The sequence below is a fragment of the Oncorhynchus tshawytscha genome, linkage group LG28, assembly GCF_018296145.1.
Source record: "Oncorhynchus tshawytscha isolate Ot180627B linkage group LG28, Otsh_v2.0, whole genome shotgun sequence".
Taxonomy (NCBI): Eukaryota; Metazoa; Chordata; class Actinopteri; order Salmoniformes; family Salmonidae; genus Oncorhynchus; species Oncorhynchus tshawytscha.
In genome coordinates this window covers 10,708,335-10,766,907 of record NC_056456.1, presented here as the reverse complement: position 1 = coordinate 10,766,907, position 58,573 = coordinate 10,708,335, and the positions used below count along the sequence as shown (strand labels likewise).

Here is a 58,573-nt window from a genome sequence, read left to right as displayed (position 1 = left end):
TCCTTACCATCCCTAGCTCAAGGTTGCCACCCCCGTAAGGTCACTTCGCTAGTCGGCAGACGGTGCCTTATTGAGTGTCACCTGAATCGCCACCACCTCCAAGCTCTATGGGACACAGGCTCTCAGGTATCGGTCATTGATGAACGATGGAAAGAGGAATCTCTCCCAAACGCAAGGCTGGGAGATGTTTCAGAAATCCTGGACTTACCTGATGATCTAAGGTTGACTGCAGCAAATGGGACTGAAATGCCGTACCTGGGATGGATTGAAACAACTTTTCGGCTAGCCTCTGAAACTGACCAAACAAAGGAACTGATCATCCCGGTGCTGGTAATGAAAGGCTGTCACCTATCACATCCCATCATAGGTTTCAATGTTATCGAGCACATCCTGACAATGACCGAAAAGGCTAAACGATACAGTACAGTAAAAACAGCTTTCCCAAGCCTCAAAAGAAACAAGGTGAGAGCTTTTATACAGGCTGTTAGCGCAGAACAGACAGATGAATACGCAGTGAAAACCAAGAAAGAGAAGGTTGCTGTACCAAAACACAGTAGCATTCAGATTGAGTGCCGTGTAGCTTCCCAGCCTATCAAAGATGACATGACAATGCTTTTCCAGCCAGACCTGAACCCGCAGTGGCCAGATGACCTTGAGTTCTTTGACACACTAGTCAGAGTCAGGAAAGGTGTTTTTCCAGTTATCCTGCTTGATGTCTCTAACCCCACTGACCACGACATTGCCCTGCTAGGACGCACAATAATCGGTACAGTACAAACCATTATGACTGTGTTACCTGCCCAAGTCTTTGAAAAAACTGTCACCCCAGCCACAGTGAATCACACCAGCGTTTGAACCCCATGTACTGCTACTGAACAGTGGGATCCACCAGTAGGTTTAACTCACCTAACCGAAGAGCAGAGAGAGGTTGTTAGGCAAATGCTTAGAGAAGAGTGTCACTCCTTCTCCAGATCAGACAATGACATTGGCTGCATTGAACGATTGAAAATGACTATTTCTCTAAAGGACTCTGAACCAGTAAAGCGCACATACATGTCAGTGCCCAGGCCACTGTATCAGGAGATGAAGGGTTACATTTATGACCTCATAGTCCAGGGCTGGGTTAGGAAGTCAAACTCTTCATATTCTTCACCTGTTGTGTGCGTTCGTAAGAAGGACGGGACCCTCCGGTTGTGTATAGATTACAGAGACCTGAACAGAAAGACACATCCCGACCGCCAGCCCATCATCCCTCGGGTCCAAGACATCATGGACAGTTTAGGTGGTAATTCCTGGTTCTCCCTCTTAGATCAGGGAAAAGCGTATCACCAGGGGTTCATCTCTGAAGACAGCAGACCACTGACAGCATTTGTGACCCCGTGGGGACTCTATGAGTGGATACGTATGCCATTCGGCCTCATGTACGCTCCTGCAGCTTTTCAGCGGTGTATGGAGGAGTGTTTGGAAGGGCTCCGGGATAACATCTGCACTCCTTATCTGGACGACACGCTAGTTTTCAGTATGGAGGAGTGTTTGGAAGGGCTCCGGGATAACATCTGCATTCCTTATCTGGACGACACGCTAGTTTTCAGTATGGAGGAGTGTTTGGAAGGGCTCCGGGATAACATCTGCACTCCTTATCTACACGCTAGTTTTCAGTATGGAGGAGTGTTTGGAAGGGCTCCGGGATAACATCTGCATTCCTTATCTGGACGACACACGCTAGTTTTCAGTATGGAGGAGTGTTTGGAAGGGCTCCGGGATAACATCTGCATTCCTTATCTGGACGACACGCTAGTTTTCAGTATGGAGGAGTGTTTGGAAGGGCTCCGGGATAACATCTGCATTCCTTATCTGGACGACACGCTAGTTTTCAGTATGGAGGAGTGTTTGGAAGGGCTCCGGGATAACATCTGCATTCCTTATCTGGACGACACGCTAGTTTTCAGTATGGAGGAGTGTTTGGAAGGGCTCCGGGATAACATCTGCATTCCTTATCTGGACGACACGCTAGTTTTCAGTATGGAGGAGTGTTTGGAAGGATAACATCTGCATTCCTTATCTGGGACACGCTAGTTTTCAGTATGGAGGAGTGTTTGGAAGGGCTCCGGGATAACATCTGCATTCCTTATCTGATAACATCTGACACGCTAGTTTTCAGTATGGAGGAGTGTTTGGAAGGGCTCCGGGATAACATCTGCATTCCTTATCTGGACGACACGCTAGTTTTCAGTATGGAGGAGTGTTTGGAAGGGCTCCGGGATAACATCTGCATTCCTTATCTGGACGACACGCTAGTTTTCAGTATGGAGGAGTGTTTGGATAACATCTGCATTCCTTATCTGGGACACGCTAGTTTTCAGTATGGAGGAGTGTTTGGAAGGGCATCGGGATAACATCTGCATTCCTTATCTGGACGACACGCTAGTTTTCAGTATGGAGGAGTGTTTGGAAGGGCTCCGGGATAACATCTGCACTCCTTATCTGGACGACACGCTAGTTTTCAGTATGGAGGAGTGTTTGGAAGGGCTCCGGGATAACATCTGCACTCCTTATCTGGACGACACGCTAGTTTTCAGTATGGAGGAGTGTTTGGAAGGGCTCCGGGATAACATCTGCAGTTTTCCTATATCTGGATAACATCTGCATTCCGACACGCTAGTTTTCAGTATGGAGGAGTGTTTGGAAGGGCTCCGGGATAACATCTGCATTCCTTATCTGGACGACACGCTAGTTTTCAGTATGGAGGAGTGTTTGGAAGGGCTCCGGGATAACATCTGCATTCCTTATCTGGACGACACGCTAGTTTTCAGTATGGAGGAGTGTTTGGAAGGGCTCCGGGATAACATCTGCACTCCTTATCTGGACGACACGCTAGTTTTCAGTAAAACATTCGACAGCCATGTGAATGATGTGCGAAAAGTTTTGCAGCGTCTCAGAGAGTATGGCATTAAACTCAAACCAAGTAAGTGTGACCTCTTTAAACCCCAGGTCCGTTATGTGGGAAGAATAGTGTCTGCAGAGGGCAGCCGAGTTGACCCAGCCGATTTTGAAGCAGTAAGAGCATTGAAAGAAATCAGACCAGAGACTGTGGGCCAGCTCAGAAAAATGCTTGGTTTACTCACTTACTACAGACAGTACATCAAAGACTTTTCTAGGAGTGCCAGCTGCCTGTATGACCTCCTGAAAGCAGATTCAGAGAAATTACCTGACCACCCACGGAAAACAAAAACAAAGAAAGTAAGTCATGTGGTGCCCTCAAACAAGCCAATCCTGTGGACTGACCAGCATCAACAGGCACTTGAACAGCTGATTGAGTGTTTGCTTCACCCACCAGTTTTAGGTTTCACTGATTTCACTCAGCCATTTGTTGTACACACTGATGCGTCACACCAAGGCTTGGGAGCAGTTCTTTATCAAAAGCAAGATGGGAAGTTTAGGGTCATTGCTTATGGCTCTCGAACCTTAACAGCAGCTGAGAAGAACTATCACTACCACTCGAGCAAGCTAGAATTTCTAGCTCTAAAATGGGCCATCACTGAAAAGTTCCATGATTATTTGTACTATGCTCCGACCTTCACTTTATACAGCGATAACAACCCGCTCAGCTACATTCTGTCTACTGCCTGATGATCATCCACCAAATACTGGCGCAAAGAGTTTAACATTTCTGGTCAGATAGGTGAACCGGGCTGGAAAGAAAAACTGTTTTTTTTCCCAGCCTTGCCCATCAGATCGAGAATGGACTTAACAGAGGCTATCCTGAGGTAGAAATGGTAGACGCAGTAGTCAGGGCTATTTCTCCAGGCTCACAGCTACGCAGCTACTTGGAAGGTAAACCCCAGCTAACTCTTCCCACACTTAGATGTATCCTGCGTTCCCACTTCCAAGAGAAGAGTGCAACAGAGCTTTACAAACAGCTAGCTTCAGAAGCACAGCATAGCAAGGAGACCCCTCAAAGCTTCCTGATGCGCATCTTAGATTTGAGGCAAAAAGTACTGTTTGCATCCCAGGAGTCAGAATCAGGGCTTAAGTATGACCCTGCTCTAGTCCAGAGCATGTGTTTACACACAGTCCTCTCTTAATCTATGAGCCTGAGATCGATTGCTCTGATATTTTGCTGTGTTATTGGTATAATGGTTTTTCTGTTTTGTAATGTGTTACTTTTGTAAAATGATTACACTAAAAGTTTAAGTGAGAAACCAGCACCGTATCACTCTCATGATTATTTCTCCCCTTTTTCAGGGGCGTAACATGTGCAGTACATGTTGAGTGCCCTTCTCTATAAGCATGCTGAAAGTCTTCATTTGTTTACAGAGAAATAGCATTGTATTTGGTCAACAGTTCGCTAAGAGCTGGCAGCAAGCTTATAGGTCTGCTGTTAGAACCAGTAAAGGCTGCTTTACCGCTCTTGGGTAGCGGAATGACTTTGGCTTCCCTCCAGGCCTGAGGACAAAGCCTTTCCTCTAGGCTCAGATTGAAAATATGACAGGAGTGGCTGTAGTCAGCTACCATCCTCAGTAGCTTTCCATCTAAGTTGTCAATGCCAGGAGGTTTGTCATTATTGATCGATAACAATCATTTCCCCACCTCTCCCACATTTAACTTTACAAAATTCAAACTTGCAATGCTCTCCTTTTATTATTTGTATTTTTTATGCATGAATACAATTGCTCGCTGTTCGTTGTTGGCATTTCCTGCCTAAGTTTGCCAATGAAATAATCATTCAAATAATTGGCAACATCAAATGGTTTTGTGACGAATAAGCCATCTGATTCGATGAAAGATGGGGTTGAATTTGTCTTTTTGCCCATAATTTCATTTAAAGTACTCAGGTTTTTCCATTATTCTTTATATCATTGATCTTGGCTTCATAATACAGTTTCTTATTTTTGAGTTTAGTCACAATTTGCAGTAAGTCAGCCAGTCAGATGTGCAGCCAGACTTATTAACCACTCCTGTTGCCCCCATCTCTTTCAACCATACAGTTCTTCAATTCCTCATCAATCCATGGAGCCTTAACAGTTCTAACAGTGAGTTTCTTAACAGGTGCATGTTTATCAATAACTGGAAGAAGCAAATTCATAAATTCATCAAGTGGATCAGACCAAAAAATATTAACATCATCCACGAAAATCTCTTATACACTATTTTAGACCCAGCTGTTGGAACTTTGGCTTTCCTGGATATAGCCACTATATTGTGATCACTGCATCCAATGGGTACGGATACAGCTTTAGAACAAAGCTCTACAGCATTAGTAAAAATGTGATCGATACATGTGGATGATCTTGTTCCTGTAGTGTTTGTAAACACCCTGGTAGGTGGATTAATAACCTGAACCAGATTACAGGCACTGGTTACAGTAAGAAGCTTCCTTGGACAGCTTGATGAAAACCAGTCAATATTCAGGCCCCCAAGAAAGTAGCCCTCTCTGTTCACATCACATACACTATCAAGCATTTCACACATCATTTAGATACTGACTGTTAGCACTTGGTGTCCTACATCAACACCCCGAAACAAAAGGCTTTAGATGTGCCAAGTGAACCTGCAACCAGAACACTTCAATAACACTTGACATACGATCTTAGTAAAGCATTACAGGGATATGGCTCTGAATATATACAGCAACACCTCCCTCATAAGCATTTCTGTCTCTTCTGTAGATGTTACATCCTTGTATTGCTACTGCTGTATCATCAAATGAATTATCTAATTAACTCTCATAAATGTCTAATATAAATGTTATCTGATGTTAGCAAATTATTGATTTACATTAACATAATAAGGCTACATATATTAATATGGGCTATTTTCATCCCTGCTGAAGTAGTCAGGTTTTTATCATGGTGTGATATCTGTGTGTTTGCCCCCCCCCAGGTTTGCAATGGGGCTATATCTGGTGGTCCCCTGGGTCTGTGCTGTGGTGCTGCATTCCCTTGGGAGAGCAGAGAAAGGTGAGTGTGAATGTGTGTGTATCATCCTTACATGCATTTACCCTGCAGTATTGGGGAGTAGCGAACTACATTTAAGTCAACTAGTAATTAAACTACATTTTGCAGTAGCATGGTGGAAGTTGAATTACAATCAATTCAAATCCATGTAGTGGAGTAGCTAACTATTGGAACTACACATTTTGATTTATTTTTTGCAAAATGAGAAGATGTGTCTGATATAGGCAAGAATTTAATTTCTTTTTCAGGTTCAGAACGGCCTATTTCTCACTTGAAACAGCTTTTGTCTTTATAAATAATCGGTCAAATTAGACATTTAGTTAAAGATCGAGTGCAGTCAAATGTGATTTTCCTGTGTTTGACATATATTTCCACACTATGAGGATGAAAAAAGACTGAAATTGTGAAAATTATGATATCCTTTTAATTTAAGAGCTGTTTGAAAAGACCGCCTGAAATTTGTCCCTGTTTAGGTGGGATGGAGTTTTGGCCTGTCTGGTGACATCAACATGCATTAAATTAGTTTGATAGACCAATAAGAAAGAGTTCCAAACCTCTCTCCTAGTTTTCAGTTTTCCCCTCCCTACTCAGACCACTCCCAGACACTCTTAGCAAAATTATTGCTTGAGAAATTGCTCTTCACTAATAAGCTATTTTTGTTTATTTTTGACTACAGTGATTGCTTTCAATTAAATTGAAGTACTTAATTGTTACCCATAAATGATTTGATATTGAGCTAAGATAAATGGCAGCATTGAACATTTAACACCTGACCCCAGAGTGATGTGTTTTTGTCATTTGTAGTCTATGACATTTCAGATTTTAGATATGATCCTTTTTTTTCTCCCAAAGTAGCTTGGATGTAGTGAACTGCTTTTTCAATGTAGCTTTACTTAATTAAACTACAAAACATTAAGAACACCTTCCTAAAATCCTTCTTTAACCTATCTCATCCCCTTCATCTACACTGATTTGAGGTGGATTTAACAAGTGACAAGCTTTCACCCAGATTCACCTGGTCCGTCTGTCATGTTTATGTTTTGTGCAGTCAGTTCCTAAGGACATCTTTAATGTAGCTTAACTTCTAGTGTGAAGTACTTGTAACTATGATTAACTATGAGTAACTATGATTTCAGAGTAGCTTCCCCAAAACTGTTACCCTATAGTGTGCGACCTTACTGAGCTCTATTTCTGCCTCTGTCTGTCTGACAGTAACTCAAATGACTGAAACAAGTTTCTCTGAGAGCACAGAAGGGTTGACTGCGAGGACAGTTACTACAACGCTGGATGTGACCCGAAGCCCTGCTAGACACACACACCAGAGCCTAGAACCTGACCAGAAGCAAGAACTGCCTCCCTTATACCCCTGTCAGGATGACGAGACGGAGTACAGTGAAGTGAGATCACTATGATAGTCTGTGGTCTCTAATGGCCCTGTCTCAAACCATTTTAGATTTACAATATCTTTCTTTTTCTGTCCCCGGTGCGCCAGAGAGTGTACCAGAGGGATTCTCATGGTGTTATGCAGCTGGTTCAGAGCGACGACGATGAAGACAGCGAGGACTATGAAGACACTGACATTGACACCAGCATTCACCCCTGCAACCTATCACCCAGTAACACAAAATGCACAAAGACCCAAACACACACTCACACACGCATGCACACTCGCTGAAACCCTGTCTGTAACTCTAGGTGGACTGGCCCGCTGTCTTATCTACCCAACCAATCAACTCCACTGCTCCTGGAAATTCCATGGTCTCCTTAATGACAGCCAATCCTCTGCCTCTGTCTCGTAAGCCCCTCCCACAATATCCAAGATACACAGAAAATGAAAGGCTTAGCAACAATTATTTTATGTGATAGTAGAAACTTGTCAATTTATTGGTTATTACTGTGCAATTACCATTTTACAGTATAATAAAAATGTAATCTAATTTTAGTACATGACACCTACCTTTAATTAAGGTGTCTGTTATAAGTGCTGGGGTGTGTGTGTGTGTGTGTGTGTGTGTGTGTGTGTGTGTGTGCTGTGTGTGTGTGTGTGTGTGTGTGTGTGTGTGTGTGTGTGAATATCAGTGTGTGTAGGAACAATGAGAGTATCTCCAGTGTGGACTGTGTCTCTGAGGTCATGGGAGGCCAGGGATGGCCTGGCGGTGTGGTTCGAGGCGTGTCTGCTGGCTGCCAGGGGAGTGTGGGTGACGGCGTCACCTCTTTGAGTCTCACTTTCAAAGTGTCACGCCCCGGCGTGTGCTGCATCTACACCAATAAAATGGACACCATAGATATTGAAGTACTGCGCTCGCCCCCCAACATCACTGCCTGGGTCAGAGAGGAGGGTCTGCTGGTGCAGTGGGATCTTCCGTCCAACACCGCACCCAGATGCTTCCACTACCAGCTCCACATCAATGACCTGGTAATACTATCAAATCAAATTGTATTTGTCACATGGGCCGAATGCGAAAGGTTTAGACCTTACAGTGAAAAGCTTACTTACAAGCCCTTAAACCAACAATGGAGTTTTAAGAAAAGTGTTAAGTAAAAATAAAAATAAAAATAAATAGATGAGTATACCAGAGAGTTGTCTTAACTTGTCTTGTGTTCAGTGGTGGCCCTGTTTTTATTAAGAGGCTATTTGTATGTGTGTCTTGAAAGGTGAGGAGCTTCACAGAGGGACTGACATTCACTGAGACCAACCTGGACCACACACAACGGTACGACGTGAAGATGAGGGTGAGGAAGAATAGTAACTGCAGAGGATCTGAACACTGGAGCAGCTGGAGCAACACCATCCGTGAGTCCGCAGTCATCGATATTATAATGACATCTGGATTACAGGTCGACCGATTATGATTTTTCAACGCCGATACCGATTATTGGAGGACCAAAAAAAAGCCCAGACCGATTAAATCGGACCATTTTTATATATATTTGTAATAATGACAATTCCAACAATACTGAATTAACTTTTATTTTAACTTAATATAATACATAAATAAAATCAATTTAGTCTCAAATAAATAATGAAATGTTATATTTGGTTTAAATAATGCAAAAACAGTTTTGGGGAAGAAAGTAAAAGTGCAATATATGCTATGTAAAAAAGCTAACGTTTAAGTTCCTTGCTCAGAACATGAGAACATATGAAAGCTGGTGGTTCCTTTTAACATGAGTCTTCAATTTTCCCAGGTAAGAAGTTTTAGGTTGTAGTTATTATAGGAATTATAGGACTATTTCTCTCTTATACCATTTGTATTTCATATACCTTTGACTATTGGATGTTCTTAAAGGCACTTTAGTATTGCCAGCCTAATCTCAGGAGTTGATAGGCTTGAAGTCATAAACAGCGCTGTGCTTCAAGCATTGTGAAGAGCTGCTGGCAAACGCAGTAAGGTGCTGTTTGAATGAATGCTTACGAGCCTGCTACTACCTACCACCGCTCAGAGTGCTCTATCAAATCATAGACTTAATTATAATATAATAACACACAGAAGTCAAAGCCTTAGGTCATTAATATGGTCAAATCCGGAAACTATCATTTTTAAAAACAAGACGTTTATTCTTTCAGTGAAATACGGAACCGTTCTGTATTTTATCTAACGGGTAGCATCCATCAGTCTAAATATTCCTGTTACATTGCACAACCTTCAATGTTATGTCAGAATTATGTAAAATTCTGGCAAATTAATTACGTTCTCTGTTCGGAAGAAATGGTCTTTCACACAGTTCGCAATGAGCCAGGCGGCCAAAACTGTTACATGTACCCCGACTCTGCTTGCCCTGGAACGCAAGAGAAGTGACACAGTTTCCCTAGTTAATATTACCTGCTAACATGAATTTATTTGAACTAAATATGCAGGTTTAAAAAATATATACTTGTGTATTGATTTTAAACATCCTTTCTTATGGTTAGGTACATTGGTGCAAAGAGTGTGCTTTTTTTCACAAATGCTCTTTTAAATCATCACCCTTTTGGCGAAGTAGGCTGTGATTCGATGATAAACAGGCACCGTATTGATTAATATAAAACGCTGGACAAGCTCGTTAAACTAGTAATATCAACAACTAGTTAACTAGTGATTATGTTAAGATTGATTGTTTTTCTATAAGATAAGTTTAATGCTAGCCAGCAACTTACCGTGGCTCCTTGCTGCACTCGTGTAACAGGCAGTCAGCCTGCCACGCAGTCTCCTCGTGGATTGCAATGTAATTTGCCATAATCGGTGTCCAAAAATGCCGATTACCGATTTATTATGAAAACTTGAAATCGGCCCTAATTAATTAATCGGTCGACCTCTAATCTTTTTTTGAATGTATTTTTACATTTGATTTAGCAGTCTTTTCTGTCGGTTGATGTTTACACTGCTGTGTGTGTGTGTGTGTGTGTGTGTGTGTGTGTGTGTGTGTGTGTGTGTGTGTGTGTGTGTGTGTGTGTGTGTGTGTGTGTGTGTGTGTGTGTGCAGATGTGGCCCCGTCTGAATCATACAATCAGCTGAACAATCCGGCGGTTGTTGGCATCACTCTGGGGATACCCATGATCCTCCTGGCTCTGCTGCTGCTGATCAGACTCCAGAGGTATTTATTCTGTTGGGTTCATGGGGAGGGAGGAGACACTGAGACAGAGAGAGCAAAGAGACACAGACACACAGAGCAAAGAGACAGAGAGAGAGCAAAGAGACACAGAGACAGAGAGAGAGCAAAGAGACACAGAGACAGAGAGAGCAAAGAGACACAGAGACAGAGAGAGAGCAAAGAGACACAGAGACAGAGAGAGCAAAGAGACACAGAGACAGAGAGAGCAAAAGAGACACAGAGACAGAGAGAGAGCAAAGAGACACAGAGACAGAGAGAGCAAAGAGACACAGAGACAGAGAGAGAGCAAAGAGACACAGAGACAGAGAGAGCAAAGAGACACAGAGACAGAGAGAGAGCAAAGAGACACAGAGACAGAGCAAAGAGACACAGACAGAGAGCAAAGAGACACAGAGAGAGAGCAAAGAGACACAGAGAGAGAGCAAAGACACACAGAGAGAGAGCAAAGACACACAGAGAGAGAGCAAAGACACAGAGACAGAGAGCAAAGAGACACAGAGACAGAGAGCAAAGAGACACAGAGACAGAGAGCAAAGAGACACAGAGACAGAGAGCAAAGAGACACAGAGCAAAGAGACAGAGACAGAGAGCAAAGAGACACAGAGACAAAGAGCAAAGAGACACAGAGACAGAGAGCAAAGAGAGACAGAGAGCAAAGAGACACAGAGACAGAGAGCAAAGAGAGACAGAGAGCAAAGAGAGACAGAGAGCAAAGAGAGACAGAGAGCAAAGAGACACAGAGAGCAAAGAGACACAGAGACAGAGAGCAAAGAGACACAGAGACAGAGAGCAAAGAGACACACAGAGCAAAGAGACACAGAGACAGAGAGCAAAGAGACACAGAGACAGAGAGCAAAGAGACACAGAGACAGAGAGCAAAGAGACACAGAGACAGAGAGCAAAGAGACACAGAGACAGAGAGCAAAGAGACACAGAGACAGAGAGACAGAGAGCAAAGAGACAGAGAGACAAAGAGACAGAGAGCAAAGAGACACAGAGACACAGAGACAGAGAGACAGAGAGCAAAGAGACACAGAGACAGAGAGACAGAGAGCAAAGAGACACGGAGACAGAGAGCAAAGAGACATAGAGACAGAGAGACAGAGAGCAAAGAGACACAGAGACAGAGAGCAAAGAGACACAGAGCAAAGAGACACAGAGACAGAGAGCAAAGAGACACAGAGACAGAGAGCAAAGAGATACAAGGACAGAGAGCAAAGATACACAGAGACAGAGAGCAAAGATACACAGAGACAGAGACAGAGAGCAAAGATACACAGAGACAGAGACAGAGAGCAAAGATACACAGAGACAGAGACAGAGAGCAAAGAGAGACAGAGACAGAGAGCAAAGAGAGACAGAGAGCAAAGATACACAGAGACAGAGACAGAGAGCAAAGATACACAGAGACAGAGACAGAGAGCAAAGATACACAGAGACAGAGAGCAAAGAGACACAGAGACAGAGAGCAAAAAGAGACAGAGAGCAAAGAGACACAGAGACAGAGAGCAAAGAGACACAGAGACAGAGAGCAAAGAGAGACAGAGACAGAGAGCAAAAGAGAGACAGAGAGCAAAAAGAGACAGAGAGCAAAGAGACACAGAGACAGAGACACAGAGAGCAAAGAGACACAGAGACAGAGAGCAAAGAGACACAGAGACAGAGAGCAAAGAGAGACAGAGAGCAAAGAGAGCAAACACAAAGAGACAGAGAGCAAAGAGACACAGAGACAGAGAGCAAAGAGACACAGAGACAGAGAGACAAAGAGACACAGAGACAGAGAGAGAGCAAAAAGAGACAGAGAGATAGCAGAGAGAGCAAAGAGACAGAGAGCAAAGAGACAGAGAGCAAAGAGACAGAGCGCAAAGAGACAGAGCGCAAAGAAACAGAGAGCAAAGAGACAGAGAGCGAGCAAAGAGACAGAGAGCGAGCAAAGAGACAGAGAGCGAGCAAAGAGACAGAGAGCGAGCAAAGAGACAGAGACAGAGCAAAGAGACAGAGAGCGAGCAAAGAGACAGAGAGCGAGCAAAGAGACAGAGAGATAGCAGAGAGAGCAAAGAGACAGAGAGAGCAGAGAGAGAGCAAAGAGACAGAGAGAGAACAGAGAGACAGAGAGCCAGAGACCAAAGAGACAGAGCGCAAAGAGACAGAGCGCAAAGAGACAGAGAGCGAGCAAAGAGACAGAGAGCGAGCAAAGAGACAGAGAGAGAGCAAAGAGACAGAGAGAGAGCAAAGAGACAGAGAGAGAGCAAAGAGACAGAGAGAGAGCAAAGAGACAGAGAGAGAGCAAAGAGACAGAGAGAGAGCAAAGAGACAGAGAGAGAGCAAAGAGACAGAGAGAGAGCAAAGAGACAGAGAGAGAGCAAAGAGACAGAGAGAGAGCAAAGAGACAGAGAGAGAGCAAAGAGACAGAGAGAGAGCAAAGAGAGAGAGAGAGCAAAGAGACAGAGACAGAGCAAAGAGACAGAGAGAGAGCAAAGAGACAGAGACAGAGCAAAGAGACAGAGAGCGAGCAAAGAGACAGAGACAGAGAGAATGGGAGGGACCAGAGAGAAACAAAACAGTTACAAAAAAAATCGACACCCAGAGAAAGATAGAGAGAAGACAACAACGTATTAATAGAATAAGGGCTGAGGTGTTAGATTTAAGCATCTGTCCACAGACCGCACACATTTTCACTGTGAAACAGAACTTCCTTCCAACAAGAGGTGAAAAACACCCGTTTATTCTTAGAAAACAACAGAAGGGGGAAGAAAATTGCCTGTGTGATTGAACAGTAACTGGCAAGAACAATATGAAAACAGTATACGGTTTAAATGTAATGATATAACGCTATGGTATTAGTGGTCTGATTCCCTGATTGACTGTGGTGTGTGTGTGTTCAGGGACCGTCTGTTTCCCCCCATCCCTGGCCCCCCACTGAAGATTAAACACCTCTTGGAGAGAGACGACCTACTTCAGGTGAATAAAGACAGGCACAGAGCAGAAACATATCCTCTCTCTTTGTGGAGCTAACAAAACTTCTCCTCCTTCTGGTTTCCACCGTTTGTCCCTCAGGCCCTGCCGTCCAAATGTGTTGAGGAGATCACAGTGGTGGAGGAAGCTGAGGAAACACCTGTCAATATGGCCAGTTAAACAAGATGGCCTGTTTTTAAAGTAGCCTCGTAAATACCAGCGTGAAGCTTGCGGGATCAGACGGCTTTGCTAGGCTGTTTTAAAGCCCCGTCAACATTAGCCCCTAGGCCGATCTGTAAGAAGGATCCCTTTAGCCTATCAGAGGTCAAGATGCAGTCATTATCATTTGTTAATACCTATACAGTCCTTTCCGATCTACAAGTAGGACAAGGAGTGTGTAGGGCAAGTGTGACCTTCCTGGTCCCATCCCTCAAGTCTGTGAGTCAACACAGGAAGGAGTAATGGATGGATAGTTCTTTTATTTCCAAAGCTGCGATCATGGGACACACACAGTATGGATGAATGATGAGTAGTAGACAGGATATAACAGTACTCCCACAGCAATTCTCCATATATCTGCTGTATAATATAATGTGAATAATGAATGATGAGTAGTAGACAGGATATAACAGATATAATCCTGACTAGTCTCCCAGTCCCTGCCGCTGAAAAACATCCCCACAGCATGATGCCTCCACCATGCTAGGTTTAACAAAGTGACAAGGTGAAAAATCTATGAATCTGCCCTTGAGCAAGGCACTTAACCCTAATGGCTCCAGGGTTACTGATCGTAATGGAGAGTGGGGTCACAGCCAGCCATTATGAACGGTAACCCTGGAGCCATAAGGGTTAAGTGCTTTGCTCAAGGGCACACCCATAGATGTTTCACCTTGTCGGCTCGGGGATTCAAACTAGCAACCTCTGTTACTGGCCCAACGCTCAAACCGCTAGGCTACCTGCTTAAACCCCACCATCATTAACCCCTAAGCTTGTGGGCCGATCTGTAATGAGGATCCCCTTAACCTATCACAGGGCAAGCTGCAGTCGTTACCCTTTAGTTAACACCTATCCAATCCTTTCAGAGAGTGGGATATGACAAAAAAACACATTTCTAAATCTCATGTGAAAGAGGACAAATATTAGTACCCACCAAATTACTACACACACACTTCAAAGCGTTCCTCCATCTGGAACCACAAACGTGCACTTTTGTAAACAACAAAAGCATCTCAAAGGCTCAATTAAATGCATGCATATGTATATATATACACACACACACACACACACACAATCAAATTGTCCCATCTCTGTTGAAAACATAAAATTGTTAACTATATTACAAGCACTGTGTGTGTGTGTGTGTGTGTGGGACGACCTACCACTCCACAGACTCGTCTCTCAGCTGTGTTTTGTTTAGGGGGTGTATGGTCGGGGGGGGGATGCTGTCAGCAGGGACTATCTGCAGACGTGGACTTGGTGATTTGGAGGCTGTTATGTTTGGTGTTTTGTGTTGCATTATGGGATGCTACTTTGTGTACTTGTTGATTGTTAATGAAGTGCAGTTACTTTCACAAATGCACAGCTCATAACACTGACAACCAAGGCCTTTACACGGACTGCTATAACATGGGAGGTAATGGCGCGTGTGTGTAGGGAGGAGTAAGAGTTTATTTTCCATGTTTTTAAATGAATACTTTTGAAATCCTATTTATTCATGTTCTCAGAATAATACAGAGTGACTCACCTGAATCCTCCATCCTTCAGATTCATTCTGAAACGGTGGACGTACGGTGTCCTGAACCAGAGAGAGGATGAGTTTACACTCAGTTTCAGTAGGGTCATGTAAATCAAAAGGTGAGACAAACTGGGTGACATTAAAACACACTCAAATGTTGAAAACACTATCCACTCATTCTGAAAGTGCTTTTTTAGTTCTAATTAGGTATTACTACTCATCTCACTGCAATACTTCTTAGAGTATTGTAGTGAGATGAGTATAGACCATGCCAAGAGTGTGCAAAGGTTGGCTACTTTGAAGAATCTCAGGTATAAAATATTTTGATTTGTTTAACATTTTTTTTGGTTACTACATGATTCCATATGTGTTATTTCATAGTTTTGATGTCTTCACTATTATTCTACAATATAGAAAATAGTACAAATAAATGAAAACCCTTGAATGAATAGGTGTGTCCAAGCTTTTTAGATACTGTGGAGATAACGTGATTTGACTTGTCATTTTATCTGTGGCCAATGACCTTGAGCCTTCTTGGATGGGCACTTCTAATGTAACTCTATGGCAGCACCCAAGGGGCTAGAATTTTAGAGCTCTACCCTTAGACTTGGCGGTGACCTACTGTCCCCACGAGTGACAGAACACTGAGCCAATCACGGCGCAACGCTCTGTATTTTCTGCTGGCTTGCCTTGCCCAACCATCGCAGAAAGCACTTGAGCTAGGCTGAAACACCTGCATTATAGAGCTCCTCACTCAAGAAAACAAAAAAGAGACCATGTTTGTATGCAGCTTTATTAACAGCCCTGAAAGACGGGTCGCCACTGAACATGGGAGACAATGACCAAAAATATGGCTTAGTTTTCTTTATTTACTAGGTTATTTCAAATGATTGTTTGGAAGCTTCTTACATATTAAACCACTTGAGTTTTCCCCCTGTCATAACAGCATAATTATTCCCTGTATATAAAGACAGACTTCGCGGCGGGTCAGACAGCGGAGCGAGGTGCTCAGTGCGCTATAGGCTTGGGACATAGCAGCGGCTGACCAAAGAGAGACACACAAGTGGTTTTGGAAAGAGAAACAGATCCAACGCATTCAGATGCTATGCGAGAGATGGGCCTACCGCAGCTCAAGCATCTGTTTAGGGGTGGTGGAGGTTGGGGGATGTGTCAAATTTAGAGGCCTCGAGCCTAAAGTGGCTGTCTAGTAGTACACACACATAGCACCACTACACACATCACAGCCAGGTGAGGATCTATTTATAAAAAAGGGAGAGGAGTTTCCTTTCAGGAATATTTAAGATCCATGTTCTTATTTGACTTCATTCTCTCTCAACCTTGGTATGAGAATATAGCCACGCTATTATGGTCTCCCTCCCCATCTACCACCAGACACATAATATATATCCACTTCACTTCATCCCCCCACACACACACCCTTCCCTCTCTCTGTTTCACTCTCTGTGTGCCTTAACTGCCTGCATCTCATGCGAAACGGACTGTCAGCCTGAACAGGATGTCAACACACCCAGGTCAGAGTGCAGTAGCACCGCCGGCCTGGCATCAGATGGTATGTGTAATAATATGTTCATAGACAGTTACATTATTAGGTGCTGGTGCAGAAATAACAATAAATAGCAGAACGGTATTCCTGACACCGGACTCCACTGGCCTGTCTAGAAGTGTCTAAATTGGGATGAGGCTAATCAAGCACCAACATACCGGTACCAGAGCTACAGTGAGAGAGCGACCGAAACAACTCTTGCTGCAAAGAGTTGAGTCATTTATTTCAGGATGTGGTACGGAGAGACTGTCTTGGCCATGCAATGTGTTTGGAAGTGGTTTCTGGCTCTATACCCTCATTCAACGAGCACATCAATGTTTCCTGTGGTAGTGTGGTTAAGAGGAGCTCTGGTGCCTACTGGGTGAAGTATTACATGTCTGTTTCTGCTGAAAGCATCGACCATCATGACTTTTAACATTAGTCAAAAAATGATTTCGGCAAATGTGTAGTTAAGACGGAAAGGTAAATGAAGATGAAGTGATGCCATTTAAAAAATATATGTTTATTGACTAGTCGTCACACTCTTCATAAGATGTTGAGACCAACGACATTAGAGTTGTTATATCGGGGCTGAAACCTCAGCATGCTGGTGTATAATGTTTCAACCAACCCACTCCAGGATTCCACACAATTCGCCCGACATTACTCACACTCAGCCAACCATACAAAATACTTTGGCCAGTGACAGCGGAACGGTTACACCAGTGTTCCCCGTTAACCCCTTGTTCACACCAGTAAGACCAGTCATTTCAGAGACAGGTGAGACAGACAAGTACATCATTCAAAGTAGTGGAAGGTATTTTTTTTATTATCAGAGAGGAGCCTTTTCATTTAGTATTAAAATACTTCGGTAATTGTTACAGATTAAAATGTAATACACAGAAGTACATTCATTATGTTACTAGACAGAGTAAAAAATAAGAGCTGCTAAATGTAGGATCATTTCATATCAGGGCCTGGTGGTAAAAACAGTGCATGCAAAGAGTGAATTCTATACAGTATTAAAGCCATACTATTACAGACAGACACATCTGTCACCAACACCACTAGCCGCATGAAACACAGAGGAAAAGAAAGAGGGAAAACTTAGAAGAGAGAGATCCAGACTGGGAAATAGAGGACATTTTGTTGTTTCATGCAGGAGCCAAGGGTAAGTAAAACTATCTTTTATGATTGGTCAGTGGGCCCTCAGTTGGTGCTTCCATCACAAAAGTATTTGACCCGCCTCTGCAGTTCATCGATTAATTTCTTCTTAGCTTTCTCCCGGCTGGCTTGCCACTCTTCAGAAGGACAGAGAGAACAGCCAATCAGAAAATAGCCTGAGAGCGAGAGCGTGTGTGTCCCCTACAGGGGACCAGTATGAAAATATATGCATTTACTACTGTAAGTCCCTCTGGATAAGAGCATCTGCTAAATCACTGAAACGTAAATGTGTGAGTGTGTCAGAAGCCTACCTTTGTAGGAGCAGATGAGAGGGGCAGAGAAGGTGACTTTTGTCCCAAACTTGTCATTAGTGTACTCAAATCCAGGTTTCTCCAGACCTTTCTTCGCAAACCACTCATCTAGAACGTTCCTCACCGAGGCTGTGGAGTCTGTGGAGGGATTCACAATATCAACGTGTGTGTATATGTGTGTGTGTGTGTGTGTGTGTGTGTGTGTGTGTGTGTGTGAGGTACTGACCCATCTCATCCTCCCCAAGTAGGCCCAGTAAGCGCTGGCTGAGTTGGGCTCTGGTAGCTTTCCTACTGTCCTGTCCTTCAGTCTCCATGCTGTACCTGCCAATCGCGATCACAATCATGCACCACCATCAGGCAGTTACTCCTACTCACTACAAACAAGTCCATTATAGAATTGTGTGGTAAAGACAGAGTTCACTCAAAATACACATTTTCAACATGTAAAAAAACAAACCACTGAGGGACTATTCAAATTTATTGATATTTAGAAATGAAAGTTATATAGATTGTTATCAGTCTTTACCCCGAGAACCTAAGCTGGGCGGAGATTCTGTACTGAGTTTCTGAAAGGGCAGAGTTCACAGATGTAAGGGCTGTCCCCTCCAACAGAGTGCTGAGCCTTTGCTTCGCATCCTCAGTGCTGCTAGGTGGGGCCACAGGACCACAGTAGCCAATGAAAGGAGCAAGACGAGACAGCGCCCTCTGGTAGGCCGACTGACATGCTGCAGCCTCACTGGAACCTGTCAATCAAATCTGCCTTTAGCAATGTGATACAGTTCAGTCAGTACATTCATTTACTAACATTATCCTGCACTACGCTCTCATACAGTGCATTCGGAAAGTATTCAGACCCCTTGATTTATTCCCCACGTTGTTACGTGATGTCCTAAAATGGATTGAATAGTTTTATTCCCTCATCAATCTACCCACAATACCCCATAATGACAAAGCAAAAACAGGTTTACAGAAATATTTAAATATGTATAAAATAAAATGGAAATAAGACAATTACATAAGATTTCAGAAACTTTACTCAGTACTTTAAAGCACCTTTTCCAGAGATTACAGCCTTGAGTCTTCTTGGGTATGACGCTACAAGCTTGGCCCACCTGTATTTGGAGAGTTTCTCCCATTCTTCTCCGCAGATCCTCTCAAGTGCTGTCAGGTTGGATGGGGAGCGTCGCTGCACAGCTATTTTCACGTTTCTCCAGAGATGTTCGATCGGGTTCAAGTCCGGGCTCTGGCTGGGCCACTTAAGGACATACAGAGACTTGTACAGAAACCACTCCTGTGTTGTCTTGGCTGTCTGCTTAGGGTCATTGTCCTGTTGGAAGGGGAACATTCGCCTCAGTCTGATATCCTGAGCACTCTGGAGAAGGTTTTCAAGGATCTCTCTGTACTTTACTCCGTTTATCTTTCCCTCGATCCTAACTGGTTTCCCAGTCCCTGCCGCTGAAAAACATCCCCACAGCATGATGCTGCCACCTCCATGCTTCACCAAAGGGATGGTGCCAGGTTTCCTCCAGATATGACGCTTGGGCATTCAGGACAAAGTCTTCAATCTTGGTTTCATCAGACCAGAGAATCTTGTTTCTCATGGTCTGAGTGTCCTTTAGGTGCCTTTTGGCAAACTCCAAGCAGGCTGCCATGTGCCTTTTACTGAGGAGTGGCTTCCATCTGGCAACTCTACCATAAAGGTCTGATTGGTGGTGCTGCAGAGATGGTTGTCCTTCTGGAAGGTTCTCCCATCTCCACAGAGGAACTCTGGAACACTTTCAGAGTGACCATTGGGTTCTTGGTCACTTCACTGACCAAGGCCCTTCTCACCCGATTGCTCAGTTTGGCTAGGCGGCCAGCTCAAGGATGAGTCTTAGTGGTTCCAAACTTCTGCCATTTAAGAATGATGGAGGCCACTGTGTTCTTGGGGACCTTCAATGCTGCAGTAATTTTTTGGTACCCTTCCCCAGATCTGTGCCTCGACACAATACGGTCTCGGAGCTCTAGGGACAATTCCTTCGACCTCATGACCTGGTTTTTGCTCTGACATGCAAAACTGTGGGACCTAATATAGACAGGTGTTCCAAATTATGTCCCATCAATTGAATTTACAACAGGTGGACTACAATCAAGTTGTAGAAACATCTCAAGGATGATCAATGGAAACAGGATGCAACTGAGCTCAATTTCGAGTCTCATAGCAAAGGGTCTGAATACTTATCTAAATAAGGTATTTCTGTTTTTAAATTAAATTAGCAAACATTTCTAAAAGCCTGTTTTAGCTTCGTCATTGTGGGGTATTGTGTGGAGATTGAGGATTTTATTTGATTGAATCCTTTTTAGAATACGGCTGAAACGTAACAAAATGTTGGTAAAAGGGAAGGGGTCTGAATACTTTCCGAATGCACGGTATGTGACAAATAAATCCATTCCTACTAATCATGGTCTTTATATACCCTCTCCACGGTAGGTGAAGACACAGGTGATGTCTTTGAGATTGCAGCAGAACCTGCCCTTCTCTGGTTCTGCTACTTCCTCCACAGGCAACGGGAACGACCGCTGCAGGAAAAAAGCCTTCACCACCGCTGTGGACTTACTCTCGTCTACAGAGAGAAGGAGAGAGAGAGCGAGAGACGGGAGGAGAGGAAGAGCGAGAGAGAGAGAGAAGGGGTGTGAAGACGGGAGAGGAGGAAGATAAGGAGGGATGGTGAGATAGGTATTATGTAGTGTAACCATTTACTGAGGAGTGGTGTTTGAAACATTTTTTTTAAAATAACGATCTGTGGCTCAGCTCTGGCATATTAATTGATTGATTGATTGGTTGATTGCTCACCGGTGCCAGGCTGGAAGATATCCCCTGCTGTACCCAGGCTGTGGCAGGACCAGCGGATAGCCTCTTTCTTAGAGCTGAACAGGGTCTGGTTCCAGAAGGCGTGGCGGTCTAGTCGGACCTCCACCATCCACTTACACAACTGCTCCACAGACACATCCTCACACACCACACACGGGGGCTGCAGACTCCACAGTGCCAGACACCGCCGGATTTCTGAAACACACACATACGCGCTAAGTAAAAGGTACTGAGTAAAAGGTTACTGCTAATTGACTGATATTGAGGCTTAGAATGATTCAGAAAGAGGGTAGGTCCAGGGGTAGGAACCTAAATTATTTTCCAATCGTTTCATTTTGAACCACCGTTTTCTTTGTTCCGTCCCACTTTTCCGACCAGATAAATACAGTTCTGAACTGGTTCGGACCCCAAAAAAGTACTGGCTAATATCGTTCCTTTCGGTTCCTTTTTAAATCTCTATTTAAAAAACATTAAATGACTTCACCAATCATGCAGTGCGGATAAAGCAGCTTGCTATGGGGCGGGCAAGCTATAGTACAGGGAGTTGTTTACTTGTGTGATGGAAAGACAAGTCTAGGGCCGTGAGATGCAATTGACATTTTCCGAGTGGGGAGAGAGCGGGTGAGGGTGGAGGAGGAAGCTTGCCTTGAAGCGCTGGGCATCTTGATATAACATGCATTATCTGAATTAGGCCCGCGGTATTACACCTACGGAGAAGTGGCTTTTATGGAGGAACTTTGAATGTCCTTTAACTTCAGAGTTGGCTTAACGTTGAACTGGAGATAGCTGGAGATAGCTGGAGATAGCTGGAGATAGCTGGAGATAGCTGGAGATAGCTAGCTGACATGCTTGTGTGTGCAGACCGTCACCGGTATTTTTGTAGTTAATAAATACAATGTGAAATGTGATAACTATAGTATCCCCAAGAAGTTAATCCATTCTTCTCTAATTCAAAATCTCTCTCTCCATCTTCTGAATCATGCTTGTAACGTCAGTAGGCTACAGCTATTCTTCGGAGGGGGAAGGGCAGGTAGCCTACACACACACACACACACAAAGATGTTCAGCTGGCAGGCAGACACTGGAGGATGTTTCTGAATGACAGAGGGAGTGCTTTGCGTAGGTGCTTTGTTGCTTTCTTTGTGGGACTGAAAATGTTTTGGTCTGGAATATAAAAGAGCGTTATTAAACGGTTGCTTTTAAAATAACTGTTCTGTTCCGGAACAGTATAGACCAGTTTTGTTCCCGGTTCTGATTCTTTTCCTTGAAAAAGGACATTTTCCGGTTCTTTGAGCAGAGTAACAAAGAGAGGACAGTCACCTTCCATCTCTCCCCCTGCAGATCTCTTAGACGAAGGCGGGCCGGAATCGTCAGGTGTTGTCTCCGTGGTAATTGACAACTTGTCACCCTGTAGAGTAGTGCCAACAGCAGCAGTTTCCCCGGTCATCTGACTTGCAGCTGTGGGGAGAGAGAGCATGAGATAGATAGAAGTCAGGAGAGAGAGAGAGAGAGAGCGGCAGACATAGACATAGAGAAAGATACAGAGAGAAGATAATGTATTAATAATGGAATAAGTGCTGTGTTAGTTTTTAGAGCCAGCAGCAGCAGTTTCCCATCACCTGACCTGCAGCTATGGGGAGATAGAAAGAGATCCAGACTAACCGGCTCCTGTTCTGATCTTGTTAGCCTCAATATTTTTGTACTCTGGCTTGGCTCCTCCTCCATGCTTGACCAGCAACTCCTGGAGTTTACCCTTGTAGTTTGGACCCGCTCTGCCGATGTCTCCGCCCAAAACCCCACTCAGACGCCTCAGGGCCTCCTTAGCTGCGCAATGCTCTGCCTGCTGCTTTTTGGGGGCCGCCTCTTAGAGAGAGAGAAAGAGAGAGAAAGAGAGAAAGAGAGAGAAAAAGAGAAAGAGAGAGAGAGAGAGAGAGAGAGAGAGGTGAGGGGGTTACAGGTGATTGTGAGACATCGATCATTTCATGTCCTGGAAAAACTGCAATTACCCTTTATAACCAATGTTTACCTCTCATCAAATGTGCCATTGTGATGACATTTGTGTATATAAAAAAAAGTTACCTGTGCTGTGGAAGGTGAGCTCGCCTACGATTCTTAGAGTGCATCTGTGCTTTCCCTCCATTGTTGTTACACAGTCCTCCACTGGGGGGTCACACTTTGCCCGTCTGAAGAACTCCAACACACTCTGCTTCTCACCACCTGCAAGGGCAGCACTGAGTTCAGGCTGAGTCACAACAACACCCACTAACCAATTAAGTAGGATGAAGTTGTCCCCCCATATCTAAAGTGTGTAGTGTACCTGCTGTAGGCGGCGGACCCAGGGACAGGCCCTGGAGCAGACTGCAGTAGGCTGCCTGTAGCGCCTCCTCTCGAGAGGAGGCCTCGTGTGGGTCAAGGTCCTTCTGCACACGTACCGCCACACACATAACGAACCCCCGGCCATCTGAAAAATGGAGGACAGATAAAAGGACCTCACCCTTTTTCATACGTTCTCGTTTTCATCGACTTCAATTTCACACTTCTTTTAAAGTGTGTTCTTTTAACAGTGTTGACTGTTGTCTTATTTGTTGTTCTTGTTTCTTCTTGGTACAACGTTGTCTGTTAATATGAACTGGACAATAAAGCTGTGAGTTTTAATGCGATTCTGTGTACCTGAAGAGACGCTGCTCTCCTCTGGGAGGGTGGGCGTGGCTTGGCGGGGGTCTGACTCTGAGGCCACTCCCCCCTGGGTCTCCATGGTAATTGTGGTATTTATGGGGGCTGTGGTATGCATGGCAACCATGGTGACTGTGGTAGCCATGGGGTCCATAGTAACCAAGGTTTCCATGAGTGACACTGGGACCACCTGACTCTCGGGGGGCTGCACGCTATGTATCATGGGAGCTGGTGGGAGTTGAGGGCAGCCCTCATCTTCGCTTGACCCCACTCCTTTCTCCTTCTTGCCTATCCCCCCCACTTGTCAGCCCTCCACGTTCCTCCACTCCCCCCTCTCAGTGACCTCCCCCGCTCCCCTTCCTCTGTCTGTGACATCATACGCAGGCTTGTCCAGTTGTGGGGTCTGAGCCTCCAGCAGCTCTTTTAGGGTGCTCACGTAGTTCCCTCCCATCACTTCCTTACTGCCGAGGACCCCGGACAGCCGCTGGAGGGCCACTTTAGCTGCCTGCTGACATGCCTGTTTCTTTTTGCTGGAACCCTCTGGAGTGAACCAGAAAACATATTTTAAACATTATATAATACTTACAGTATATATCTATATACACGTGACATACACACAATATATTTACATTCAATACACCATGAAACATAACATTGTAAAGTATCCATACGTCCTACTGAATGTGGTGTTACCTGGGACATAGAAGGTGATTGGTCCAGTGAATCGAAGAGTGCATTGGTAGGTCTTCTCCTCTGCATCCGATTGGACAGCCTCCTCTGGGGGTGGGACATCCCGCGTATGACAGTGCTCCAGGACCACATCCTTATAGGAGGAAGCTGAGGTACAAGAGAAGAGTTTCCATGACCACAAGCTTTTTGATGGACATAAGTGAAAACAGTAAAGGTAGATGTACATTACTGTACTGTAGGGGTCTTTAACCTGATTCTGGTAGATCCAACAGGAGAGCTAGTTTCTTGTAGGCAGACTGAACAGCCTCTGTCATTCCAGAATGCCCCTCTCCAGAGGTGATGTCAGTTTTAAGGACCACAGTGACACTACCAAAGAACACGGGGCCTAAAGACAGAGTTACATGGTAGAGGTTAATCAATCAGACACTGATACCAATTTAGGACTATTGGTCATTTGAGAAACAAAACATGGTGATATTATGTTTTAACAGATACTATTGACACAATATTTTTTACTCGTACCATACATTTGATTGGCTGAGGAATACAGCACCTGTGCATGAGAGGCTTTGTGGTTGGTCCGTCTGGCTACTTGATGCCTCCCCCTCCTCTGTGTCATTGGCTAGCTCACTCAGGCTAGCACAGTCCTTGGCTAGCTGGCTCAGGGCCAGTTTAGCCACTTCCTGGTGCGCTGTCTTCGACTTTGGGCACACCTGAACACCTTCAAATGTCTGCCCTCTCACCTGCACACGACCCCTGTAACCTGGACAAACCCATTTTGAGAGAAGCCAGAGGGTCAGTCTTCACAGAGACACAGCTGCATGCATCTCCAACGTTTTCACATAATAATAAAATTATTTATTTATAATCGACACATTTTTATAGAGCCGTTTCCTGATATTATAAAGCTATTCCATATAATATCATAAAACAACCCAGCATAAGACATCTTCTTTACATCACAGAATTGGATAAGGGCCAGGAGTTTTTCCTGACCATGTAACGTAGCCAGGATGACAGTTATGGGCGACATTTTGGGCATGTTAAGGAAGAACACCAGGCCCAAAGCTAGGGATAAGGTTCTGACCTACCGAGGGCTTCCTTTATCTCTGAGAAGACAGGCTCAGGCCACCCTTGCCTCCTGGCCTCCTCATACAGATGGTTCTTATATTTGAGGATGTCAGTACTGAACTCAGGATCTGAAAAACACACAGCTGCCATAGGTCAATATTTTTCCTCTGTTCATGGTAAAGTCTGTCTGTGTGAAATTATGTAAATGTGGTGAACACTTAAAGTTGTACACTAGATTAATTTGCCGTCTAAGGCACTGCATCTCAGTTCTAGAGGCGTCACTACAGACCCTGGTTCGATTCCAGGCTGTATCACACCTGGCGGCACACAATTGCCCAGCGTCGTCGGGTTAGGGTTTGGCCGGGGAAGGCCGCCATTGTAAATAAAAAATTGTTGTTAACTGCCTAGTTAAATAAAGGTTAAATAAAAATGTGAATTTTTTAAGTAATTTTAACTCTCAAGTCTCTCTCTCTGAGTAGGGCTGGATTCCTCAGTAACTCCATTATCTGTCTCTCTACTATCTGTCTCTCTCTCTACCTGGGGTGTATTCATTAGTTGTATTCTGTTGCAAAACGTTTAGTCTGTTACAAAACTTTTTGCAATGGAAACCGTTTACTCCAAATGAAAAATGAGCGTTTCTATTGGACAAATTAAGGTAGGTCCCTTCCCGTTTGGTTCCGTTTACTCTGTTTGCTTGTTTGTTTCTTAGTGTAAACGGTTTACGTTAAATCTTTTTGCAACAGACAAAACCTTTTGCAATGGAATTTGACTAATGAATACAGCCCTGCTCTCTCTCTGGAAAACAAATGCTCTGAGTGGGGTTGAATCCATCTCTCTCTCTATGTTCCTCTTCCTCACTCACCGTGTGTGCGTGTGTTCATCTCCAGTGTGTCCACTCTGAAGGTGAGTGTGTCCACTCTTTCCTGCACCTCTGTCAGTCTCTCCCACTGTGGCGCCAGGCTCTTCTGCAGGTCATTGTTCCCCTCCAGAAACACCCTCACACACTGCAACTCCTCCAGCTGGGGGTACACACACACACAAACATTTGAGGTGCCTTACAGTGAGGATGTCTGAGTGTGTGTGTGTGTGTGTGTGTGTGTGTGTGTGTGTGTGGGGACTTACATTTCCCAGGTCCCCATGAGGACAAAGGCTATTTTAAGCTTAGGGTTACAATTAGAGTTAGAATTAGGGTTAGGTTTAGAGTTAGAATTAGGGTTAGGTTTAGAGTTATAAGTTAGGTTTAGGGTTATGGGTTAAATTTAGGGGGGAAAAAAGGATTTTGAATGGAAATACATTGTAGGTCCCCATGAGGATAGAATAACATGACGTGTGTGTGTGTGTTTGTGTGCGTCTTACAGTAAGGGCTGTCTCTCTGTCCTCTTCATAGCGTTGGGACAGACACTCCAACTTTTCCTTCAGTATCTGTTGTTCCAGACTCAGAAAGTTCTGGAGTTTCAGCATGCTCTCTGGGATCTTATCTGCCGCAAGTACAATCTTCTTCCCAACACAGCTCATGATAAAACTGAAGTCTGTATTCTGGAGCTGGGACAAAGATACCGGTCAGGTTCCCAATGTAAAAGTGAGGTATGGACTTAATAGCACACTCACCTGTTCGATCTCCTCTGTCAGCTCACTGAATTTGGGGTAGTGTGTTTTCAGAGCCTGGCCCAGGTCTTTGATTCGCCCTAGGTAAGATTCTAACTCCCTCTTCTCCACCCGGAAGTCAGCCGAGTGCATCACCTGGTTCCTCACGTTGGTCACCTGCACACATACACACCGTCATACTTATACACAGGTAAATGTGCACATTTGTGAGTGTGAGAAAGTTTACCTGTGTGATAAGAGTTTTGGACTTCACAAACTTGGCAAAGTAGCTGCATTGGGTCATGAGATTGAGGAAGGCTGAGATGTCAAATTGGTCCACAGCGGTGTGGTCCATATTTCCACGGGGCATGTAGACCTAAACACACACACACACACACACACACACACACACACACAATGACATTCCAACTACCAGGGCAGGATGTAACACACTTATGATAATAACAGGAAGAGCATTACTCCAGATGTCGGTACTTTACCTTGGCTACCTCCCATTTCTTCGTAGGCCACAGGTACGGCTTGGAGTTATTCCAGTAGACCTGTCCGCCTTTAAATGAATGGTTGGCCCAGATCTCATCTCTCCATGGCTCGCACACTTCACACACTTGAGGAACCTTACACAGGAACAACCATAGAATTACTTTTGTGTTTTTAACATCAAGATAACCTTTCGAATGAGATTTTTTTTTGTATTGCAAACACAAATAATAATATTGAATGCAAACATTAACCCAAAAGTATTGAGAGCAAAATAGATAGTATTGCAAGAAAATCATTTTGAAAGGTAAAAACTAATTGTAAATGAATTAAAAAATATATATAATCTGGGAAAAAGGTTCAATGATTACGCAATTGCGATTAAACACCTCTGACTGCAATTTTTTTAAACTCTATTTGGTTACATTTTCCGGCCCTTTGCTTCACTGCCTTTTTTGGGTTTGCAAAGTTTTGGCATGTTCATTCCGGGTAGGCGGGGTTTAGAGGGAGGAGGTACAGTGGGGCAAAAAAGTATTTAGTCAGCCACCAATTGTGCAAGTTCTCCCACTTAAAAAGATGAGAGAGGCCTGTAATTTTCATCATAGGTACACTTCAACTATGACAGACAAAATGAGAGAAAAAAATCCAGAAAATCACATTGTAGGATTTTTTATGAATTTATTTACAAATATGGTGGAAACATTTAAATGTTTATTACATGAGAAATAAGGTAAGCAAAGCATTGCCATGGTAGCAATTCAAAGGGAACCGTTTGGAGATCATGGGGAAATGATTAGACTAAAAGGTGAGGACATGACGCTTCACCTGTCAAGACTGAATCCAAGACTTTACGTGCATTTTACACTTACTGTACTTTTTTTTTTGGTATCAAAATCTGAAAATACTCTAAATACATTCAGTGACATGACAAGAATATTGTTGGAAAATGTGGGGTTCTATTGCCAACATGACTCGCTAAAAAAATAAAATAAAGGCCTTACAGTGTTAGGCTTTCACTAGGCAATTCAGAGAAGCAGATGGTAATTTTGGTGCGCATGGAATGAAGTCGTGAGTGCATTCAGATGTGTGGTTCACTGTAAATGTTCTTCACAACACAGCAAGCATAGGCTCATTGTGTTCAGGACAGCCCCAGGGTATGACGTCATGTCATCTTGTAACTGTACATCAAACATAGCGATGATAAACACTGACACTGTATATGACATGAGGTTTATGATGTGGAAATGTGAAGTGTACATTTGGATTCACCGGTTGTTTGGCTTGCTCGTATGGCATCAAAGTGGTATTTATTATAAATCCTCAACGTCACATCTTTCAAAATCCATAGAGTCCTCGTAACTTAAGGCATTTCCCCTCACTCAGACACACAAAATCATTTGCAAAAGTTGGCCAATTAGCGGGAGGAATGGGGCAACCTTTTTTGGGCTGTGCGTGCTGCTCAAGTTCCTAACGGCTGTCAGTCAAAACCCAATACAGCGCTATGAACTGGAGGCCCTTGAGCTCTGACGTCTTGTGTAGCATGTTACTGTACAGCCACTGCCTTCCAATTTACGTGCTTATCAACGTCCATATCTGCCATTTTCAACCCGTATACATACGGGTACGAGTGTAAAGGGCTTCGGTCAAGAGGGAGATTGTATGAATGCGTACTTCGGCTTAAGGAGAGAGGGTCGGCTTGTGTCCTGATTCTTCACCCTTTCTACAAAAGTGTGCACGAGTTCAATGTCCCTCATTCCTGGCCCTGAAGGGCAGCAGTGTTTAAATTGTCATCCCTACCTGTGCTATAACACCCAATTGAACTACAATCAGACCATACTTGAGTAAACATAATGAATATATAGTTGGTTGTGACAACATTGACAAAACCGGAGCGTACAGTTACCGTGAACAATAATAAAAAATACAAAATGGAATTATGACTTGTGCGTTAGTTGTACTTTAAGAATCTGTGTTTAAGTTTCCACCCATGTTAACCTTTTTGCTTAATTCCTGTTCCTTTTCCACAGGTAGTTGGGCTGATGATCTGCCTCCGTAGCTGGGAGAAGCCGAAGAGGAACATCACTTCGTTCCCAACAATACTACAAACACTTCTAACTGTACAGATGAGAATGAGTAGGGCAGACTTATCGCTGAACTGTGTTCAGTCCAGTTTACAGTACCAATGTGTTACCAGCCACATGTTCAATAAGGTATCCTGCAAATACAATTACAATGCAGAGATGTTCTTGCTCTTTAGTTAAGTTCTGACAATCATATGTTGGAAACCATTTATCAAGGAAAATGAGTTGAACACTTTGTGGAAATTGTACATTTCTCGAACATTCTTCTAAGGGCAATGTGTCTATCACAGGTCTAAATGTACAGTAAGGGGTATGTCCTTAATAAAATAATTTGTGATGGTTAATTGTGCAGACTGATTGCGGTGGCGTGGACATGACAAATCAATCAACTACTGTAATTAAACACTTATCTGCTTTATGCCTCTGATTTTCCAGTCGACATTAGTCAAGAAAAACTCTGTGGTAATGCCCATGTCTTGCAGCTTTAACAGTATTGAGTCAAGTAACAGCTTTCTCAACTGTCTCGCCAAGGACTAACTCAAAGATTATTGTAACGAGTGCGCTGAGTCGGGAAGCAAGTACAGGGAGTGTGTGTTTCAATAAATAAACAAAACAATAACCGCGAAACACAAAACGCGCCGACGTGAAAACAGAGTCGATAACACCCGAGGAGAGAACCAAGGGGAGTGACAGATATAGGGAAGCTAATCAAGGAGGTGATGGAGTCCAGGTGAGTGTCATGAGGCGCGGGTGCGCTTGACGACGGTGACAGGTGTGGGGGTTAATCAGCAGCCTGATGACCTAGAGGCCGGAGAGGGAGTATACGTGACAATTATGTTTATTACTATGGCTCTTCAAATTTGATAAGTACATAAGGAGCTATTGTCACTGGCCATATACGTGTAGATTGAGGTGTTTAGAAAAAGTTGGTTTTGACTTTGGTCTTGTTGCACTGCAGCTACCTACAAATGACCACAGTCATGTGTGAATCAACTTGCTAGCTAGCTTCTTAACCTGTTAGCTACCTTACATAGTTAGGGACTGAAGATAATTTAGATGTGTATTGTATCCCCTGAATTCGGGAATTAGCAATCAAGCTACTTTATAGAGTAACAAACAAGTATCTAGCAAGTTATCTGGGTTGCATGGTAGCTATATCTAACATACCGAGGTCTACATAGCCTTGGATGTAAACAAACTGGATCACTGGGTAAGGCTGACCTTTTCCCTCAAGTTTTCATGTACTGAATAAAAATATAAAGTTCAGTGTGTTTCCATTGTATTTTCTACTCTACCCATAGTTCTTCACAAAAATTAAATAGCAAATGTGCCTAGTCTGGTTTTAGCACATGTGCTCTAGCCAACAGCTGGCAGATACAGGGGAGTAGGCTATGAGTAGGATAGGCTCAGGGTTGCCAGGTCAAGTTCAAATTTCTAGCCCAATGACACCTCAACCCACTTACCAGGCCTGAAAACTAGCCCAAAAATGTTTCAGGTTTTTTTCGCAGCAGAAGAACAGTTGCCACATTTATCCAATAAACCCTTTTTTCTATAATGTTAGAGCGAATTAAGAAGGAATATCTGCGGAATTTGTAACGATGTAAGCTAAGAAGCAAACTTCAGTTTTCCATCAAAATAATAATTATTGTGAGTTTAAGAATATGTCGCAAGAGAAAGGCTAATTCGCCCTTATTAAATTTGCCAGATCATTTTCCATCAATGGATGTCGATTTAACTTGTTTTGACTGCTATGATTAAGCAATAAGGCCAGAGGAGGTGAGGTACATTGCCAATATTTCACGACTAAGGGCTGTTCTTAGGACACAGCCCTTAGCCGGAGTATAATGGCCATATACCACAAACACCTGAAGTGCCTTATTTCTATTATAAACTGGTTAAACATATTTAGAACAGTATAATTTTTTTTGTTGTCATACCGTGGTACACGGTCTGATATACCACAGCTTTCAACCAATCAGCATTCACTTTATAATTGTAATTAAATCCCTTGTGCACATAACTTGATAAATCCGACAGGAGAGTTAGAGGGATGAAAGTTGGACAGAGGATCTCGAAATCTCTGAAAAAAGAAACACTTGAACGAACTTCAAATTAAGAATGCTAGGCTATTTTCTGGCAATTGTGCCATTGTGTTAGATGTTAAGATTACAAACAGTTATAAAATGGCCTGTTTGTGAGATTGACTCGTTATTTCAATAGGCATAGGCTACTGACTAAAATCTGGATTTATAATTGCAATTCAACTTTGCCATGGTTTGCTGAGCTAGATGCAGGTGGCCTATAGGCCCTGATAGGCCAACATCCACAATGAAACTGACATTAAATGTGGAGAATGATACATTTGCGATAGAGCTGTCACCATGATAACAATTGATCATTTCTAATTGAATTAGCCTAACACGGCCATTAATAATTGCCTAATAACACAAGGCTACAACAACAAATTTAAGTTGTAGGCCATTTATTAAAATCTATTTGTCAGCTCCAGGTAGACTACACAAGTGGCCCAAATTGATTTGCAATGACTTCGGTGATATCACGTTGAACATCTCATTCCAAAATCATGGGCATCAATATGGAGTTTGTGCCCCCATTGCTGCTATAACAGCCTCCACTCTTCTGGAAACACATTCCATTAGATGTTGGAACATTGCTGCGGGGACTTGCTTCCATTCAGCCACAAGAACATGTGTGAGGTCGGGCACTGATGTTGGGCGATTAGGCCTGGCTGGGATTCGGCGTTCCAATTTATCTCAAAGTTGTTCGATGGGGTTGAGGTTAGAGCTCCGAAGGCCAGTCAAGTTCTTCCACACAGTTCGACAAACCATTTCAGTATGGACATCGCTTTGTGCACAGGGGCATTGTCATGCTGAAACAGGAAAGGACCTTCCCCAAACTGTTGCCACAAAGTTGGAAATACAGAATCGTCTAGAATGTCAATTTATGCTTTAGCGTTAAGATTTCCCTTCACTGGAACTAAGAGGCCCAGCCCGAACCATGAAAAACAGCCCCACAACATTATTCCTCCTCCACAAAACTTTACAGTTGGCACTATGCAGTCAGACAGGTATTGTTCTCCTGGCTTACGCCAAACCCTGATTCATTTGTGGGACTGCCAGATGGTGAAGCGTGATTCATCCCTCCAGAGAACACGTTTCCACTGCCCCTGAGTCCAATGGCAGCGAGCTTTACACCACTACAGCCAAAGCTTAGCTTGAGCATGGTGATCATAGGCTTGTGTGAGGCTGCTCAGCCATGGAAACCCACATCATGAAGCTCCCGACTAACAGTTATTGTGCTGATGTTGTTTCCAGAGGCAGTTTGGAACTCTGTAGTAATTGTTGCAACTGAGGACTGACCATTTTTGTGTGCTACGCGCTCCCAGCACCGTTGTTGCTCCTAGATGTTTCCACTTCACAATAAGAGCACTTACAGTTGCCCGGGGCAGCTCTACCAGGGCAGAAATGTGACGAACTGACTTGTTGGAAAGGTGGCATCCTATGACAGCGCCACATTGGAAGTCACTGAGCTCTTCAGTAAGGCCATTATACTGCCAATGTTTGTCTATGGAGATTGCATGGCTGTGTGCTCGATTTTATACACCTGTCAGCAACGGGTGTGGCTGAAATAGCCAAATCCACTCATTTGAAGGGGTGTCCACATACTATAAATACTTTTATGTGTATAGTGTATCAAACGGTAAGCTACAGTAGCCTACAATTGCATCGAAATTAATAGACTACATGATGGCCAACAAATGCAAATGTATCATTCTCCAAATTTAATGTCAGTTTTATTGTGGACTTATTCCAGTAACAGAAGCATCTATAAATTCCATTTCAAGTGCTCGAGACCCAAGAACTAAGCATGCGTAAAACCCTTTGCTTGATAAAGTTTTCCATAAGAAAAGTCGACTTTCAAATGCAGTTTACGTTAAACCACCTCTGAGCGAATTTTCCTACAGCATACTAGTGAGCCTAAAGTCGTATTCCAGTCGTTGTTATATCAGTTATAGCGCATGAATAGGTTTTATGGAAAAGGGTTGTAGGTGTCTCCATGATGACAATCTAAATAGCCTACCTACAACTGGTAACTGGTAAAAAGTTGTCACGACGTGTGCGTGCTGCTGTCTCAATGACTCAGCAGCAGCGCTCTCAACCAGTGCTGTAAATAACACACACACACACCCTTCCAGCCATCCCCACCACTCACTCAGTAACAGTCTGCTCACTGCCTGATCATCTGCAGCAACAGGTTACAACAACTTACAGAAAGCCGCAGACATGGCAACCCCGGGTAGACTAGTCTACAGGGGGTTAGGGATCAGGGGTTGATCAGTGAGATTATTATGGATAAACCCGAGAATGTGTTTTTGTCAAAAGGCAGTCAAGCATCGATCGTCAAGTCACCAGAATCGAACCCTCGATATATATTTGAAATACGCATCACGATCACCGAGCACTTTCACCACCCTGTGAAGATCATTACATTTTCATCTGTAGCCTAATAAACTGTAGTTTCCCCGAGTCGTAGTGGAAGGACCACACGACATATCATCACGTGACTCCACGTTTACTTCAGTAGGATGGCTATTATTTCAACATTTACGCATAAAGGCGTTTCCACCGCCATTTCTCGCATAATTCATTTTACCAACAGAGATCCCACCATGTCGAACAAACACGTTCTGTCGGCATTTATAAAATTGTACCGAAACTTCCTGTTTCTATCACAACTGTGCGATTTATTTTATACGGTATGACTTCACTCCATACAAACTGTGGATGGAAACGTGCTTACTGAAGAAGAAAAAAATCCATTAATTTACAAGTCACTTGTTCTTGCCTTTAAAAAAATATTTTCTTGCAAAATTATTTATTTTTCCTCTCAATACTTTTGGGTTAATGTTTTGCCCTCAATATGATTATTTTGGTTTGCAATAATAAGAATTTGGTTCTCGAATTCAAACGGTTTGTTTTATATTACAATCACAACAGTAATTCCATAAAACAACAGTTGTAGCCTATGACATCCGTGCATGGGCAGAACATATTAGGGACGGAAACTCAGATATCATGCGAGTTACATTTTAACTCACATATTTTAATCACCTGCTTTGGCCTGGGCATCCATTTCTTCAGGTTACATTGTGTTGTACATAGATCGCCTTTGTTTGCGTTCACTTTGTTACGGAGGTGATCGTGGTACGTTTCGGTTTCGTGTTCCAGGAATCCCCCTAGTCGCGTTTTAAGACAATTCAGACCCATGGTCGTTTTAATCCAGTTTTTATAGTCGTCATCCTGAAACCGTCTGAATGAGTCCATGGTGAAACAAATGCTGTATCGTTGTGCTGGATAATAATTCCTTCGGTACCGCCCGATTCGATCAGTCCCGTAACGGTTGAGCCTACATGACCTATGCGCTGGGTTTGACAGGCTGTCTGCAGCCGAACTGTCAGGCGCACAGGGTCCCGGTTCAACCAATGAGCAGCGTTCTCGCCACCGTCATAACGTGTACGTAGATCGATTCCTGTACATGTCTTTTGGGGAAAGTTCTCTCACCTCCAAGATACATATTTAACCCGTTTATACCATATACTTCGCTTCCATATATTACCACAGCAAAACAAACCTTCCAATGTACGACATTGCATTCAAACCAATAATGATAGAAACGCAGGACATTTTAGTGATTGTGCATTTATGTATGTTTTTTTCAGTACGTGTTCTTGCTCTTACAGTTCTGGTCACTATTCAATCACAAAGTGTCTCAATGTGATCTACAGCATAGACATACCTACATCTCAATATAACGTATTTAACAAATAAAACAAAGTATGGTCATGTTGGAGAGTTGTTTTTGGGGGATATTCAATTTCCCCTTCTGGTCCTCCATGATTTGAAAATGGAACAGTTAGGGTCTGTTCAATCAAAGTGTGGCTGGATTTACAGAGTAAACATAAAACTTTTTGTACATTCTCATTCAGTCGGTCAAACAAAACCAAGTTCATATCGATAAAAACATGCTCGCAAGCAAAATCTGAAACCTTTTCAAGACTTTGAATAGTTCCCTGGGTTCTACTGTCCCGTCCTCTGGTAGATCACTGATCAACCCATTACCCTTGACCCCTAACCCCTATTCTGGCATAAAGGCATGATTGGTCAGTACAGTCCATAGACTTAAATTAAATAAAGGTTCAAATTTTAAAGTCTGTTCCCCAACTGGCTTCCCCCAGGTGGTTTTATCCCCATTCTATTTTTTTGTTGTTGCATTTTCATTGTTGGACAATTTTTTTATAAAAAAAATTAACATTGGGAAATCAGCTCGATTTGTATCGATTTTAAACTAGGAAATATGTTCACGCGTATTTCCACGCATAGCGAGACACGTGATCATAAACAAATGTAAGCAAGGTTTGAAATGATTAGGTTTTAGTCAAATACTATATCCGTGTGGACTTCTTGCGGTCTACAAATTATTTGTAACCATGTTCCGGCTCCCCGACCATCCACTCAATAATTTTTATTTTTATTTTTAAATAGAAAAAAAAAAAAATGGGCCGCGTCTGAATCTAGTTGATGATCCCTTACTTAGACATTGCATCATTGCATCTGTCCCATTATAGACCTATGAGAGCATGGGCAATGCCAATGAGGCCATCTCCATTGTCTTCTTCTACGAGTTGGCAAACAAACAGTGCATACGGTCACCTGTAGTCTGGCCGGTATACCAGAATTGATGCACGGACCGGTATGGGTTTTTGCTTTACCTTCTATAACGGTATTTTGAAGGTTTTGCTTGTTAAATGTGATACGCCTTGTGTGATGTTAATTTGTATAGTTTACTCCGATAATTGAAACATCTTTCTCCCCTCACTCTATGCCGCTTTCCACACAGACCTAGTCCCACCCCTTCACTCAAGGAGCGCATTTGTTGTATCTCCACCATGAGACACTTGGTAAATGCAGCACATGCAACAATGAGAATGACTACGATGCTGTTTCCACTTTCCTTCCTAATTTAAAAAAAATTATGTTTATTATTTTCCAGTAAAATTTTAAAAAGACAGCAATACAAACATTGACATTCATTGTACTGTTGAATGGGATGGCCAATTTAGAGGACAAAACTAAACTTAACTCACACATACACAAAATAAAACTAAATCCTATTAGGTGGTACATGTATAAGAAGACAGCAGTCATTACAAGCAGTGTAGTTAAGCCCAAAATAAATTGAGTGGAGTACAGCACAGAGTAGAAGCAGATCGTCAACCCAGTTATGAAGCGGGACTAGACCATTTATCCAGTATCGGCTGCCATATTCTGTAAAACAATGGACTTCTATTGGAGGTATTGTATCGTATCTTTCCCATATGTATTACATTCCCCAAATCCCATAACCACATTTCAAAAGGTAGGTACAGTCTCCAATTTCCAAAATTGCAATACGAGCCTTTTGGCTAATAGAGTACAAAGAGAGACAGCCTTCCCTTCCTGGTTATTCCCATCAACTGTACCAAACAGAGCGATCAACGGGTCTGGGGCTAGAACTCTTATCAAAGGCTTTAGATAAGTAATCAAAAATGAGAGCCCAGTAAGCATGTAACTTAGGACTTGTCCAGAATAAGTGGGTCAACGTCCCCTCATCCTGTTTGCACCTCTCACACAGTGGTGAGGTGTCCGGGAATATTTTATGCAGTTTCACTATTGAGTAATGTAACCTGTGTATCACCTTAAACTGTACACGGTTTGTGAAACCCCATTCAAAAGGGTCGGTCTCTAGACTGTATGATGTGCTACAGGCCCACATAGAGGTATCCACAGACAGTATTAAAAGGGCTTGGGAACAAGAACTTGGTTCATAAATCTCAGATGAGGACTGGGTAGAAGCTCCCAGGAATATAAACCACAGTTCTTGTTCCAAAGCCCTTTTAATAGTGTCTGTGGATATCTCTATGTGGGCCTGTAGCACATCATACAGTCTAGAGACCGACCCTTTTGAATGGGGTTTTACAAGGATCAGGCTATGTAATGTAGGATTATTTGGTTTAATGCCATATTGTGGCATATGTGTCCTTAAGAAATTCCTGATTTGGAGGTATCTGAAAAACTGTGTTGTTGGCATGTTGAACTTTCCCTGTAATTGTTGAAATGAAGCTAACTAACCATCCATGTATACATGACCAATTGTTGTGAGCCCCTTCTCCCTCCACTGTGAAAACACCACATCATCCAATGCGGGGTGGAAAGCATGATTCCGGCAAATCGGGCTGTCAATGTATACAGTGGGTATGTTAAGAAAATACCTCATCTGTTTCCAGATGCTAAGAGTATGACAAAGTGGCTTTTAGAGTCATAAGTGGCTTTTTTCACATATGATGGACTACTAACAAGTGCAGGGAGTGAGGAACGTTGACAGGAGGCCTTCTCAATCAAAAGCCATATCATTCTGTCGCATCCCAGGTAAACTTTCCCTCCAGAAAGCACAATGTTCAGATTAGCAGCCCAATAATAATAGTTTAAAGTGAGGAAGGCCAAAGCCCCCCCTCCATCCTGTACTTAGATAAATGCTTCTTTGAAACTGTCCCAATTCGCTTTCAGTAGCTGATCAAGGTCTTGTCACTACAATGCCAAGGCTTGTGAACTTGTCCATCACTGTTCGAAATGGGGTAGATTGCAGAAATTGCATATCCACAGGCCGTGATAGCGACATCAATTCGCATTTTTGGCAGTTTATCTTGTAGCCAGAGAAGGAGCAGAATGTATTTATCAAGTTAAGGGTGGAATATAAGTTTTAGGCTTGGATAAAAACAAAATAACATCATCTGCATATAGGGAAATTTTGTGGAGTGTGTCTTATTTTAACAGAAGCTATATCGGCACATGCCCGAATGCGAGTAGCAAGGGATTCCATGGCTATAGCGAAGAGAGAAGGCGAAATAGGGCACCCCTGTCGGCAGCCCTTGAACAGGTGGAATGACTGATTGGTTACCACGGACGCCATTGCGTGTGCATAAATAATTATCCAATTAATAAATTCCTTTCCAAACCCGACATCATATACTTCCACTCAATCTGATCAAATGCCTTCTCTGCATCAAGAGCTATTACCACTGCCTCAACCTTATGATACATTACGTTGAAAAGGCGTCTCAAATTGTGGTATATGTCAACCCGGGATAAAAACCTGTCTGGTCAGGGTGTATGATGTCAGAAATATATTTTTTCAATCGGTTTGCCAATATCTTTGTCAACACCTTATTTCCTATGGGGAGTAACGACACGGGGCGATAAGACGACATCTCCATGGAATCTCTATCATATTTTTTCAAGATCAGTGCTATTGTAGCCTCATACAGTGTTTGCGGGAGTTTGGCATTTTCTTTGGATCGTTTAAACATTCGCAACATAGGTGGAGATAGAATTCTATAAGAAGTACTGCGCCAGTCTATGACATATCCATCGGGCCCAGGGGCCTTGCTGTTTGTAAATTGTGCTATCGCTGTGTTAATTTCCTCTAAAGTTATCCCAGCGGCAAGTGCAGCAGCTGCCCCAGTCTAGTTTAGGAAGTTCACATTCCACTTTACTTCTTAATATAAATCCACAAGCATTCTATAATTACACTATTAGTTTGTGTTTCTTACATCTGTAAACAGCTAGTTTCTTTTCTTAGCAAGTTGTGGCTAAGTCGTGTCAATTGCTAGTCAGCTGGCTATGTACAGAGTCAGAGCAAATGTAGCTGGCAATACAGCCTGATACCAGTGATGGTGGAAGCCTAAATCAGCATGTTGTTTGTGCAACAGTATCTTCTAAATCAAAGAGGAATAGGTGAAGCATGAATATGTTCGCTACATGAAGAAAACATTTAATGTAGCCAAAGATTATAGGGTCCCGTAGGAAACACTGACCAACACTTTGGTTCCTACCCTGTCACAATAACTCCTCCCTGGCATTTTCATGTCAAACACTGTATTCAAAGTGTCCACTCTTATATTCTAACTATATAATTATGATAACTATAGAATTATGATAACTATATTTCCATCAGTTCACCCAAGTGTTCTGATCTAAATCGCAAGTCAAATCACAATTGCAACATTTGGTAAAAAAAAATTTTTTAAAGGCCTACATTTTTGGCCAATATCGTGCAACACTACGTGGCAATATGGAAATGATCTCAAATGAGTGCAGGACATTTATGAACACTATTTTGAAGTTTAATATAACAGTATAAAACAATCAGAACAGAGAACCCATTTAAATCAATTAGAATGTATGTGTTGTCACCCTAGGGTCACACTACTCAAAGCAAATTCAGAACATTTATTACTCAAACCATTAAATACCGTGACATGATATTTTCGCCATATAGCCCAGCCCTACTGTAGTGAATTGTTTGAACAGGTACAATGCCAAGGTTGCCGATTTAATGCCACCTGCAGTTATGGAATGTTTGCTCACTAGTATAATTCATTGGCTGATCCCTCCTGATGACCCAAATGGAATCATGTGATCCTTCCTTAACCCATAGGAAGTCCCACCCTGTTGATTACTTAAAAATTGTAAAAGTCCTCAATGGTGCTGCCCATGCTAAAACTGGCATTTGGGCACTAGAGTCATCCATCTCTTCTGGTTTAGTCCTCACCTCTGCTCTCTTCCCCTGCCCTCTGATGAGTTAGTAGGTTACTCAGGTGTCTCCACTTCATTCCCTCCCCCTTCTCCCCTTCTCCTCATCTGTGTCTCCATTGATGTGATGGTCTGGAGTTCAGAGGAGAACTGGTCACTCAAGTCTCTGTTGGCCAGGAGGAAATCCCTCAGTCTCAGCAACTCCTCAGTGTCCTACAGAATACAGCAGGCAGTCAGACATTAGTCAGACAGAGTCAATCAGTCAGACAACTAATGGTTAGAATTGTAGTTAGAAGTACCTGTGTGTCTGTGTCAGTAAGCAGCTCCTGCAGCCTCTCTCTCAGCAAGTCCGCTTCCCATTGGCTGATAGACTCAGGCTCCACCCCCTCCGACAAGGAACCGTCCACTCGGTCCACACCAGGAACTAACACCGACAAATCAACAGCCAGCATCTGGACACAAAAACACACACAGCATTTACACTCCATAGATCAGAGGTGATACAACACACAGATCTGAGAGCTGATATCACACACACCTCTAGTATCTGTTGTCCGGCTGCTGCCACTTCTGGTAGGTGTGTGAATTGCTGTAGGAGCTGCTGTATGCTGACCTGGTAGCGCCTCATCCACTGGTCACACACTCGCATCTCACAGGAGTGCATCAACTCGTTCCTACACCTGATAACCTAAGACAAGACGCATACACATTCATAACACACAAACACAGGTGACATGTGTGTTTATACTGTGTGTGCGTTTGTGTTACCTCTCTGACACAGTGCTGGTCCACATAGTTGAAGTGGGAGCAGAAGTTGAGGAGGTTGAGCAGTGCGGACGCATCACACAGCTCCGCCCCCTTAACCCCAGCTTGACCCCGCGGCATGTAGGCCTGAGGGAGACAAAGGAAGAAAGAAGGAGAGAAGAGGTCAATCATCTAATATAACATGGGTGAAAGCAGAGTACAATTTCAATAACAGAACCAATAATTCAGTAATATTTAGATTGCACACACACACTACCTTGGCCAGTTCCCAGTGGTCCTGGTTCCAGAGTGGGGGTCTGCAATTACCCCAATTCACCATGCCCCTGGGGTTTGTGTGGTGCCTCAGGATCACGTTCCTCCACTCTGTACACACCACACACACAGAGTACAGCTGTGGGACACATACGAGAAAGAATCATTCAATCAAACGTCATCATGACAGGTCTCTACTGGTGTAGTCTCGAGACCACGAATCCAAATCTCGTTTTTGTTCACTCGACCAGCGAGGACGAGGCGAAGCGAGAGGGTTTTACGCCCATCTAAATCTGTCCACGATAAGCAGACTGATAAGACCCGGCTGCCTTCCTGCCTTTGGGTCGGCGACTTCCATTGTTTGAGCAGTCACTTGACTATCTTGTCAATATAGTAGAAAATCTGACTCAACACAAGAGCCGGACAATAAGGGTGGGATTGTGTCTTCTTGGAAGTGCTAGAGATGGTCGAAGCAGATTCCAGGAGTGGTGGAGTACAACGCCTAAACGTGTAGAAGATGGAAAGACGGAGGAAAGTCAAAATCGGTGTTACTGATGTTTGAAGAACAGTATCTGCCTATTCATGGGAAGCTGGGATCCAGAAGATACACAGTGAGAGTGTTTGTGAATAAACCCTTGCAGTGTCAAAATAGCAAAAGGTATGGTCATGTATCAAGTGTGTGTCAGCAGAAGCAACATATTGGTGATGATCTACGGTGTTGCAATTGTGGTGGGAATCACCTTTCCCGAATTCCTGCCGTGCCCCGTTAGGATGAAGGAATTTGAAGGAGCACAGATCCGGGCTGTACAGCAGGTCTCCTACATGGAGGCGCAGGAAATTGTTGAAGGGGTGATTGGTGCTGAGGAAGCTATGGCAGTGGATGCCCGGCAGCCAGTTAAGATTCAGAATGTTGTTCACGAGTTGAAGGATACAGACACATTGACAGTGAAGGGCGATTGTGGCATTTATTGCACAAGTGATTCATTGTACTTCCCAAACAAAGAAAAGGTCCAAGAAGCTGGGCATAATTGAATCTGCAATTAACAACTGAAACATTGCATGGAATACTGACTGAAGATGATCCCCCCCTCCCAGGCCCCTGAGCCTGTGTAGTGGTGTGAATTGGATTGGACTATGACTGGAGTGAGATCGTTAATTTTTTTTGTCTTTTGAATTATATTTTTTATTAGTCCTTTGCGAAATGGTTTTACATTTTTTTCTTCAGTTCATTACCAGCATGCAATGCTTCATGGTGCCAGCATGCGTGCACATTAAATTAGTGCGAAAACCATTATAGCAGAAAAGAGTACGCGAGAGCCAGGGGCGTATTCATTACGCAGATTCATTAACAAAACGTTTCTTACGGATGCAAACGGAACGAAACGGACCTACCTGAATTTGCTTTATCTTGGCCAGGTCGCAATTGTAAATGAGAACTTGTTCTCAACTTGCCTACCTGGTTAAATAAAGGTGAAATGAAACAAATTTAAAAAGTGTTTTCCGCTTTGCAACTGTTCGAACTAATAAATACACTCCTAACGTCCAGGCTACTACTGGAGTAAATTGACACATGATCTAGCTAGCCCATAATAATTTTCTTCTTAAAATTATGCAGGTTATTTGGGTAGGGGTTCAACTCAACTGACATTATGCCAGCAGACAACTTTTGACTCTCACCTGATTCCCTCTGGGTCTGCACCCGCTCCGACATGGCTGCCGCAGACCCGGGTTCCTAGTGACTAGATTTCCGTGGAAGGATCTCATCTCAGAATCGGTGAAAGGGTGCAACCCCTCCCGCAGTTTGAGGAGACAGTACCCCGCTTTGAGCCAGTTCTTATACCCGCCATCGTTCAGACGAGCGCTCAACTCTTCGTGTACCATGTACAAATTAAAACAAACACCAACATAAAGCAGAGCTAGATCTTAAAACAAACTGAAGAGTATGCCGACTATATCTCGGGAGCGCTACATAAGAAAAGGTCAACAAAGAAACAAAAGTGCGTATCATCCGCGATGTCAAGTTTCCGCTTTTGTCTCGACTCGAACCCCGCCCATTCTCTGTCAGTGCAGTATGGGGATTGTAGTAAACTAGCTAGACTTTTCCAACTGCCGTCGGTCTGTCCTGAAACTGTCTGTATAGCCTGAATATGATTTATTAAAGTGATAACGACAATACAGGTAAAATAATCGAAATGAAATCATTATAAAATCTAAATATGTATCTATAACTATAGGCTTAGGCCATACATTATCAGTACTCTAAATGCCTTGCCTACATAAATCCAACCTGTAGTTTATCTACATAGCAGTACTCACCTATACAAGACTTTAGGTCATAGAATACTAAAGCTATAAGAAACATAAGAAAGTACAGTTGTCAGGATGGCCGAGCGGTCTAAGGCGCCAGACTCAAGGTGAAAATCCTTCCTGGGTAAAAGGGGTATTCTGGTCTCCGAATGGAGGCGCGGGTTCGAATCCCGCTTCTGACAATGTTTTTCCTTAACAAAATTAGATTGAAAGAGTCTACTCAGTGTAATTCCCTCAAGTGGTGGAAAAAAAACACATTATCATTTTACGTTTTACCATTTTCTAGTTATAAATGCGCTCACCTGGGCTATTTTCGAGTGATCCAGACAGAGCAGCGAAATTTCAGGTAGGAGGAAAAGAGTGTTTTCGTGTTTTCGTCCATGAGGTGGCGCCATCATCATACCAAACGCCAGAGGCAGCCTTGCATGGACGAGTTTTACTGCTGGCTGAAAGGAGCATTTTTACTGGTCACCCTCCTAGAGATTTATTTACAGGGTATCCACATAACCAAGGTGTGGTTGTGTGTGTGTGTGTGTTAGAAATATATACCAAGATGTGCATTATAAGAAACGTGTGGCCTAACCCTGCAACAGTAAAGCATGCATATTTTGTTTCTGTAGTTAGAGGACAGAAAACAACCCACACACCTCATTTAAGGACCAGTGGTATTCTCTGATACAGTGAATCACTTACTTAGAATTATAGGACCCAACTTCAAACAGATTTATACAACAAAGAGCAATTATGAAAGTGAAAATACATTTTGTGTTGTATCAAATAATGTCATCTTTACATGAACATTTAATTAGTCTTTTAGGATGCTCACCGAAAAACAAATATCCCTCTATCTTTGTAATTGGATCTCTACGGATTCGATTAAAGCTAAAGTAGATTAGACACCCTGGAGTGTGTGTATGTGTGTGTGCACGCGCTTGCGTCCGTACTTCCCTGCGAGTGTAAGTGCATAAATGTGGCCTGCTTAGTGAATTGAGAGGGACACAACAATGGTGTGCGTGTGATCCCAGCAGGGGGTTGTTTTAAGCAGAGGGAGATCAAAGAGACATTAGTATTCTGAAATAAATCATACGCCCAGGTCTCACTGTGAGAGTCCCCAACCCCCCTACACACACACACACAGGCGATCACGCACACAAACAGGCAAGTCCGCGCACACATACACACACACACACACACGCACACATGAAGCACATACACAAGCACACACAAGGATACACGCACACAAGCCTGCATGCTTTTACATACACACGCACACACATCCACATATTCTCTCGCTCCACTCGGCTCAACCCACTGTCTCTCTCTTCAAAAGTCTGCCCTCCCTTACCCCGATGGGGCTTCATAACAATCTGCTCACTGGCTCTGTTTCCTTTGTTACCCTCTCAATGTTTCTCACTTTTGCACAAAATACAGTTTCCACCCACTTTCTGCAAATATGCAGTGCAGAAAAATGCTTTGTCAGAGAAAATGGTTGTTCATTTCTCAGAGAGAAAGTCAGATACGCCAACCACATGGTTTGACATGTTTATCCTCAGGGAAGCCGCACCGTCTTTCGCTCTCGTTCTCTCGCTGTCTCTGTTTTTCAGTCTGCTACCTCTGGATGGGATGGTTTAATTTATATGTCATTGTCCTTACCTCGTGGTTCTACTGAAACGTTAGTGTTTCACTTTCTAAGGACGTACTGAGTTTCATGTTGATAGTTTTATTAAATAGTCATTCTAGGGATGGGTATATTATTCATCGAAGACTGTCACCTGGAGATCGAAAAGAAGGAGAGAAAAAGGGAAAGGGAGATGGAGAGAGACAGAGAGGGAAGAAAGACACTGGAATCAATTTCAAATCAAATCCCATTTGTCACATACAACAGATCAAATCCCATTTGCCGAAATACAACAGGTGCAGACCTTACCGTGAATTGCTTACTACAAGCCCTTAACCAACAATGCAGTTCAAGAAATAGAGTTAAGAAAATACATAACAATAACGAGGCTATATACAGGGGGTACCGGTACTGAGCCAATGTGAGGGGGTACAGGTTAGTCGAGGTAAAGTTTTGTAAAGTCACGGACCAGGATGTCTTGCTCCCAGGCAGACTAAATAACTTTTTTGCCCGCTTTGAGGACAATACAGTGCCACTGACACGGCCTGCAACGGAAACATGCGGTCTCTCCTTCACTGCAGCCGAAGTGAGTAAGACATTTAAACGTGTTAACCCTCGCAAGGCTGCAGGCCCAGACGGCATCCCCAGCCGCGCCCTCAGAGCATGCGCAGACCAGCTGGCCGGTGTGTTTACGGACATATTCAATCAATCCCTATACCAGTCTGCTGTTCCCACATGCTTCAAGAGGGCCACCATTGTTCCTGTTCCCAAGAAAGCTAAGGTAACTGAGCTAAACGACTACCGCCCGTAGCACTCACATCCGTCATCATGAAGTGCTTTGAGAGACTAGTCAAGGACCATATCACCTCCACCCTACCTGACACCCTTGACCCACTCCAATTTGCTTACCGCCCAAATAGGTCCACAGACGATGCAATCTCAACCACACTGCACACTGCCCTAACCCATCTGGACAAGAGGAATACCTATGTGAGAATGCTGTTCATCGACTACAGCTCGGCATTCAACACCATAGTACCCCCAAGCTCGTCATCAAGCTCGAGACCCTGGGTCTCGACCCCGCCCTGTGCAACTGGGTACTGGACTTCCTGACGGGCCGCCCCAGGTGGTGAGGGTAGGCAACAACATCTCCTCCCCGCTGATCCTCAACACTGGGGCCCCACAAGGGTGCGTTCTGAGCCCTCTCCTGTACTCCCTGTTCACCCACGACTGCGTGGCCATGCACGCCTCCAACTCAATCATCAAGTTTGCGGACGACACAACAGTGGTAGGCTTGATTACCAACAACGACGAGACGGCCTACAGGGAGGAGGTGAGGGCCCTCGGAGTGTGGTGTCAGGAAAATAACCTCACACTCAACGTCAACAAAACTAAGGAGATGATTGTGGACTTCAGGAAACAGCAGAGGGAACACCCCCCATCCACATCGATGGAACAGTAGTGGAGAGGGTAGCAAGTTTTAAGTTCCTCGGCATACACATCACAGACAAACTGAATTGGTCCACTCACACAGACAGCATCGTGAGGAAGGCGCAGCAGCGCCTCTTCAACCTCAGGAGGCTGAAGAAATTCGGCTTGTCACCAAAAGCACTCACAAACTTCTACAGATGCACAATCGAGAGCATCCTGGCGGGCTGTATCACCGCCTGGTATGGCAACTGCACCGCCCTCAACCGTAAGGCTCTCCAGAGGGTAGTGAGGTCTGCACAACGCATCACCGGGGGCAAACTACCTGCCCTCCAGGACACCTACACCACCCGATGCTACAGGAAGGCCATAAAGATCATCAAGGACATCAACCACCCGAGCCACTGCCTGTTCACCCCGCTGTCATCCAGAAGGCGAGGTCAGTACAGGTGCATCAAAGCTGGGACCGAGAGACTGAAAAACAGCTTCTATCTCAAGGCCATCAGACTGTTAAACAGCCACCACTAACATTGAGTGGCTACTGCCAACACACTGTCAATGACACTGACTCTACTCCAGCCACTTTAATCATGGGAATTGATGGGAAATGATGTAAATATATCACTAGCCACTTTAAACAATGCTACCTTATATAATGTTACTTACCCTACATTGTTCATCTCATATGCATACGTTGATACTGTACTCTATATCATCGACTGCATCCTTATGCAATACATGTATCACTAGCCACTTTAACTATGCCACTTGGTTTACATACTTATCTCATATGTATATACTGTACTCGATATCATCTACTGTATCTTGCCTATGCTGCTCTGTACCATCACTCATTCATATATCCTTATGTACATATTCTTTATCCCCTTATACTGTGTATAAGACAGTAGTTTTTTTGGAATTGTTAGTTAGATTACTTGTTCGTTATTACTGCATTGTCGGAACTAGAAGCACAAGCATTTCGCTACACTCGCATTAACATCTGCTAACCATGTGTATGTGACAAATAAAATTTGATTTGATTTGATTTGATTTGATTTAAAGTGACTATGCATGGATAATAAACAGGAAGTAGCAGCAGTGTCAAAACAAAGGGGAGAGGTGGCTCAATGTAAATAGTCCGGGTGGATTAATTGTTCAGCAGTCATATGGCTTGGGGGTAGAAGCTGTTAAGGATCCTTTTGGTCCCAGACTTGGCGCTCCAGTACCGCTTACCGTGCGGTAGCAGAGAGAACAGTCTACGACTTGGGTGACTGTAGTCTTCCTCTGACACTGCCTAGTATATAAGTCTTGGATGTCATGAAGCTTGGCCCCAGTGATGTACTGGGCCATATGCGCTACCCTCTGTAGCACCTTACGGCCAGATACCGAGCGAGCAAACTGGTCAGGATGCTCTCGATGGTGCAGCTGTAGAACTTTTTGAGAATCTAGGGACCCATGCCAAATCTTTTCAGTTTCCTGAGGGGGAAAAGGTGTTGTCGTACCCTTTTCACAACTGTCTGGGTGTGTTTGGACCATGATATTTCGTTGGTAATGTGGACACCAAGGAACTTGAAACCCTCTACCCGCTCCACTTCAGTCCCGTCAATGTTAATGGGGGCCTGTTCGGCCCTTGTCTTCCTATAGTCCAGGATCAGGTCCTTTGTCTTGCTCACATTGAGGGAGAGAGTGTTGTCCTGGCACTACACTGCCTTGTCTCTGACCTCCTCCATATAGGCTGTCTCATTGTTGTCGGTGATCAGGCCTACCACTGTTGTGTCGTCAGCAAACTTAATGATGGTGTTGGAGTCGTGCTTGGAAATGCAGTCGTGGGTGAACAGGGAGTACAGAAGTGGACTAAGCATGCATCCCTGAGGGGCCCCAGTGTTGACGATCAGCGTGGCAGATGTGTTGTTACAACCTGGGGGCGGCCCATATGGAAGTCCAGGTTCAAGTTGCAGAGGGAGGTGTTTAGTCCCAGGGTCCTTATCTTAGTGATGAGCTTTGTGGGCACTATGGTGTTGAATGCTGCGCTGTAGTCAATGAACAGCATTCTCACAACTGTATTCCTTTTGTCCAGGTGGGAAAGGGTAGTGTGGAGTGCAATTGAGATTGCGTCATCTGTGGATCTGTTGGGGCGTTATGCGAATTGGAGTGGGTCTAGGGTTTCCAGCATGATGGTGTTGATGTGAGCCATGACCAGCCTTTCAAAGCACTTCAAGACTACTGACGTGAGTGCTAAGGGGCGGTAATCATTTAGGCAGGTTACCTTCACTTTCTTGGGCACAGAGACTATGGTGGTCTGCTTGAAACATGTAGGTATTACAGACTCGGTCAGGGAGAGGTTGAAAATGTCAGTGAAGACACTTGCCAGTTGGTCCATGCATGCTTTGAGTATGTGTCCTGGTAATCCGTTTGGCCCCACATCTTTGTGAATGTTGACCTGTTTAAAGGTCTTGCTCACATCGGCCACAGAGGGTGTGATCACACAGTCTTCCTGAACAGCTGGTGCTCTCATGCATGCTTCAGTGTTGCTTGCCTCAAAGCGAGCATAAAAGGCATTTAGCTCGTCTGGGAGTCTTTGTAGTCCGTAAACATTTTCAAGCCCTGCCACGTCCGACGAGCGTCAGAGCCGGTGTAGTGGGATTAAATTCTTTGTTCTTTCATATGTAGAATTAGAATAAGTAAAATGTTGTTTTATGACTTGAGCATGTGTGTGGGACTGAGGAGACTTAGGGTCAGAATAGTTCTTAAGTGACGCTGGTGACACAGAGAGCAAACAGCATATGCCCCAGTGTCTACAGGAACAATAGCAAGCAGTTGTCAATACAGTTATCATCACTCCCACAAAGGATATCGTGACACATACATAGGCACACGTCTGAAGGCATCCACGAAAGGTGAACACTCTGCTCCTGGCAGTAACTCAAACATGTGATTATGAGGTCGTGTGCATGTGTACGATTGTGTAATTGTCTGTGAGTGTCTGTGTTCCCACACGTGTATCTGCATATGTGTGTGTGTACTTTGATAGCCACCCACATGAATATGCAGATGTATTTCAGGGAGCGTATGTGCTCGGCATTAAGCCCACTCTCCACTGCTGACCCAATTTCACACCGCATATTTTGTGTGTGTGTGTGTGTGTGTGTATGCATCTATGACTGTTATTGCATTTCACCACCCTAAAGCAGTGAGTGATGGAGACTCAACCAGACAGGCATGCATGTGTGTGTGTGTGTGTGTGTGTGTGTGTGTGTGTGTGTGTGTGTGTGTGTGTGTGTGTGTGTGTGTGTGTGTGTGTGTGTGTGTGTGTGTGTGTGTGTGTTACCTCTCCTGTGTGTGAGTTCATATAAAACAAACAGGTCATTAATGTAGTTTTCTCCCCACCCAGAGTGTCACAGTGGGAAACATGTTACATTACTCACATGTGATGCCCGGAGGTTTAATACTGACCTGGGATTCAATCATCACACACTCTGTCTGCACCCTGAGAAGCATCACACACACACATATAAACAAACACGCGAGCACACACACACACACACACGCACACACACTGAGAGAGAGGTTAGTCAGTGACCCGTGAGGTGAGAACACATTTTGAACTGAAGGTGAGACATTTGGCGAGAGTAATTTTTCGTGGCCGACCAAAGATTCTGACATTTGGAACTGTGGTGTGTGTGTGTGAGAGATATATAGTGCATTCGGAAATTAGTCAGACCCATTGACTTTTTCTACATTTTGTTACGTTACAGCCTTATTCTAAAATGTATGAAATAGTATTTTTCCCTCATCCATCTACACACAATACCCCATAATGACAAAGAGAAAAAATGTTTTTAGACATTTTTGCTAATTTATTAAAAATAAAAAAACAGAAATACCGTATAAGCATTCAGACCCTTTGCTATGAGACTCGAAATTGAGCTCAGATACATCCTGTTTCCATTGATCATCCTTGAGATGTTTCTATAACTTGATTGGAGTCCACCTGTGGTAAATTCAATTGATTGGACATGATTTGGAAAGGTACACACCTGTCTATATACGGTCCCACAGTTGACAGTGGCCTCCATCATGTCAAACAGCTAAAGGTTAAATACTTCTTGTTTTTACAGGATTGTGTTAAGAAACAGATCTGAGGAAGTGTAGCAAAAAATGCCTGCAGCATTTAAGATCCCCAAGAACACAGTGGCCTCCATCATTATTAAATGGAAGAAGTTTGGAACCACCAACACTTCCTAGATCTGGCCGCCTGGCCAAACTGAGCAATCGGGGGGGAAGGGTCTCTGTCAGTGAGGTGACCAAGAACCAGATGGTCACTCTGACAGAGCTCCAGAGTTCCGCTGTGGAGGTGGGAGAACCTTCCAGAAGGACAACCATCTCTGCAGCACTCCACCAATCAGGCCTTTATGGTAGAGTGGCCAGAAGGAAGCCACTTTTCAGTAAAAGGCACATGACTGCCCCGCTTGGAGTTTGCAAAAAGGCACCTAAAGGAGAAACAAGATTCTCTGGTCTGATGAAACCAAGATTGAACTCTTTGTCCTGAATGCCAATCGCCATGTCTGGAGGAAACCTGGCACCATCTTTCCAGTGAAGCAATGGTGGTGGCAGCATCATGCTGTGGGGATGTTTTTCGGTGGCAGGGACTGAGAGACTAGTCAGGATTAAGGAAAAGATGACCGGAGCAAAGTACAGAGAGATCCTTGATGAAAAATCTGCTCCAGTGCGCTCAGGAACTCAGACTGGGGTGAAGATTCACCTTCCAACAGGACAGCAACCCTAAGTACACAGTCAAGACAACACAGGAGTGGCATCGGGTCAAGTCTCTGAATGTCCTTGAGTGGCCCAGCCAGAGCCCGGATTTGACCCCGATCAAACATCTCTGGAGAGACCTGAAAATAGCTGTGCAGCGATGCTCCCCATTAAACCTGACAGAGCTTGAGAGGATCTGCAGAGAGGAATGGGAGAAACTTCCCAAACACAGGTGTGCCAAGCTTGTAGTGTCATACCCAAGAAGACACAAGGTTGTAATCGCTGCCAAAGGCGCTTCAACAAAGTATCGAGTAAAGGGTCTGAATACTTATGTAAATATGATATTTCCGTTTTTTTGTTGTTGGATAAATTAGCTAACACTTCTAAAAACCTGTTTTTGTTTCGTCATTATGGGGTATTGTGTGTAGATTGATGAGGGGAAAAAACAATTGAATCCATTTTAGAAGAAGGCTGTAACCTAACAAAATGTGGAAAAGGTCAAGGGGTCTGAATACTTTCCTAATGCACTGTATAAAGAGTTTTTCTGTCTGATATGATTTTCTTCCCCAGTGCATTTCCATAGAATATTCAGAAATAATATTTTCATGAAATAAATATAAATCTATCCATTTTTTTGTGATTAAGCTTGCTTCTCCCAGTGATGATACAGGTGACATACTTACAGAGGGAGCAGCTCATTGGATAAACACTAGATGGCGATAACGAGAGGGAAAGGATTTGTTCATTGTTTTAACCATGGTTGGGGAGTAACGGATTACACGGAATCCCTTGCATGTAAGGGATTACGAAAAAACGGTAATTGTAATCCGTTACATTACCAGCAAAAACATTGCAATCAAGATTACAGATACTTCTGAAAAACTAGATGATTACTTCGAGGATTACTTTTCAATTCAGAAAGGATGTTTGAGGAAAAAAGCTTTGACACTTCTCTGTGTTTGATGGATCGCAGGATAAGAGCAGGAATAGGATTTTGTAGGCTTACAGTCCAAACTATGTCTTCCAATGGTGCGACTGCTGTCAGCATCCTAAGATTATCCAACTTGAATGAACGCTTGGAGGTAAGGATACGATACGGATATCACTTATTAATGATGTTTACAAAGTGCATTGATGTGAATCACACTGCTGCTCTCTCATTTAGTTATTTGCACTTTACGGATTGTGGTTGTTGTGGATGGCTGTTCACAAATCTAAATGTGCATTTGAACCCAATAATGGTTGAACTCAAGAAGTTTAAGCTGCTTATAAATCATTGTTTTTGAAACCAGTGGACAACCAGTGAAAAATGTGCTCTTGCAACAGCTGCATAGTGCCGATCCCAGTTTATGGAATAAAAGTGGGGCTTTAATTCATGCTGATAAAAAAAAAAAAATCCATAGACCTAATGAACACATGCTCAAACTCGCACACTTTTAGACTTAAAGTGACAATATATATACAGTATGAGTCAAATGTTTGGACACACCTACTCATTCCAGGGTTGTTCTTTATTTTTACTATTTTCTACATTATAGAATAATAGCGAAGACATCAAAACTATGAAATAACACATGGAATCATTTAGTAACCAAAAAAGTGTTCAACTTATATGTTTTATTTGAGATTCTTCAAAGTAGCCACCCTTTGCCTTGATGACAGCTTTGCACACTCTTGGCCTTCTCTCAACCAGCTTCATGCGGTAGTCACCTGGAATGCATTTCAATTAACAGGTGAGCCTTGTTAAAAGTTCATTTGTGGAATTTCTTTCCTTTTTAATGTGTTTGAGCCAATGAGTTGTGTTGTGACAAGGTAGGGGTGGTATACAGAAGATAGCCCTATTTGGTACAAGACCAAGTCCATATTATGGCAAGAACAGCTCAAATAAGCAAAGAGAAATGGCAGTCCGTCATTACTTTAAGACATGAAGGTCAGTCAATCCGGAAAATGACCAGACATTTTTAAGTTTCTTCAAGTGCAGTCGCAAAAACCATCAAGCGCTATGATGAAACTGGCTCTCATGAGGACCACCACAGAAAGACCCAGAGTTACCTCTGCTGCAGAGGATAAGTTCATTAGCATTACCAGCCGCAGAAATTGCAACCCAAATAAATGCTTTACAGAGTTCACATCTCAGCATCAACTGTTCAGAGGAGACTGCGTGAATCAGGGCTTCATGGTCAAATTGCTGCAAAGAAACCACTACTGAAGGACACCAATAAGAAGACGAGACTTTCTTGGGCCAAGAAACATGAGCAATGGACGTTAGACCAAATTTGAGATTTTTGGTTCCAACTGCTGTGTCTTTGTGAGACGCAGAGAAGGTGAATGGATTATATCCACATGTATGGTTCCCACAGTGAAGCATGGAGGTGGAGGTGTGATGGTGTGGGGGTTCTTTGCTGGTGACACTGTCTGTGAATTATTTAGAATTCAAGGCACACTTAACCAGCATGACTACCACAGAATTCTGCAGCGATACACCATCCCATCTGGATTGCGCTTAGTGGGGCTATCATTTGTTTTTCAACAGGACAATGACCCAAAACACACCTCCAGGCTGTGTAAGGGCCACTTGACCTAGAAGGAGAGTGATGGAGTGATACATCAGATGACCTGGTCTCCACAACCCAATTGAGATGGTTTGGGATGAGTTGAACCTCAGAGTGAAGGAAAAGCAGCCAAGAAGTGCTCAGTATATGTGGGAACTCCTTCAAGATGGTTGGAAAATCATTCCTGATGAAGCTGGTTGAGCAAATGCAAAAAGCTGTCATAAAGAAAAAGGGTGGCTACTTTGAAGAATCCAAAATCTAAAATATATTTGTTTAACACTTTTTTGGTTACTACATGATTCCATATGGGTTATTACCTAGTTTTGATCTCTTCACTACTATTCTACAATGTAGAAAATAGTATAAAATAAAGAAAAACCCTGGAATGAGCAGGTGTTGTCCAAACTTCTGACTGGCACTGTATACCCATTGATTCTTGATGAATAGAACTTATAAATGCCTCATGAGCTTAGTTCAACTGTCACACTCTATGAGATCCCAAAATATAAACTTGTTTTTCTCCAGTGTTTGTAAACATTGTAAATGTCAACAACTGTTGACATAGCCTCATAACATGGATAAAGCAATAGTGTTGATATCATGGATGGACAGTCCTTGCATCCATAGCTCTGTCTAGCAATCTGAGAGTGGTTACATTTCCCCAGGCCGATCCCTCAGCATTTTACCAAAACAGAGGCTGGGCCGCCATTTTGTTATTGTTTAATCTGTGGATTAAACAATCGACTGATAGCAATGTAGCATACGGCATTCATTTTTCACATGTAAATAACACTTTTCGGTGGTGCTCAAAACATGCCTTTCCATGAGCGCAGCATTTATTTTTCAAATCAACGAGCCCAATCAGTCCTCCATGACAACAAAATCATAAACAGCAGAGTAGGGCTGGCTAATAAGTCCTTAGTATTGGGGTCATGCTCAGGTAAAACAATTTGGCTAATGTATACTTCCATATTTCCAAGTCCTATTTTAGAAGATCAATGGGTTTAATATTTATTGGAATGACTGGAATTCTGATAGACTTTGGTTAAGTCGGGGTGTGATTTGGGTGGGCATTCTAGTTTTTCTATTTCTTTGTTGGCCGGGTAGGGTTCCCAATCAGAGGCAGCTGTCTATCGTTGTCTCTGATTGGGGATCATACTTAGGCAGCCCTTTTTCCCACCTTTGATTGTGGGATCTTGTTTTTCCATAGTTGCTGTCTAGCCCTGCAGAACTTTACGTTTGGTTTTAATTTTTGTTGTTTTGTCCGAGTTCAGTATTAAGAATCATGAACACTTTCCACGCTGTGCTTTGGTCTCATTCATCTAACGACGGATGTAACAGCAATAGGTTAGAAGAAGCCTACATAACCAACCCATAAAGTAAAATGTAACATCCATATATGGCCAACTATGTAAACCTTAACATTGATTTATTCTGCAATAGATGTTGTTCAATTGGCAACATACATTTTTGTCTTCTTCTAATGCCTCTTTAGGGGAAAGTAATCTAAATGTAACGGAATGTAATCAGATTACGTTACTGAGTTTGGGTAATCCAAAAGTTACGTTACTGATAAAAAATAATTGGACAGGTAACTGAAACAGATTACATTTATAAAGTAACCTACCAAACCCTGGTTTTAACCATTGGTTTTAACATATTGTTCTCTCTCTGGTGTCCGTACATGTATTTCATGTGGATTCTCCAGCACTGTCTTTCTCTAAATCCCTCTGACTTTCTCCAAATCCCTCTGTTTCTAACCCCCCCCCCAGGGCCATCTCTCTCTCTGTAGCTCTGCCAGTTGATTGGTGTAGGAGCCTCAGGTGACCCTCTACATGCCCAGACCCTTGCCCAGGCCAGAATACACACACACACACGGTCCCATGGATGTTACAGGGTCCTAGTTCGGGGGATTAGAGAAGCAGAGACAATGCCAATCTGCTAGCCAGCATGTTTACAAGGAGCCTCAGTGAGTGGGCCTCTCTTCCTCTCGCTGTTCTCTCTATTCTCCTTTGATCTCAGTGACGAGTGTTTCTCTGCTCCTCTGCTACATCAGACCTGCATCCATCTCAGCCCGTCTGTGTGTACAGATAATAATGTAATAACAATGTTCGGAATGGAGTGAATGGAATGGTGTCAAACATGGATGTGGTTGATACCATTCCATTTACTCCATTCCAGCCATTATTATGATCCGTCCTCCCCTCAGCAGCCTCCACTGGTGTGCACTCAGAGACCTTACCCCACATGTCACATTAGATCCAGCAGAACACCTCTGTCCCGGCCCCCTCTCTCAAGAGCACCTCTCTACCCTTCTCTCTCTCTCTCTCTCTCTCTCTCTCTCTCTCTCTCTCTCTTTTCTCTCTCTCTCTCTGTCTCTCTTTTCTCTCTCTCTTTTTTTTCTCTCTCTGTCTGTCTGTCTGTCTCTCTCTCTCTCTCTCTCTCTCTCTCTCTCTCTCTCTCTCTCTCTGTCTCTCTCTCTCTGTCTCTCTCTCTCTGTCTCTCTCTCTCTATCTTTGTCCGCCTTCCTTTCTCTCTGTCTCTCTCTCTCTGTCTCTCTCTCTCTCTCTCTCTCTCTGTCTCTCTCTGTCTCTCTCTCTCTCTGTCTCTCTCTCTCTCTCTCTGTCTCTCTCTCTCTGTCTCTCTCTCTCTCTGTCTCTCTGTCTCTCTCTCTCTCTCTATCTTTGTCCGCCTTCCTTTCTCCCTGTCTCTCTCTCTCTGTCTCTCTCTCTGTCTCTCTGTCTCTCTCTCTCTCTGTCGCTCTCTCTCTCTGTCGCTCTCTCTCTCTGTCGCTCTCTCTCTCTATCTTTGTCCGCCTTCCTTTCTCTCTGACAGTACAGAGTGGTGGAGATGAACACTGACATTCAGTACAGTAAAAGGGTTTCAGTGCAGGACAGTATGTGTGTGTACGTGTCTGCATGTGTGTGCCTGTGTCTGTGCATGCTTCTGTACACTGAGTATACCAAACGTTAGGAACACCTTCCTAATATTGAGTTGCACCCCCACCCCACCCCGCCGTTGCCCTCAGAACAGCCTCAATTCGTTGGAGCATGGACTCTACAAGGTGTTGAAAGCGTTCCACAGGGATGTTGACCCCAATGCTTCCCACAGTTGTGTCAAGTTGGCTGGATGTCCATTGGGTGGTGGACCATTCTTGATACACACAGGAAACTGTTGAGAATTGAAACACGCAGCAGAGTTGCAGTTCTTGACACAAACCGGTGCAACTGGCACCTACTACCAAACCTTGTTCAAAGGCACTTCAATCTTTTGTCTTGCCCATTCACCCTCTGAATGGCACACATACACAATCGATGTCTTAAAAATCCTTCTTTAACCTGTCCCCCCCCCCCCTTCATCTACACTGATTGAAGTGGATTTAACAAGTGACATCAATAAGGGATCATAGGTTTCACCTGGATTCACCTGGTCACAATGTTTTGTACACGCAGTGTATGTCATCATGGCTTTGTCCTATTGTCTGGGCCCATGATTCCGAACAACATTTTGATGTTGTACTCTCATTCTTTATAATTATGATAATTGGATAATCATTTAATAATCTGTTAATCAGTGCTAAATGGCTATTTGGGTTAAATTTGATAAACCGCTTTAGTGGCCACTCATCTATCCAGATTAAACCTGGATTATTAAAAACCTCGGGACAATAACAGAACTAAATGGACCGGATTAGGAACAGGGATTACAGAGAGAAAGTCCAGTTTTCGTGTGTGTGTGTGTGTGTGTGTGTGTGTGTGTGTGTGTGTGTGTGTGTGTGTGTGTGTGTGTGTGTGTGTGTGTGTGTGACTGTGTGTGTGTTGAGTCGAAGCACAGGACCAGCAGGGTTAAACTGACCCTCTCTAATACCTCTCACTTTTCTTCTCTTTGGCTGGCCCAGTGTTCCTTTATCTCTGTATTCCTTATTGGAGTGTTCCCTCTGTTCTGGTTCTTTCCACAGAGCTCTTCTGCTAAACTAAACCCTCTCTTCAATTCACTTCAAGGGCCTCTGCTTTAGAAAACCTCCCTCTCTCTCCTTCTCCCCCCTCCACCCTCCCTCTCTCTATTCTTTAGCCCAGGGTGGGTAGTGAGTTTAATGAATTCTCTTTTCTCTCTCAAGCGAGGCACTGAAAGCTGATTTCTGATTACAAGAGGTGAGAGGGGGTTATTTTGGGGGTTGATGTTTCAACGTCAAACTGGGTGGTTAGGACTGGGGTCACTGTTGTGATGAGCCCACAGGAATAGGATGAAGTTGGCGTAGACACTGACCCTAGGTCAGTTTTGCGTTTTCACCTTCTAATAAGGTTGGGATTTGGGGGGGAATCTGATCCTGGAGCTGTGCACTGAAGCAGACCCACAGGTACACAGCTGTTAGACACCCCATCACAGTAGATAGACCGGTGATGGATCAGCTCTGAGCCCTTGTGAAAACCTGTTTCTCCTTTGTTCTGATTGGATATGGAAATGCATTATCTGGTTTATGAGGGGGAATTGTTTAATCAAATAATAGTGTTAGTGGGTAAAAAAACACATTCCATAAT

The 58,573-nt window shown here is 43.5% G+C and overlaps 4 protein-coding genes and 1 non-coding gene across 8 annotated transcripts; 2 read left to right on the top strand and 3 right to left on the bottom strand.

The window, feature by feature from the left end:
* The first annotated feature begins 5,167 nt into the window (after positions 1-5,167).
* LOC112227343 (cytokine receptor common subunit gamma) lies at positions 5,168-14,284 on the top strand. The gene is made up of 10 exons (XM_042307729.1): positions 5,168-5,222; positions 5,884-5,960; positions 7,170-7,354; positions 7,450-7,573; positions 7,653-7,752; positions 8,037-8,373; positions 8,613-8,751; positions 10,421-10,532; positions 13,436-13,511; positions 13,608-14,284. The coding sequence occupies exons 2-10, from the start codon at positions 5,891-5,893 to the stop codon at positions 13,683-13,685; spliced, it is 1,221 nt and encodes a 406-aa protein (XP_042163663.1). The 5' UTR covers positions 5,168-5,222; positions 5,884-5,890; the 3' UTR covers positions 13,686-14,284.
* A 3,307-nt stretch (positions 14,285-17,591) lies between these two features.
* Positions 17,592-24,075, bottom strand: LOC112226686. The gene is made up of 11 exons (XM_024391168.2): positions 23,780-24,075; positions 23,427-23,570; positions 23,189-23,326; positions 22,772-22,972; positions 22,430-22,567; positions 21,092-21,304; positions 20,715-20,861; positions 18,785-19,001; positions 18,485-18,579; positions 18,259-18,396; positions 17,592-18,084 (listed from the first exon to the last, which is right to left on the bottom strand). Exons 1-11 carry the CDS (start codon positions 24,003-24,005, stop codon positions 17,993-17,995), a joined length of 1,749 nt encoding a protein of 582 aa, XP_024246936.1. The 5' UTR covers positions 24,006-24,075; the 3' UTR covers positions 17,592-17,992.
* On the bottom strand, positions 23,953-35,188 carry LOC112227342. Of its 2 annotated transcripts, none has more exons than XM_042307862.1 (11): positions 34,826-35,188; positions 27,628-27,762; positions 27,375-27,503; positions 27,152-27,304; positions 26,900-27,085; positions 26,406-26,562; positions 25,564-25,671; positions 25,026-25,235; positions 24,723-24,857; positions 24,476-24,619; positions 23,953-24,322 (listed from the first exon to the last, which is right to left on the bottom strand). In XM_042307862.1, the coding sequence occupies exons 3-11, from the start codon at positions 27,495-27,497 to the stop codon at positions 24,087-24,089; spliced, it is 1,452 nt and encodes a 483-aa protein (XP_042163796.1). In that variant the 5' UTR covers positions 27,498-27,503; positions 27,628-27,762; positions 34,826-35,188; the 3' UTR covers positions 23,953-24,086. The 2 variants fall into 2 exon arrangements, with proteins under 2 accessions (XP_042163796.1, XP_024247996.2); XM_024392228.2 differs by having other exon boundaries at positions 34,839-35,188.
* Positions 35,189-39,569: 4,381 nt separating this feature from the next.
* LOC112226685 (uncharacterized protein CXorf38 homolog) lies at positions 39,570-43,406 on the bottom strand. Of its 3 annotated transcripts, XM_024391164.2 has the most exons (7): positions 43,050-43,406; positions 42,765-42,828; positions 41,377-41,483; positions 41,124-41,246; positions 40,894-41,043; positions 40,655-40,807; positions 39,570-40,568 (listed from the first exon to the last, which is right to left on the bottom strand). In XM_024391164.2, exons 1-7 carry the CDS (start codon positions 43,251-43,253, stop codon positions 40,413-40,415), a joined length of 957 nt encoding a protein of 318 aa, XP_024246932.1. In that variant the 5' UTR covers positions 43,254-43,406; the 3' UTR covers positions 39,570-40,412. The 3 variants fall into 3 exon arrangements, with proteins under 3 accessions (XP_024246932.1, XP_024246933.1, XP_024246935.1); XM_024391165.2 differs by lacking the exon at positions 42,765-42,828 and having other exon boundaries at positions 41,377-41,511; positions 43,050-43,404; XM_024391167.2 differs by lacking the exon at positions 42,765-42,828 and having other exon boundaries at positions 43,050-43,227.
* A 342-nt stretch (positions 43,407-43,748) lies between these two features.
* trnal-caa lies at positions 43,749-43,861 on the top strand. Its single transcript has 2 exons — positions 43,749-43,786; positions 43,816-43,861. It is a non-coding gene; the product is annotated as a tRNA-Leu (tRNA).
* Positions 43,862-58,573: the final 14,712 nt, after the last annotated feature.

Excerpts from the sequence above, each read along its gene's own strand:
- LOC112227343 (XM_042307729.1), top strand. The coding sequence starts at position 5,891 with ATGGGGCTATATCTGGTGGTCCCCTGGGTCTGTGCTGTGGTGCTGCAT. Across the intron at positions 5,961-7,169 it reads CCTTGGGAGAGCAGAGAAAG|TAACTCAAATGACTGAAACA; the intron begins GTGAGTGTGAAT and ends TCTGTCTGACAG. Across the intron at positions 8,374-8,612 it reads AGCTCCACATCAATGACCTG|GTGAGGAGCTTCACAGAGGG; the intron begins GTAATACTATCA and ends GTGTCTTGAAAG.
- LOC112226686 (XM_024391168.2), bottom strand. The coding sequence starts at position 24,005 with ATGATACATAGCGTGCAGCCCCCCGAGAGTCAGGTGGTCCCAGTGTCA. Across the intron at positions 23,327-23,426 it reads GGGTCCGCCGCCTACAGCAG|GTGGTGAGAAGCAGAGTGTG; the intron begins GTACACTACACA and ends CTGCCCTTGCAG. Across the intron at positions 21,305-22,429 it reads TGCAGGGGGAGAGATGGAAG|AAATCCGGCGGTGTCTGGCA; the intron begins GTGACTGTCCTC and ends TGTGTGTTTCAG.
- LOC112227342 (XM_024392228.2), bottom strand. The coding sequence starts at position 35,051 with ATGGACTCATTCAGACGGTTTCAGGATGACGACTATAAAAACTGGATT. Across the intron at positions 27,504-27,627 it reads AGAAATGGGAGGTAGCCAAG|GTCTACATGCCCCGTGGAAA; the intron begins GTAAAGTACCGA and ends GTGTGTGTTTAG. Across the intron at positions 27,305-27,374 it reads CCAAAACTCTTATCACACAG|GTGACCAACGTGAGGAACCA; the intron begins GTAAACTTTCTC and ends GTATGTGTGCAG.
- LOC112226685 (XM_024391164.2), bottom strand. The coding sequence starts at position 43,253 with ATGGTACACGAAGAGTTGAGCGCTCGTCTGAACGATGGCGGGTATAAG. Across the intron at positions 41,247-41,376 it reads ACCACTGGGAACTGGCCAAG|GCCTACATGCCGCGGGGTCA; the intron begins GTAGTGTGTGTG and ends TGTCTCCCTCAG. Across the intron at positions 40,808-40,893 it reads CCGGACAACAGATACTAGAG|ATGCTGGCTGTTGATTTGTC; the intron begins GTGTGTGTGATA and ends TTTTGTGTCCAG.